The sequence below is a fragment of the Orbicella franksi genome, chromosome 3, assembly GCF_964199315.1.
Source record: "Orbicella franksi chromosome 3, jaOrbFran1.1, whole genome shotgun sequence".
Lineage (NCBI taxonomy): Eukaryota > Metazoa > Cnidaria > Anthozoa > Scleractinia > Merulinidae > Orbicella > Orbicella franksi.
Window position 1 is genome coordinate 6745579 of NC_138147.1, and position 70462 is coordinate 6816040.

At 39.7% G+C, this 70462-nt stretch overlaps 6 protein-coding genes and 1 pseudogene across 11 annotated transcripts in view; 1 reads left to right on the top strand and 6 right to left on the bottom strand.

Moving 5' to 3' along the window:
- Nucleotides 1-13507, bottom strand: part of LOC145480940 (dystrophin-like) — a 71875-nt gene extending 58368 nt beyond the window's left edge. For 2 of the 3 annotated variants that reach the window (XM_081459283.1, XM_081459285.1), the window contains exons 1-8: nucleotides 13168-13507; nucleotides 12809-13008; nucleotides 10158-10219; nucleotides 9078-9173; nucleotides 8002-8079; nucleotides 7499-7591; nucleotides 920-1011; nucleotides 289-369 (exon numbers count right to left, since the gene is read on the bottom strand). In XM_081459283.1, the coding sequence (XP_081315409.1) occupies nucleotides 289-369; nucleotides 920-1011; nucleotides 7499-7591; nucleotides 8002-8079; nucleotides 9078-9173; nucleotides 10158-10219; nucleotides 12809-12869 (563 nt within the window). In that variant the 5' untranslated portion in view covers nucleotides 12870-13008; nucleotides 13168-13507. The remainder of the gene's footprint in view (nucleotides 1-288; nucleotides 370-919; nucleotides 1012-7498; nucleotides 7592-8001; nucleotides 8080-9077; nucleotides 9174-10157; nucleotides 10220-12808; nucleotides 13009-13167) is intronic. The other variant, XM_081459284.1, reaches the window with a different exon arrangement.
- LOC145480954 (cannabinoid receptor 2-like) lies at nucleotides 3631-7492 on the bottom strand. The gene has a single exon (XM_081459305.1). It carries the CDS (start codon nucleotides 4868-4870, stop codon nucleotides 3644-3646), a length of 1227 nt encoding a protein of 408 aa, XP_081315431.1. The 5' UTR covers nucleotides 4871-7492; the 3' UTR covers nucleotides 3631-3643.
- Nucleotides 13508-22789: 9282 nt separating the features above from the next.
- LOC145480963 (testin-like) lies at nucleotides 22790-34531 on the bottom strand. Of its 3 annotated transcripts, XM_081459313.1 has the most exons (8): nucleotides 34150-34531; nucleotides 33941-34026; nucleotides 29832-30132; nucleotides 28722-28952; nucleotides 26307-26525; nucleotides 25653-25801; nucleotides 24749-24808; nucleotides 22790-24099 (listed from the first exon to the last, which is right to left on the bottom strand). In XM_081459313.1, the coding sequence occupies exons 1-8, from the start codon at nucleotides 34300-34302 to the stop codon at nucleotides 23373-23375; spliced, it is 1926 nt and encodes a 641-aa protein (XP_081315439.1). In that variant the 5' UTR covers nucleotides 34303-34531; the 3' UTR covers nucleotides 22790-23372. The 3 variants fall into 3 exon arrangements, with proteins under 3 accessions (XP_081315439.1, XP_081315440.1, XP_081315441.1); XM_081459314.1 differs by lacking the exon at nucleotides 24749-24808 and having other exon boundaries at nucleotides 34150-34528; XM_081459315.1 differs by lacking the exon at nucleotides 34150-34531 and having other exon boundaries at nucleotides 33217-34025.
- Nucleotides 34532-37975: 3444 nt separating this feature from the next.
- On the top strand, nucleotides 37976-42661 carry LOC145480966 (iodotyrosine deiodinase-like). Its single transcript, XM_081459317.1, has 3 exons — nucleotides 37976-39455; nucleotides 40559-40875; nucleotides 41418-42661. Exons 1-3 carry the CDS (start codon nucleotides 39083-39085, stop codon nucleotides 41598-41600), a joined length of 873 nt encoding a protein of 290 aa, XP_081315443.1. The 5' UTR covers nucleotides 37976-39082; the 3' UTR covers nucleotides 41601-42661.
- Nucleotides 42662-43308: 647 nt separating this feature from the next.
- LOC145480965 (G-protein coupled receptor 157-like) lies at nucleotides 43309-48660 on the bottom strand. The gene is made up of 3 exons (XM_081459316.1): nucleotides 47266-48660; nucleotides 44307-44489; nucleotides 43309-43593 (listed from the first exon to the last, which is right to left on the bottom strand). Exons 1-3 carry the CDS (start codon nucleotides 47854-47856, stop codon nucleotides 43321-43323), a joined length of 1047 nt encoding a protein of 348 aa, XP_081315442.1. The 5' UTR covers nucleotides 47857-48660; the 3' UTR covers nucleotides 43309-43320.
- Nucleotides 48661-51720: 3060 nt separating this feature from the next.
- On the bottom strand, nucleotides 51721-58250 carry LOC145480968 (cytosolic Fe-S cluster assembly factor NUBP2 homolog; annotated as a pseudogene). The gene is made up of 8 exons (XR_014048574.1): nucleotides 57978-58250; nucleotides 57464-57552; nucleotides 56833-56942; nucleotides 56180-56251; nucleotides 55618-55708; nucleotides 55037-55150; nucleotides 54333-54401; nucleotides 51721-53914 (listed from the first exon to the last, which is right to left on the bottom strand). The product of XR_014048574.1 is annotated as a cytosolic Fe-S cluster assembly factor NUBP2 homolog (transcript).
- Nucleotides 58251-66322: 8072 nt separating this feature from the next.
- On the bottom strand, nucleotides 66323-69483 carry LOC145482988 (G-protein coupled receptor 157-like). The gene is made up of 3 exons (XM_081461614.1): nucleotides 68021-69483; nucleotides 67602-67806; nucleotides 66323-66855 (listed from the first exon to the last, which is right to left on the bottom strand). The coding sequence occupies exons 1-3, from the start codon at nucleotides 68735-68737 to the stop codon at nucleotides 66605-66607; spliced, it is 1173 nt and encodes a 390-aa protein (XP_081317740.1). The 5' UTR covers nucleotides 68738-69483; the 3' UTR covers nucleotides 66323-66604.
- Between the last annotated feature and the right edge of the window lie 979 nt (nucleotides 69484-70462).

Here is a 70462-nt window from a genome sequence, read left to right on the forward strand (position 1 = left end):
GGTGTTTGTTGTTACCGTTGTTGTGTTTACGTAGTTGTGATTTTTGTTCACATTGTCGTTGTTGTTGTTGTGTCAATGTAGTTGTGCATTGTTGTTGTTATTGTTTTTGTAGGTGTTTCTGATGTCTTTACTGCCTAAAAGCCAAAAAGGGGAAGTTCATTTTGTATAATCTTATACATACTTCGATACATGTACTTCATCGAACGAAAAAACACAAATTGCCAAAAGGTATCTTTCTTCCAATAGAAGTAAAATGCAGGACAGTGTTATATCAGGGGAGCAAGTTACCTGTATCTATGGATCAAAGCATTGAATGCCAGTCCGTCTCTCCAGCTGGTGGTAAAGTTCTTGACCTCCACTCCATCATACCTGAAATAAAATGTACATGATGACTTCACGATATTCACTGTACCATTTGCCATGATTACCGTGACACTTTTCAAACACCAAATAGTGACAATTATGTTACTACACTCTTTGGTCACTCTTTGGTCTTGAAAAAGAGGCTCTTTAGTCCTAAATGCAAAATCCATTGTGTCCTAAATTTAAAATACATTATTATAAACACAATTGTCCTAACGCATAAATCCTGCTTTGAGAATGTCACATTACATCACGAAAATATTCCTCAGATGACATTTTCTGTGTTCAGTCTTGTTAACTTGTTTGCGTTATAATCCGCTGATTGATATTCAAGGCAAGTCGTATGTTGCCTAAATTAACAAAAATAATAAACTAAGACTTGCCCCGGGCAAGCAAAATTTGAGAGCTGCTTGTCCGAAGGGCAAGCTAGAATTCAAGTTCTTTTTTTTTTTCGAGCCCTGAAGAGAACTTAGGATCTGTGTTCTGTACAGCAATGGATCTCTAATATTTAACGTTGAGAATTGAAGATGTAATCATAAATGAAAAGTTAATTCACCCTCTGACTGACTGTCGACACCAAGCCAACAGTTTTTCTTCTGGTGTGTCCGTATCAGAATCCAACATCAGATTCTTCAGCAGCAGTTGCAACTAAGGAACAAAGAGAACAAAATGTTCATCACTGTACAATACTTAATACTTAATGGCTGGTCCCGAGAGGAACAGTGAATTTGGTTCCCGGAGAATCTCGATGTTTCCCGAGACGAAGTCGACGTGCAACAGCAGTCAACATTTCGCGGGTAACAGTGAACTGTTTCCCGTTCAACGTCATAGTTTTCGCAATGTTGCCCGCTCATGGAATTTGGCGGGAAACAGCTTCATTGTTAGATGTCATGTGGCCATGAACTAGCCAATGAATGGGCGCGCTGTAGCGGGAAAAATGCCAGCTATATAACAATGGCAACTGCTTTGCAGCTAAGTGTCCCATGGCGTCTACTGAAACCGGGGCCACCCAGACAAAAACCAATCAGATGGCAAAACTGAGTTTTCGATTAGTACTTTTCCGTGCTTGCCGGGTTTAAGAAGAATTATATCCTGCATTTTCTGTTGGGTCCTTGGTTGGTTTAGAAATTGTTGTGTTACTCTAATTGTGATTTTACATTTATAAGCGTGACAAACTCATTTGATTGACCGTTTTCCACTGTGAACACAAATATCATCTTTACAGTTGTTGTTCAAAATCGTACAATAAGAGATTTTCATTTCACTCAAAGCTGTTTACGAAAATTATTGGACGGAGCTTAGGATGAGAATAGGGAGTTTACGTAACCACGACGGCGACGCCGAGAACAACGTCGACTAAAAAAATTAATTTATATTTTACCTACGAATCACGCAATACTCTTAGTCTTTTACTTTGTTTATCACTCTCATAACTATCACAAAACTAAATCTGGAACACAACGATAAATTTGAAATAGAAATCTAAAAAATTAGATTCATAACGCACGTGCACAGCCATTGCTCTGCTCAGTAAACCTTTTGTTTAGCGACGTTCTCGCTGCCGTTGCCGTCGTGGTTTTCTTAAGCTCCCTGATAACAAACCCACAACCCGACAGGGCTTAGCTCTGGTGATCGAACAAGACGCGGTACTGTCAGACAAGGATGATTTCTTGAATGTTTTCCACGTTATCACATCTCCCTATATTTTCTGTTACCGTTTTGCGATGCCAGTGCGTTTTTGATGATGATTTACAGTATGGCCTAATTTATGGATTCAAAACTCGGTGCAGTGGCCTCGAAATTGCGCTGTTTACAGGCAATTTATTTTCCACGTTCAATGTCTAAAAACCACTTTGAATCAATTTTCAATCGCATCTCGTTTTAAGGCCACGAGGTTCCATCAGACGTCAGAAGTTGTCTTTTTAAGCCAGTATTATTTAAGAAATAGAAAACATCCACATGTATGGCGATCCTTATAGGAATAAATAACAGGTTTGAAGAAAGAGTTGAGCTGAGTCAGCATCATCGACTCACGGAAAAACGAGCTTCTGCGAAGGACGAGAAAAATCTCTCCAAAGAGCAGAAAGGTTAATAACGGAATGAAGGAAATTAACAGGACTGCTGTTAGGATGGAGACGACAGTTTCGGAAAAATTAAAAAGCATTCGAATATCGTGGGAATTTGGAGAAAACATACAGAACAGAAATGAGATCTATGAAAGAGAGAGGAAATTAATGGCTTCCTGAGAGCCAAGTTGCACAAGTGACTTGATTATTTTCCTTTGAAGCATAATTTTTTATTGTATTCAGAAAGATGAAGGCGTTAATTGGTGAGAAATAAAATCAACGGTGACAACTGTTCTCGTATTATATCAGAGAGTGAAATTTAATGCAGTCAGATTAAGTTAATCGACTTCTCTTTACTTAACTGTCTTCCAAATCATTTAATATCTACTTTAAGTTATATAATTTTATTTATTGTTTAGACTTAACTGATCAAGGTAACTACTTGAACTACACACTTTTTCTATGAGAATATTGTTTTTCCAGCCGAGGTTGAATATTCTTATCTTTCTGCCGATTTTAGACTGAAAATATTCCTGTGAATATTCTTAGATTATAGCGTATGACATTCTGTTTTCGAATGTACTTCTTGTCTGGATGGTGTTAAAGTAATTTTAGCCTGATCTGACGCCTCTGGCAGAAATGTTACTAGCATCAAACATACGGCTAGCGCTGTTTTTGTTGGGTTTTGGCTACTTTTACCGTTTAGAGAAAGGAAGAATTTTATATGGTTTAGTTCAAAACATAATTGTTTTGTATTTACAAATTTTCAACACGCTACTATATTCTCGCCAAAATCTCAGCCTCAACCTCAGGTTTATTCTTAAAATATTCATAAAAGTTCGCAAATTTCAGCCTCGATGTTCTTATAAAATAAATTGTTACAGAAAAAAAAAGAGCGTCTGAAGGAAAGCTGTATTAAATGAGCAATATGACAAGAATATTTGCCTCATTTTGCTTAGAAAAAAAAGGTACGCAATGCGTGCATGCATGCTTAGATCTACCTATCTACGGTATTCAAATTTCCGAGACAATAATTTCTTTTTAGGGCTTGCCTTCCTATAAACTAATTGCGATTTAGAGACGGCATTACTGCATTATATTGGCGGCTAGTTTGGAGAAAATATATTCTGGTATTGGGCGGTGACGTGTAGGGACCCGGCTTGAAGATAACTTTGAACTTAAAGATTGTCAGTTTCTTGAGTATGGCTTTTTCTTCACCTTACTGTCGCGCCGCTTCCAACTTGGATTCCAGGCGCTGTTGTAATAGTGATTTTTAGTTGGTGAACATTGACACTCGTTTCGATTCTTGAAGGCGTCGGAAAGGACATACATCTTTCCCGTCTCACTTGCCGATCAGCCCATCCGACATCACTGCTTGCTAGGTTTGCCAAGGTTTTTGATCTTGATCTTGGCACGATGTCGGGACTTTGAACGTTCTCCAACGTCTGGGCAGAGCCAATTCGTCTGTTCTTTCTCTGGGCACTGGCTGCGGGCTTTCTCATCTTTAACATCTCCAAAAATGCGTCTCTGAAGCGGCGATCCCTATAGCAATAAAGAATAGGGTTGAAGAGAGAGTAGAGCTGAGCCAGCATTATTGACCAACGGAAAAACGAGCTTCTGCGGAGTGCGTGAAAAATCTCTCCGAAAAGTAGGAAGGCTAGCGACGGAACGAATGCAATTAACAGGACCGCTGTCAGCATGACTGTCGTTTTGGCACATTTTGTGGCCAACTTAGTTCTGATCAGACAACGGACCTCCCTGATTTTCTCGATTTCCCATTTGCGCACAAAAAGATAAACCTGCAGGTACAAGTAGCCGATAAGTGCCATGCACACAGTTCCCGGGAGAACGCAAGCTATGTCGACGGCTAGAAGATGCTTGTAGTCGACGTCAGCGATTTTCATGATGCTTGGTGTAATGGGTACCAAGGCGGCCAACAGCCAAGCAATCCTTGCAAACTTCTTAACACGGCCTCTGGTAACGATGACTTTGTAATCTGCCCACTTTCGTATCGCCACGTACCTCTCCCAAGCAATTACAGTGAGATGATACACAGACGAGCAGCTGCCGATATACAACACCATGTCGCTCACGAAAGCTATTCCACAAAAAACACCCGCGTTCAAAAACTTGGCAAGAACTAACACATCTGAAGCGATGGTTAACGGCATGGAGACAGCGCCCACTAAGACATTAGCTACAGCCATGCTTGCCATCAGAATGTTAGAGTTGTTTTTTCGCAAGTCTCTTCTCTTTTTTACTGACAAGATCACTAAGATGTTGAGAAGAATGGTAACAGGACAAATGACGATTGTAGTCGCTGCGGTTATCTTGAACAAGGTCGTGTCGCTCATAACCCATACTTGTATTGGTGGGCAGAATAGCTCAGACAGCACTTGGCTTGCAGCGCTGGCAGCTAGATCTGTTCTGTTAGGGTTCATTCTACTGCAGTATCACTTGGCACGAAAGACAAAAATAGATCGACGGATACAAATGACCTTCACCAAAAACTGAGTACTCACTCAGGAGAGGGATTTCGACTTCACGGCCATCTCTCATCGCTAGTTAGAGCCCCACGTCTAGCGTGGTCTAAAATTCCAGGCTAACTGACGAACGCGTTCTTAACCGTCCAATTTGTTTTGGGCAGATGTTTGTGAATGTATCGCTCTAGCACAGCTCTGTTTTGTTTTACAAATGAACGGAAGCGGGGATGACGGAGCTTCTAAATAAGAAAGCTATAACTTTTCAAAAAGAAGAACACATTTGATGTGCGCATATCAAACGAGAAGAAATTTCCTTTTATGATCGGTCTGCAACATAAACTAAGGCCAAGGGACAGAAACAAGGAATAAATTAAAAGCATGCAACCTACGTTTGCAAATTGAAAAGAAGTGCCTGGTCTCAAGTCATTTCAAACAGTTCAACTTTCCAGGCAATGTCACCAAGACATGAGATTTTCCTTGTAAAATAAGCTTTTTTTGGATGTTATTATATTTTCTTCAGTTTAAAAAGGTAATGCTATGTATTGCTATGGAAATACCTTGATAAATTTTTGTTGTTGTTGTTATATTAAAAAGAGAAGAACTGCACAATTTGCTCAATCGACAAAACGTTTCAGAGAGAAATCACACTCAAAACATTAAAAAAGCTTTTGGATATGATCGGATAACGCGGGAATTTTTTTAACTTACAGAACAGAAATGAGGTCTTTGAAAGAGATCGAGAGGATATTAATGGATCCATGAGAGGCAAGTTATTCAAGTGAATTTATTGTTTTCCTTTGAAGATTTGTTCATTGCAAAATTTTTTATTGTATTCAGACAGATGAAGGCGTTAATTGGTGAGAACTAAACTCAGCGGTGACAACTGCTCTCGTATCAAATTCAATGGGAAATGAATTTTGAAACCATCAGACTAAAATCTAAGAAAGAGACAATCAACTTTTCTAAACGCAACTGTTTGCTAATCGATTTAATATGTCCACGGACTCTCTCAAACATCATCAATGCTCGAGTGAAAATATACCACGAAAACAACGTCATGTGGGAAGGTCTCGAAGTGTGACAGTTCGTCAACACGTTGAGTAATAAATCTGTTCTTTTCTCTCTCACAGGAAGGACTTTATCCAATCTGTTTGAAAGGTGGAGGACAGGAGGGTCAACGGCCGTATCGCCCACATCAATTTATGAGGTCTGCCTTAGGGATTGGGTGTAGCGGGAGGAATAATCGCTACTCCTGCAACGATGCCCCCCCCCCCCACCCCCCCCCCAAAACAAATCGCATTAAATGACAACCGTGTAAAAATAAAAATACGCACTGACAACAGGGGCGAAAATTCTTTTGTCAAAAATATCAAATCTATTATTCTACGACTTTGAACAACAACAGTAAAGATGATATTTTGTGTGGCCATACTTTCACAATGAAAAACAATCAATCTAATGCGTTTATCACGCTTGTAAATCTAATATCCAAAGTAAAGAAACACAACATTTTCTAAACCAACCAGCAACCCCATAGAAAGCGCAGCTTATAATTCTTCTTAAACCCACAAGCCCAGGGGGGGAGGATGGACGGATGGACAGGGGTGCTCGTTGTCGTACCTTTTGGGCTAGCTTAACAAAGCGGTTTCGGTAGCCTGGAAAGGTCCACAGCAGGGGCTTTTGTGGTAGCTTTTGGGGTAATGGGAGGCGCGTTGGCCTCATGGTTAGTGCGCTCGTCTCCGGATCGAGCGGTCCGGGTTCGAGCCCTGGCCAGGGACATTGTGTTGTGTTCTTGGGCAAGACACTTTACTCTCACAGTGCCTCTCTCCACCCAGGTGTATAAATGGGTACCGGCGAACTTAATGCTGGGGGTAACCCTGTGATGGACTAGCATCCCATCCAGGGGGAAGTAGAAATACTCCTAGTCGCTTCATGCTACAGAAACCGTGATAAGCTCCGGCCTGATGAGCCACTTGGCTCGCATGCAGACTTTACCTTTACCTTAGGGTATTGAGCCGACAAAAACAAGCAGATAATGTGTTGTCTTAGAATTGGTTCCTCTTAGGGGTAAAAAATTTCAAGCCACGCCCACAAAACAGGATCTTGCCACCCCTTAGGGGTTCTTTTCAAAATTTCCAACAAGTGCCCCCGTCCCTTTCACATGGGAGTCCCCCCAGGCCTGCAAGTATGCAAAAGTACTATTATTTTGAGTTTGACAATTCATTAACCAACACCGTAATCATGTCAGCATCACCAGTCAACAAACAAATTGAGATTCCATTGTTTTGTAACGGACATGTGATTCACTGGATTTATAAATGTTGGAATCTATTGTTTCAGTTTTGCCATCTGATTGGTTTTCATTGTCTGGGTGACCCCAGGTTCAGTAAACGCACTGTAAATTACATATTACACACATTGAGTTACTTTAAAATAATGCCCTCTTCCTCTTGGTAATCTTACATTGTGTATCTCTACCATAATTTCCAGCTGTTTAACTGACAGACACCATCACCTGCCGAATTTTGAACTGTAAATTGAAAAAGTACAGAAGAGCTGTTCACATTGATCCCTTCAATTACATACCTGGAAATGTGAAATGATATACCACATCAGACCCAAAGTCAATTTAGGGTTTCCGTCAACAATGTCATCATTGCTGATGTTCACAGGTCGTACCTGAAAGAATGACAAATATGTCACTTTTTTAGACATGTATGGCTAGCGCAATGAGCGGGCAAGATGAACCAAATCCTACACTGTAATTGGCTACTTGAGCGGACAAGATAGCGCTATCTTGCCCACTCAGGACTACTCAAAGTGTCCCACAGGAAAATTTCCCCCACAAGAATGAAGCTTGTTTGGTCAAGATGGCTGGATTTTAACCTCCTTCTTTTTCTTGCGAGTTTGTGGATCTTGACTCCATCTCAGTCCATAACCACTTGAAGAAAGAACTTGACCAATATCCAGACATCTTGACCTCATGTTGGTCAATGAACCATAAACACTGTGTATGTTCTAGACAAGACTAAGCAAAATCAGTCCTTTGACAAAATTATTGTAAAATAATGTTCAGCACAAGTACTTACGTTGTTTTCTTCCAAAATTCTGAGAGCGTTGTCCACATTGGTCATGAAGTGAACACGAGTACGACCTCTTTCACTTCTCTGAAGAAGAAGAAACATGTACAACACCCCATCAGTTTGTCACTAAAAAGATCTTTTCTCCTGAAGTACTGATTCACAGGTTCTACAAAGCACCACTGAGTGAGCATTTAGCTTATCCAACAGGCAATTATCATTTGACTACAAGTCTAGAATCCTTCACATTTTCATGCTAATTGGCACAACTGTCACTCAAATCCCAGTGTGGTTTGAAAATTTCAATAACAAAGGACAAACAATACAAATTCTGTAGTCAAATGTGCTATTCAGCCAAACGTAAACAACTTAACAGAGTTTCAGTACAAATTTTAAAACTCATTAAAACTCTTTTTTCTGTTAGTTTTGTTGTTTTTTTTGTTTGTTTTTTTTTTTCTGTTTTTGCTTGTTTGTTTTTATTCAATTACTTAATATTTTGGCAAAAAAAATCATTCAATTCCTAAACTTTATAAAAAACGTCTTGATAATTAGAGCAAAACAGTTTATGGTTTAGTTATGTTGTCTACTGAGGGGGGAAATCTGTCAAGGAAACTTGGCAAAGGGTCCAGATTATCATATGGCAAGATACAGTAGTCTTGAGGTCAATCTGAGCATTCTGCTTGGTTCTTTCTTGGTTGGGATTTTGCCATATGGACCATTTCTCTGGGAAAGGTCATGAGCTGTGTTATTTTTGTTTTCGAAAGCCAGCAAATCAAAAAAACAACCATGATCTGAGTGCCTGTCAATAAACTACTTACTAACCTTCAAGTAGCTTGCTCAAGCCATACTGGGAAATATTAGCCCTCAATCATTTTTGTACAGACCTCTCTGTGTCCATACTGCCACAACCTAGGGCCAATATTCCCCAGTATGGCCCTCGTGCTTAGCTAGTAAAAGGTTAATTCTTGCAATGGACTAGCATCCCATCTGTGTACAATACAAAAACTCCTTGATACTTCATGCATTAAAAACTGGGATAAGTACCAGAAAGGGTAGCAAGACTTAAGAAAATGTCTGAAACTCACAATCCTCTTTCCACATAGAATCTCCAGAAGCAGCAAGAGTTTGGTTCCATCCTTCAGATCTTCAAACAAATCCTTGACTTGCTGACCAGTACCAGCCTACAGAAACAGAGGGAGGCCAAAAAGAAAGTTACTGGTGAAAAGTCAGAGTCAACAAAGGCTGAACATGGAGTTGAAGTAGCCCCCAAGTTCAAGGCAAGTGTAATCATGAGTATTAAGGGTGAGAAATACCTTTGGGAGGCAATACAAAACAGTAACATCAGTATTAGAAAACAAAGAACAATTTAATATGGTACTTCTATGATGACATATTATGCATTAATTAACCGTAATTGCAACTGTAACTATAACTGTTCTAAAGCTCTTGGTATAAGCAATTCCCAGATATTGAAGGTAAAAGCGAATTTTTTGAGAAGGCAATAGCAATAACAAAGAGGCCCTGTTCATTCTGGGATCTACACATAAGAATTATAATTGCACACTTATTGAAGGGATAGCACTCTACAAGGCTGGGCGCAAAGGGCAGTTCAGATCTTGCGTATCATGATTTACAAATAAATACTGTACATGTAAGTCACAACAACCATAGACAAGCATTTTGACACAACAGTCGAAAGCTTTGTCTGCATGTTTGAAGAACATTTTGAATTCTAAAGCCCCAGCCAAACGATTGCAACATTTCAAAGCAACATATCACAACATGCCACAAGGTATGTTTGGCCTTCTTATTGCAACAAGCCCCCACTCTACCCCCCCCCCCCCCCTCCCGTTAGCTCAAGTCTGGATCTGCCACTGTAATGCAATCTCTCATCACATTATGCCAGTCCCATTTGCTGAACTTTTACTTGTCAGAAATGTCTGTGCAAATGAGACTGGTTTGAAAGAAGAAAGTTGTACTTATGCAGTGTGTAAAACTAGGAACATGTAGTTGTTCGACTACTTGTAATGTGAATTGAAGACCCCTTTAAAGCTACTGACTTTCAAAAACAGATGTTTAATCAACCAAGACAAGAAGGAAAATAGTCAAGAGACAAAAAATGAGAATGCCACAAAAAGTAAAATTTTACATGAACTATTGATAACCTTTGCTAGTTGTGCATTTATCCACTTTGTAAATGTTTTCTTCTGTGTCCCCTCATGTTCATCTGCGAAACCAGAGAAAGAAACCAATATGAGCATGTGAAATGCAATCATTATATTGTATCTCTGGTAAATTCATCCTTTCTAAATTAATATTACCCCTCAAAAACAATAGGGAAAAGTGAAAGCTGGATTGCATGTTATAAAGTGTAACTGAAGATGCTGTTTGCCCTATGATTGGTCAATAAGATACCTGTTGACTTTTGTATAATGCTCAATGGTACACAGATTGTGTTCCATAACCAAAAGACCACACAGTGAGTAACCATGTGGCACTACACCATCTTGAATGTCAGGAAGACAACTGAAAGCTTGGATCTATGATTATTAAATAGGCTCCCTTTTACAGAGTTGCCTGAGCTGCACTGCTTTAAAAGTAATGCAGGGCATATTAATCCCTTAATCTTCTCTTACAAGCAACTTCTAGCCTTATGATAAACTTAACAGATTTGAGGTCATGGGAATCAAGCACCTGACGGAGAACACGCAGGGTGATCACCCTGAGAAAACATTTTGTATTGTCGTACAACCAAAATAATACCCTGAAGAAAAGTTAACAATAATATAAAGTAAATGGTTATAAAAAAACTTGACATGAACATTATTTTTAAGATCTAGAGCAAATTTTCAATTTATTTAACTCAATTTAACGTATATATTTCTTTGTTTGTCACATAGATGCAAATGATATTACAAGTCTATAGACTGAAGTAAACCCACCACTGTGAAAAAGCTTGCATTTCAAAAAGCACAAATTATAATACTTATTGTATCTACTCATTTTATATAAGTTATACAAATTGCTGCAAGATACATACGGTGACAACCCGAAAATCTGTTAACAACGCCATTTCTTGTGGTTAATAATTTTACAATTTCATTAGCTAGTTCATTGACCCAAATCACTTACCACAAATCACAATTTTCTGCAATGACTCAGCAGAGAAGAGGAAGTTTTAAAATGTTACACTTTGTTGATAAAGCAACAACTTATGAAGACTCTAACTGTTGGGCACAATTCTATGAAGCATGTTAAATCGATTTGTCTTGATTTCCATTATAATTGTGAGACGACAAAATGGTTCTAAAAATTACAGCATATTGTTGCACTCCATGGGGAGTATAACCTGATTTATCCATATAATTTACATTCATATGAACCATTGTCACTCAAACAAATCAGTTTTCAGTTCTCCTGAAAACATTAGAGGCAATCTTGCATGTATTATTATCATAAACATAGAGTATGGCCTTTGCAAAGCATTAAAAATTCCAATGTACCTTTCATGATGAGTTAACTATTTTACAACTTGCCAAAGTGTCAACATTTGAAGGGTGTAAAACAGCAATTCTGCCCTAATTAAATTAATTTTACCACCTGTAACACACAAATTTTGAAGTATTTTGGCTTCCAACTAACGGAAATTGATAACACAAATATTTCACGTCTGGGTCTAAATCACTTTAATTAATCAGCTGAGATGCAAGAGCATTGCAATATAAGCTCATTCATACTTCCCTTGAGAAATATCAAACTGCTGACGTGAAATTCGGCCCGTGAAATGTACAACTTTGTCAATTTCAGCACTTTTAATTTATAACGAGAGCAAGCGAAGTGAAAGCAAGCCACAGGCATTTCTTAAATGTTAAATATTCGAACCTCTTCAGCTTCGCATGGTGGAAATTTGCTGACATTTTCGACACGATAAATTTATCTCTTCGATTTGAAAAGACTGACTTCATTCACGCGTAAGTTACTGTAATTCACGAATTATCAGCATTAACCTTTAAGCAGAACTTAGGATCATAAATGAAGCCAGCTTTTGGACTTAATAATTTATGGAAATGGTGTAACATGTTATGATAACGGCCGACACCAGTCAGAGACTTCATTCAGGAATGAACAAATTTTAAACCTCCCCATATTTTCATTGCCGAGTTGTCGACTACTTTTAAACCTCGAAACATTCGTAGTCCATATTTTCAGTTCAAAGAAAGCTAAGTAAACAAATGAGCACTTTTTCATTCATTTAGGTGTCAAGATGAACAACTCGAACAAGAAATTGCATACAAAACATTTAGCTTTATACGTCAAATCTGATCAACTCAATCGTGAATGTCTGATGCCACAAATCGTAACGAAATTATTCGCTTCGTACAATGTTTTAACCATTCGCTTAACAAATTACGAAAAAATAACCCACGGGAAAAATAAGCGTCATTGTTCACGTTTAAGAAATTTTCTTTGCTGATGACAATTGCGGGATCAATTAATTGTTCGCGGGCAGGCCACCCTTCCTGCCAAAATGCGTATTAAACTGCAATCACACGCCTTCGGTCCTCTCAAAGAGAACAGCTCACAAAATCTTCGACAAATAGAGCGTTTTCCGTTGAGATATTGTACATAAACAAAAGGTCTCTCTGACAGTTGGAAAGCATTTTAGCCCAGCCTTAAAAGGTGCCACCAAAACAAAACGACGCTTTTGAATTAAGTCATGCGATAACGCGAATCACGATGATCGGACAGCTGACATTAAAATGTTCATCAGTAGTCAAATTTCTTCGATGTAACTAGAATAAGCGAGAAATCTTACCTGATCGCGACTTTATTCTCAGCGTGAATGTTCCACTGTCGTCGTCTTGATCGAAATCCATTACCTAATACCTTGTAAAGAAGATAATTTAACAGCAGCTGAAGTTACAGTCGAAATTCTCTCTCAGTAAAGCTTGTAGTAAGGTTACTGTCACTCGCTGGAGATCAATGCATCAACATTTAGGACCACGCATTCCAAAACTGCAGAGGAATACAACAGACACAGGTATAGTTAAATCTTCGTCCTGATATTCACTCAACATGAAAAATCCCGGCTCAATAAACACCAGATAATTTGGAGCAATAAATCTCGCACATTGAAAAGAGCAATCGATATCTGTGAGCGAGTAAGCGCCCAACCTGGTCAAACTTCGGACAACATGCAAACCGAGCTTCCACTGAAGACACGCCAACTTCCTTTGGACGACCGAGCGAAAGAAGAATACCCCGGCAACTACGCGAACATACAGCAATATTCCAAGCACTAGGTGGAGTGCCCCTAAGACACAACACATCAGCGAAGAAGTATTTCCGAAATATTCGCTCATGCGGAGCAAAGACTCAAATGATCTGGACGCGGCAAAAAGAAAGACAATGGGTCAATGTAATCGACCAATGAGATCGTTCGATGGAAAATGACAGGAATGTGTTGAATTTGTAGTCACTTTGGCATCAGAGATACCGTCAAGTGAGGCGAAACTAAACTCTTAGTAAAAACATACTTGGATGTGAAGATACTGACAACAGATAAGATATCCCAAACTTGATTCCTCCTTGGTTTTCGCGTCAGCGCCATACGAGTTAAAGGGAAAGTTAAAAGAATTACTTTAAATGAAAAATCACCCTTTTTGCTAAGTGCAAATTCAGCTGTATACACAAAGAAATATCAGTTGCAAATTAATATCTATTATATCGAGATTGGATATTACTTCAAAACCTTTGTTTGGGGATGATATTTCGTCCTGAAAGTTGTTAATCTTGTAAAAGCGTTCACGGGGGCAGTGAAGACCTGTGTAGGAGAAGTTCTGTCGATGAGCGAAAACGGAAGCGATTGTAGTGTGGGTGCAATGTTAAACACAACAAAATGGTCCCCAATTCATGCGCAATTTAAGGTGGGGTTTGTTTTTAAAGGTACTCCTTGATGAAATGGAGGCACCTTGGTTTAATTGTCTCACTAACAGTGGATCACGCAAACGAAAAGAACAATGCACACCTATTAATTATATTCGCTCTGAAATCATTGCAACTCAAACGTTATTAACGCCTGGGATATCAAAACCTCTTCCTGCTTCACAAGGATTGCAGCTCGACTAGAATAAATATTTCTTTATATTTTCAAGGACTCTCCGCCTGTTTAGCAGTATCTCAGCTCTGTCTATTGTCTGTCATATTTACCCTAATGATAAGAGTTATTCGTTGATAATAAAGGTAAAAAGGTCAGTGGTAAAATGGACATCTTAGTTCTATTGTGGCAAGTTTGATTTTTTTGTAGAAACAAAAAGTTGCGTGCAACTCGTTGAATCACTTAATTAGGTTAATCCTCTTCATTTGACAGAAAACCAAATTCCAAAGACCGACAGAATACAAAATAGCTACGACGTTCAGTTTATCTTCCGGGTAGCGCGCCACATGATTAAACAGAATGGCTAAGATGGTTCTTAAAAAAACACAAAAAGTAACTCCCGATAACTGGTTACTATCTGTAACACATGGATTCTCTTAACGTGCAAGTATTCCCTTATTCATTCAATTGATTGCTTCCCACATTTGGGTTTATTTTGCAGCAATTTCTTAGTTCAGTAATATGTCGATACATTTTCAGTTCAAATACAAATGCTACCTTTTTCCCGCAGGAAAATAAGGAGTACAAAATGTTAACGTCTAATTCAAAGAACATTTTGCAAGCTTACAATCGGCGGTGATTCCGTGCTGGACAGGGCTGAGCATTTTAAGCTCTATGAAATGTCAAAATAATTGACTAGGAACTATGACACTGTTACTGATTAACTGGTAGCTTAGTTGGCAATGCAATAAATTGGCTTTTTGGACTTAATGTTTATCTGGTTAAGGGACTGATCTGACGGACTGACTGACGCACGGACGGACTGACAGACTGCTGACTGACTAGGTCTGACTGACGACTGACTGACTGACGAACAGACGGACGGAAGGACAGACAGACAGACGGGCGGGCGGACGGGCGGACGGGCGGACTGACGGACTGACGGACGGATTGACGGACTGACTGACTGACTGACTGACTGGCAGGCTGACAGACGCAGACTAGGTCTGACTGACTGACGACTAACTGACTGACTGATGGACAAAAGGACGGACGGACAGAGAGAGACCACAGACAGACAGACAGACAGACAGACGGACTGACGGACGGACGGACGGATGAACTGACTGACTGGTCGGACTGATGACTGTCTGTCTAGCTGGCTGGCTGGCCGGCTGGTTGGCTTACTGGCTTGCTGGTATGGCTTCCTACTTGCCTACATACATGCCGGACTGCCTGTCTTTCTTCATCCCTGTCTGTCTGCCTGCTTGCCTTCCCTCGTCCCTCCTTACCTTCCTTGGTTCCAGTTTTACCTTTGCTGTCAATTGGCCATCGAATGATTTAATCGAGATAGAAAATCAAAGAGCAACCCAAGTTTCATAGCATAAACTGGCACGTTTTGGAAAACTGTCACCGGAACTGAAAGCAATGCCCCGTTGTTTATTTGTTGAACTCTAGATGATATTCACAAATCAACAATCTGAATATGAATGCTCTGTATTTCTTAAACAATGTAAAACGATGACTTCTCTTCAGTTCTGCAAACAATTCTGTTTTGATTTAAGGGTCAGGTCATAAATAGGGTTTCGAATTTTTGCTCAGGTCATGAATAGGGTAGATAATATCGCAGATTTTGGTCATAAATAGGGTAAGGGTTTTGGGAAGCGGGCCACACACCCCCAACCAATTTTTCTGAGAGTAGCACCCTCGGAGTACGTACGGTCTACCGACAACGCGAAATGTGAATAATAGCTAATAATCTACAGCTCAAGTCTAGCCAATTCGCCAAACACATTATCAAGGGAGTGTCTCTAAACTACACCCAGACGCCCACTCGTTTTTTAAGCAACATAAAAGAGGTCAAGTGAAGCTATCTAAAGAAAGGCAGCGACGTATGCCACTCGCGAATTGAATGAATCGCATGTTAAAAAAGCCGCCTGGAAGTGCAAGCTGATTTACACACAATGAATTGCCGTCCGTTTTATTGTTAATTTTCATGGGCAAAAATCTTTGCCATGTCATTTGAGTCATACTTTTGGATAAATTAACACCTTGAACGAAAAAAAAGCTCAAAGAGTTAAAATTTGTTTACTGAATTACTGAATATTTCCAGCGGATTGACAACTAACTAATTGACTGAAATTACTTTATGTGTTTAATCTCGTAATGAACTTTGTACAGTAAACCTTAAGGCTAATGACTTCAGATTTTTCCTAGTACGTGCTCCACAAATGATGTTTTACGGACCGGATGAATTGTCATACGCAGATAGTCCCGAAATTTCTAGAACTAAGAATTTTATGACTCCCAGCAATTGAAAAAAAATCGAGAATTCGTACTCGACCTAAGCATTGAAACGTAAGGTTAGTATTTTTCAGTTTGCCCACTGAATTGTGACTTAATTTACTCCCTCGCAATTTTTAATCGCCTCCTTCAGACTTCCTTTCATTTTCTGAATATTCATTGTTCTTCAAAGTTACCAACCCTTGAAAAAGAGCATAAGTTACCTCGCGGGAAGTTGATCGAAGGTTTACAAAAACAAATATAAAAACCGTTACTGATCGGACCGTCTTATAAACAATTGCCCTGCATTTTCGTTAAAAAACAAAATCGATTTCTATCTTTGCGTGGGAAAAAAATAAAATCAGCTATTTACAACAATGCAGTATTTATAAACATCATGTTAAGACACGAAGGAGCGACGAAGCATGAAACAGTTTGCGGGTTATACACAGCTGCGCTAAATCTTTGTAGTAAACAAAAGAGAGAAAACTCGAATTAAAATTTTCGTGTCGTTGGCATGGTAACCCAGCGTGATTGACAGGCCACTTTCGTTCGTCTAACTCATACAATTTCTCCATAGTTTTTATATACGTTTAAGGTTTATAAATGCTTGAGAACATATCAAAAGTTTAGCTGAAATATGTGAATACAGCATCAGCAAAGTTACGATGATGCTTTCTTTAATCAACTTCGAATAACGCTTTCGATTTTGTTAACTATTTTGTTGGTCGAGTTATCAAACTCCCTATCTAGTATTTTATTTTCGCAGTGTAAAACTTCACAATGTTAAAGAAACACACATGATGTTGGTAGCCTTCGGCATTGGTGAAAATTGTTCCAGCATCTCAGCACAAAAGATAACGAAAGAAATCTTTGAAAACACCGACTCGGACTTGAAAGTGCACGCGCTGCATTGTGCAAATGAGCTACTTGCACGCGTCAGACTTTCCTTTCAAAAACTTTTGCAAACTCGCCAACCAAGCAGAAAAAATAAGAGACCATCAAAAACAGGTTTTGGTTATCATTGAGCATTGTTTGAGAAACACACAAATTAACTCCAAACTCACCTTTTTCATTAGCTCAGAGCATAAAATTAGATATAAGCGCCCTGGTTCTTAGTCTCTCCCTTATTTAACGCCATCGCTGTGAAAAGTCCGCTAGAGAATTTCGGAGCTCTCACTGTGACCATTTGATCACGCAAGGTGACAACATCCACACGAGAACCCACGACATGCGCGTGGATCCGCGCGGATATATGTCGTCAGGATGGCGCAATTTGTTCTAAAAATAGTAAATTTGTCCCATGTCATAGGTGCGCGCGGATCCCAAGACTTGCGGTCTCTGTCCCCGATTATGGCTCCTGGTTGATGGCTAAATTTGTAACGAGGGCGTGACTAGTGCTCCATGAACACCAGGTTAAAAATGCTAAGAATTGTTGAAGACAGTGCATATTGAACTTAGTTTTTAGAGATATATGCATGACACGGTGACACACTGTAATTTGGAAATGGCTCCATAATTCTTTTTCAGTTTGACATCACAACCTTAGCTTGTGCAAGCGTAATTCATTGCAACACGCTTTTATCGTTTCAAGGCACTTTCACAATGATTTTCAACAAAGCTGGACCAAGTTATAGTTATATATAGTGTTGAATTACAAACCACACACTTACGTTTAAGTCCAGTAATGAATGGTCTTTTATTCAATGAGAAAGAATTGTATGTAAAGTTCCTTTTCTTTTGCAGGAATGTCGTTATGCAAAGAGAACAAAAGTTTTTGAAATTCAACATTTGCATAATTGACATCACGAGAAGAGATTGAAGGAGAAGAATCGAAACCAAATTTGTTTTTTTTTACATTGAAATCAAGTCAAGTTCAAGTTCAAGTTTAGTGTGTACAAGTATTATATATACACTTATCTTTTTATTAAATTGCAAAAAAGGGCCGAAAAGTAGGTCGCAAAATCATTAAAATCATTTTCTGGGCGTTGGGTTGACGATCGAGGAAGTTAAATCAGGGGATTAATTAATATGAATATCATTAGTTTTATAATAAGCCTTGAGTTTACACAAGGACTAACGTTACGAAAACATTTTACTAGCCTAATTGTGCGAGACGAGATGTATCCCGGGTCCAAGCGCTATAATAAGGGTCCTTAAGTTGTGTTCTTGGGCAAGAGACTTCACTCTTAGACAACGAGTAGTCCCTCTTTCGCTAAGTCCGTCGAGCGAGACCGCAAATAAACCACGAGGAAAAAATGACCGCGTGGGCATGAAATCCTGGGGGCGAGACGCACGTGGGTCTCGTCCCCAGGAGTTCGCGCGGCTAATTTTTTCTCGCGGTTTACTTTCGCGCCACGCACAACGGACTAAGCGAAAGAGGAACTAATCGCAGTCCACTTCACTCTTGTGGTGAGAACTGAAGGGGCGTACAGAGTCAGGTACCGTCGTTGAATTATCAGTTGAGCAACCGAAAAAAAGCTTGGGGGAGGTAACCCTTTGTATACAATCTGGGAGGAGTAGCAATAGCTGGTTTTCACATGACGTCACTAAAATTCGAACTACAAAACTATTGATCCTCCTGGGATTTTACTTTAATGATCTATAAGAGCAGCTGAAAACTAATATTCATACAACTTTTCGCTCTGAATGGGTTCTTGGTTTTGTGATAAACTACGCTTGAATTTCTAAGTTTTTGCGTGACGCTGCATTTACATGACGGCCTAGAGAGCTGTCATGATGGTTAAAAAAGTGACTTATTTCGGGGAACTTGGCTATCTGGACAGTTTATATCTTAGAAAAAGTATTATTTTAATGTTTTAGAGTTCCTTGAGGGATAAATTCACGCTTTTGTAGCAAAACTCAGTGACAGATGTTTCTGTTGGTTTCCGGCCGCCATGTTGGTGCCCATACGGATGGGCACCAGCATGGCGTCTCCATACAAATCTCTATAAATTTGGGGAAAAAATTTCTCCGCATATCTCGCATAAGAAAAATTGCTGTGACCAGAATTTTGGCGAGAGTCTTAGCATATTTACCTTCTTTTATTTCCCAGATTCTAGACTTTATCTATTGACCGGTTTTGATTTTTATTTTGATCTATTTTGAATTGCGTGACACTGAAAACCAGCAATATTCCTAGATACTTCATGCTATGAAAACTGAGAGAAACTTCGCCAGCTAGAATTTAAAGAGTTAGCCAGCCCGAATGCGACTTTACCTCAGTAACTGACCATCGCAAACTCTGTCGTATTTCTCTACCGCGATGCATCCAGTTTCTCGAGATTAACCGGCCAAGTATCATCAATGTAGGGTCAATAATTGGTGACTAGAAAGTATTTCGAAATGATGTGAAACTGCGAATCGAAACCAAAATCCACTCCAGCAGCACACTTCAGAAGCGTCAAGAGACGGACTTATATACATTTTTTGACTGCCACCCAAATTGACATAAGTAAAACAGCATGCACGGAGTACGGGGCAATTGTTTGCATAAAGCATAACACTAATTTCATACTTATAAATCAGTTACACTTTGTCATAAATTGGTTTTGCGCTAAAAGACAAAAACAGAAACAACCGCAATTAAATATTTGGGGACCGGTGAACATCACCTCGTCTTTTTAGTGTATTAAATATAAAACAACTTTTCAGGGCGTAATAAAAGTTTACAAGTGGAACATTTCTTTGGCTCAATTGCACTTCATTAGCCGTGAGGGCGGGGTGTGGGGGGAAAGAGTGGGTGCTCCCAGAAACATTGGGTAAAGTGTGCAACCCGCTTTCCGAAACCCTTTCCCTATTTCAGACCAAAATATGTGATTTTCTCTTCCCTATTTCAGACCTAACAAAAATTCGTTACCCTATTTCAATTTCCTCCGGTTTCTTTGACGTTTGACCTGTTGCTTTCTGTGGACGATCGAGAACGCTTGAGTTATGACTGAAAACTGGAGGTTAGAGCTAAGGTTGGTTATCGAATCTATTTCTTCATCATCACTCATCAGATGCGTTTTATTTCTCTTTTCTTAGGCGTGTTGACGTTACACTTAATTTAAATAAGTTTGCACGATTGATATTTATTTCATGTCTTCAGTTGAAACTGGTTGAAACGAAACCGCATGACAGGTGTCTAAACGTTTCCGATACTCTTGGAAATGCGAAGCTTTCGTGTTATACTTCTGAACAAAGAGTAATTAACCAGGGTTTCGATCTTTCTGAGAAATGAATCAAAACACAGTTACGTTAGTCATAAGCTGACTGATAATTGGCTTAGAACCTAATGGTAAGTCGTGCAAAAGAAAATGAAATGAATTTTAATTAAGTCTTTCAGGCACTAGTATAAGAAATCGAAATGATATGTACCAAATGATCTGTCGATAAAGTGTTCCTTTGTCACTGAAACTGAGCGGTTCAAGTACTTTCAACGTAGGACTAAACTGAAAGGCAACGTTGTAATCATGTCAGAATTCCTCTCTGTTCTAGTGGAGCTGTTAATCTTTGTCTTCCACTCTCTTACCGGACACCTTACGGGGCAATTCGAGGCTAGATCAACAGAAAAGGAAGATTTCGAGCACTTTGACCCAGAAGATACAATATCTCAAGAGTTTGATGGCTCTCAAAATTGCACAGGTGGCCGGGACTCGTGGAAACGCAACAGGCCACCAATGAAGGACTCTTTGAAGAAGAGTGCTTGGTTTTCAGCCTGGGTAACAGTTTCTGGCGGAGTAGTCGGGATTGGCGCTCTTTTCTTGATGTACTATATCATCAGCATTGTCTACACCTGTGAATGGAAAAAGCTGGAGGACCCCTCTTATCCTGAAAAACTGAAGCGGCGACGCATAATAGGCGAATCTTACCAATCTTTCTTTCTGTACTTTTGGCAGCCGGCGTTGCTGCTTATGGTTTTTAAATGGTCTATTCTCAAAGAGGTGAATCTAATGATCGTTACGCTTGTTGGGGCTTCGATCGACCTAGGATACAGGTTTTTCCTTGCGGTGTATGACCTTTATTTTCCTCCCTGGATCCCATATCCTCTGAATTTCCTTTTCATAACTGTTGTTTTTATAAGCAATTTTTCTATTAGTAGAAACATTTTCAAAACCAATCCATTCGGGGCACGTTTCTTGACAATTAAACTTGGTGTACAGTTCATCGTGGGAGCCCCAGTGTTTTTTATCTTTGGATATGTCCTGTTTCCGTGGTTTGCACATCAAGAAGGGTTTATAAAAGTTGTCATTCTAGCTTTAGGATTTTTGATCGCCATACTACCAAAGGTGGTTTCTAAAGAATGCGTCCTAAGGTTGAATGGAGTGAATCATCCTGGCACGTCATATGTCTTGGTCTCTACTGCCAGCACTGGTTGCAGTATCGTCTACCGCTTCATGCAGGCAGAATTCAAAAGTCTGTTATCGTTTATCACGGTAAGCATAAGCCATGGATTAATTCACTTGCTCTTCGAGTTGATCACTGTACTAAAAGAACACCGTAGTGAGAAAATACACAATCAGAAAATTCTGTACTCAGAATTGGACCACGACTCACGAGGACGATCTAATGCTGCGTACATGAGCACGCCCCGGTCTCAGAGGTTAGCCGCTGACATGGCAATACACGAGATGATGTCCAATGAGGCCGCTATTGTGCTCTCTGTTGGAATAATTCAGATTTATGGCTTCATTCATCTAAACTTGAGTGTTGAAAAATACGAGGACATATTTCTAGAACTTGTAGCAAGAATCGTTTCAGCGCTGTTTATTGAATTCCTGTTTAATATCCTATCTGTCATGATATTAACTCGGAAAAGAAATGTTCCTGTTCTAAGAGTTTGGAGTTTTAAATGGAAGTCGCATTTAATAGTTTGTATAATTACTGTTGTCATGAGCGTAACGTATTTCACGAACAAAGTGTTGGTAATAATTCGGGCGCAATATGTGGCCGAGGGAAAAATCACTACGGAGTAAATGATCACAACACTTTACTGCGTGTAACAAAAGAAAAAAACAGCCATCGAAAAAAAAAGGTAACTCACTTAATTATATTTTTTTATAAGAATTCCTGCTCCCCGCTCACCTCATTCCCTGGAGGTTAAAACGCTGTTTTGCTACCTTTCAGGGTGTTCAGCCTCAAAAGGTCCACAGCAGGAGCTTTCCGGCGCCTTTTAGGGCACTGAACCGAAAATAATATGACAGGAGATAATGTGTTGCTTCAGCACTGGTACCTCTTTAAGGGTGAAAAACAATTCAAGTCGCGCCCACAAAACAGGATCTTGGTTCTTCTTACTGGTTTCCGACGAGCACCCCCCCCCCGTACCTTTTTGTATGGAAGTCCCCCCACCCTCGGGCCTATCCCTCCCACCGCCCTCACTGACAACGCCTAAAGGTAACCAGGCCTTAATATGAGCGTTTGTCGTGAAATCATGATTTTACTTAGACACAATTTCTACTATCACTTGAATTAGTTAAGGAATAAGGAAAACTTCGACATAGTTCTCTGCCATTTAGAGTGTGCTTTATCGGTATAAAAACAAGATTTTTACAATAGAATTAGATAACACATTGAGATTTACAGTGTATCATCCTCAACATTATTAGAGAATGTTAAAAGCTTGTATAGTAATTCTTTATAACATACATATTTAGAAAAATATATAATTTTGATCTACATAAATCTGTAAATTTTCCCACATAATGTTCCATGACAAAACGTAAAAAACTACAAACATTTTAAACTTAAAATATTTTTACAACTCAGTGTTGAGTTTATTCTTTAAGTTAGCTCGAGTGGCCTGAAAACATCTGAACTACTTTTTCACGCCTATCTCGACCTTATTTTCTATGGTTTCGAGCATTGACTTACAATCCTAGATCCCAAATTAATTAAACACGACTTAGCTTAGAAACGGCCGGGGAAAATGTAATCATAAAGTGACTCAGTTTCTTTATAATTCTTACTATGCTGGGCATATCGTCACATTTTGTTTGCTCAGTAACTGGAAAGCCGCTGTTTAGTCAGCACAGCTGGCGCAAAGAAGTTCAACTCCTTCTCTGGCAAAGCCCTCGTTGGCTAAGGAACGCTGACACCGGCTACAGTTAAAGCACTCCTTGTGGAAATTCGAGTCTTCTAAAGTGAAATATTCGCCTCCGATGATCGGTTTAAAGCACAGCTCGCACTGTTTGGCTAAGTATCTTCCGTAGCACTCGATGCAATAGCGGTTACCACTGTGAACGGAGAACGGGCGAGACGCCAGAGACTCGTGGCAGCTGTAACAGCTAAAACACTCTTTGTGCCACGTTTGTTCGTTGTAGAGGACGCCACCTTCGGACAGCGGTTCGCCACAGTGGGCGCAGCGTTTGGCGTGCAGATTTTGATAGCAGTCTGGGCAGTAGAATTCGTCATCCTTTGGAACGAAACCGCTGGTTCCAATAGCCTCTTTACAGACGGCGCACTTGAAACACTCCTCGTGCCAGTAGGTCCCGTTGTACTCTAGACGCGCGCTTCCTGATTCGATCGCGTATTGGCAACCTTCGCACGTCTTCTGGAAATTAGTGATGTAACAATCATTGCAAAGAACCTGCTCCTTGTAGAAGGTGAATTTGCCGTCTGATCGCAGCGGTTTTCGGCATAAATCGCACAAGAAGCACATCTCGTGCCAATGGCGGTTGTCTGCCGTAGACACGTCCTTAGCATCCGGTCCAATCTTGGCGTGACAGTGGTCACATTCGTTGGCAAATCTGCGTCACGAAAATTTGTAAGTTAGAATTCTAACCCTGTCAGGCCTTTACTACTTGGCATAAGATGTGCCTGTGAGCTACAGACATCCGATTTCGGTCTCATAGAGTCACTGCTACTCTATGAGAGTGACGGAATCTGAGTTTTCAATTACCTATCATAAAAGACTAACAACTTGCCTCGCTTTCTATTTTGCTTAGAGTAGCTAGATTTTAATTAAATCTGTCATTTTTTTTTTAACTTAGCCCCCCCCCCCTCTACCAATGAAAACGAATTTAAGCACTGTCGTAGGGGACACAAATAAAGAGATTGTGTCCGCCTTTTCCGTCGAAGATGTTGCTTGGTAACGTATCCTGATGGCAAAATAGTCAAGCGACCGCTGTCGGAGCTCTCGAATAATTTTTGTTGTTGTTGTTGTTGTTCTTTCGAAACGATTTGCTGAGGACGGCATCCATTCTTGTGTCGTTCACGCAAGAGACAGCCCGCTCTTTAAGAACTTGATGAGTAATCTCGAGCCCAGGTCTCCCACGGTCAAGCGGTTGGGAATGACAGAGAGAGAGAGGTCTCGGTAGGAGATTACTTGGGAAGGCAAGCATCAAAACAACATAAATGGGCTTCAAATACACACTAATAATGACGAATCTCACTTACATTTGCGTTCGAGTAATGGCGATGTTAGCCGGAAAGATCTCATGTGCCAACTTGTCTGGTCTATATGCATTAAATGATCATTAGGAGAGAGTGACAACATGGTTAGAATGGTCCGGTGTGACGTCTGTGCGAAGACAACCAATCACAGAGGCGAGCTGGATGAACTGCTACCGCGTAAGGTAATTATTAGTGGCGCAAACCACTAGTCAAATGTTAGTGGTGCGTTAGAAAGGTGCGCATGGAAGTGAGATTCGTTTTAATCTGTTAACCGTAACTAAGGGACCCTAAGGAATCACGATGGCCGCGATAACAACAGCAGAATATGGCATCCAGGCTCGTCGCCACGTTTAAATCCGTGATGGCGTATTTTAAGCGCACATCTTGGATAAAAACGGTGGCGCTTTTCAGACATTGATCGACAAGAAAACTGTATTCATATAAAACATGTCTTCGGGGTTTGCCATATTAAATGAATAGATTGTGCGCTTATCTGTTGCTAGTGAACTTTCAGTAGTGTGGCAATCCTGGGTTTAATGTCATAGAACGTCCGCGTCGTGAAACTACATAATCTATGCCATTAAACACAAAACATTATTATACCAGAAACTGTCGATTTCAGCCTAGGAGTAGTAAGAAAAGTTAAAACCGGTATCTCACAGAAAGGATTCGTACAGAGGTAAAAATAACGGGATCTTCTTCACGCCTTCGTCTGGCGAGAAGATTGTTTGGTCAGCTTAGTTGCAGAAAGGGCTGAATTCAGTTGAAGCAAGAACCCTTCTAGTTGTCTCGGGCCATCGTTATATTACTTTGAGTCTTTGAACGCACAATTAAGGTAAGGCATTGAAAAACAGGACAGTACGTAAAAAGTACGAGCATTTCATTCGCATCTTAATTACTGACAAACCTTTGATCAAAGCAGTCCGTGCAAATGGGCTTTTCTTCTCTGACGATAAACTGCTTGCCAGTGATACTGATGTCGCACTCACTGCACCGGAAGTGTCCCAAATGCCAGCTTTTGTTCATAGCTATTGTGTACTCACCAGTGAAGATCAACTGAACGGAAATGGAGAAAAACAAATTGTTGTAAGATACCGTGTATAATAAGCCAAAAATCAACAGCATTTTCATTCCCTTAGCCTTGCATCAAGTCAGGGCAATATTCTACACTGAATCATGATTTGTTTTTTTCTCGTATCAGTCTGTTAAACCAGCAAACAGACCATCTTCTTTACGCTCTGGCAAAAAACAAAACAAAAACAAAGACCACCTGATTGTTGATGGCTCGTATGTTTGATTATGTGTTGTTACGGAAGCATATATGCTTCTGGTTGTTATTATAAGGAGAATTGTGATTTAATCTTTCACAATTAATCCGTCGCAGTGTTGAGTAATTTGAAACATCCTTGTTCGTGGCCATCTTTGGTTCACTGTTACTTCCTTGGTGTTTTTTCTTGCCCAAACTTTTTTCTTACCAGAAGCTTGAGGTGTTTTGAATTTCAAGGTAATTTTGCACATCGTGAAGAGTTATTTTAAAACATATCGTTGCAAAGTGCCTTACCTCATCACATCCAAAACAACGTTGCCTTGACAACTCCGCGTGATGTCGCCCGCAGTAGATTTTGTTTCCGTATCGATAGTAAGTCAGATCTACCAACAGTTCCCAGCAAGTGGAGCAGCAGAAACACGCTGCATGGTAACAAGCCACTTCATTCTCATCGAATTCGGCCATGACGACCACATCATCTTTAGGAATAGTCTTGAAACACGACTGGCAAGTCTGAGGAAAATACATAAAGCTAATGGTAAATTTATGGATAAATTATCTACTTCCCAGCCGTCTCTCTCGGGAAAGTGTGACATGAGAAGGGCGATTGGGGGAGGAATCAGCGGATAGAATATAATGGATTCCACAGGACTGTGTGAAGAAGTCAAATGAACAAAATAATCAATGAACCGAGTGCAAAGACAAGGGGATGGCTGGAGGGGGGATAGCTCCCCGCTCTGGTTCTCTTTCTCTTCTTCCCCTATAACTTCCTCTATTGTGGAGTAATTGTGGAAATTTTGATTTGCTCACAGAATGCCAACGAGTAAATGGGCGAGCAAGTCGTTAAATATTGTTGATTCATAGTGAGGTCTAGTGAGGCGAATCCTAAACACGACTGATAAAGTGGATAATTGGAGAGCAGTTCATTGAGTGCAAGGCACTTGCTCTGAATAACGTTTGATAGCTTTTCCTGCTAGAAGTACAAAAACAGGAAAGAATGTTAACCAGCTTTCCTTCTTGACCAGTCGGGCGAGAGTGAGATTATATAGCAAACTAATTTTCCTGCTTCCGTGTAAAATGGCTTCAGTCTTGGCAGCAGTGTTAAAATAACCGGAAAGGACCTACTGTCCAAAAATTAAACCTTGCTAATTGATCGATTGGAATGCTGTCACAAGGAATACCAATCCTCCACTGAAATACCTCGTATCTTCAATATACTTGAGCGTTTTAGGTTACGGTCGTTTTAATTTCCCGAGTTACATACACTGTGACCAATTGCTACCGATATTTCTGTGAAATATAACTGCCCGCTTATTTGGAAATTGCGAACTTTACCTTTGGTACTGCGAGAATACCCATCCTAACGTTTATTCATGGCACATTTTATTAGATAAGTGTCATTTTAAGGGCAGAGGTTTTAATCCGCTAGGCTGATCTATAGTTAATCAATCCTTTATCTTCTAATTTCAGAATTCTTTTAATCAAAGAAAAGCGGATATTGCGGATGAATTACTGGCTAAATAGGATTAAAATGTTTTTGGATTATCCCGGCTAGCTTGTGAGTATTTTGTTTCCTCAGGGTCAGAAGTCGAGAGGTATAAAGCTGTTTTTGGCGTACATACATGATAGTAAGCTCAAATGTTACAAGAATGGCACGTGTTCCAATAGGTGTTCCAATAAAAGGGCTGATTAAGAATGGACGCTTCTATGTACCTTATATATAATAATAATATTGTAAACGTAAATAAAGAGAAGCTTTCACACAAAGACGAGTAAGGAGGATTTAATCGAATTGCCATTCCGCGGCTTCGTGTTGTCCCTAGACCTGGTGAGATACGACCGTCTGAAGCTATCCTTGTAACCTATTCTACTACCACTGTCGTACACTGTCGCACATTCTCGCAATGGACAATAAAACCCTGTCTCTGATTGATTAGGTCATTGTTAACAAGGCTGCAAGAATAGCTTGACTCATAACGCTTCTCGTGTCATCTGAATTTTCAACGTATAATTGAAACACTTGACAAACACGTGTTAAGGGCAGCTCGTGAGTGCGGCTTGTCGGCTGTACATGTCGTGCCAGTAACGGGCTAAGATGTTCAAAGCATGAGAACTAGCGCCAGCGTTGTCTCCATGTTGCCTTTTTGGGCGATGAGTTGAGGACAAGCTACAGATATAAACCACGGCTTATAAATTTTACGACAACCTTGACCGATAACCAACAATATTATATGGCAAATTAAGTAATCCTGGTTAGATCCGTGCGTTTTAATTAGTTCTTTCTTGGTCGGGTGATTTGCCATACGGACCATAGAAACGGTCCTACAGTAAGTCGTGTATTTTTTGTTTTTCGTGTTATATTATGAACTATTAACCAACTTAGCTTGCTCGAGCCGTACTGGGGAATATTGGCCCCCGGTCGAATCTGTACGAACCTCGGTGCACTCGGTCCGTACTGCCACGATCTCGGTCCAATATATACCCCAGTGCGGCCCTCGCGTTTGGTAAATAAGAGGTTGTTACACACTGATGTGATGTACAGTGACTACGCTTTACAGGTACTCAGGTGTATGCATAACAAAACAATTATTGGATTCGGTTTTCGCGTGATAGCGATAATTATCAAGGCCTAGGTTCGTGTTATCCGCCTCAACTTCGGCCTTGATAATTCTCGCTATCATTCTCAACGTCATTCATTTTCAACTTTACCTCTCGTCTTCCAAGCGGGACTTTGACTCGTCCCGTCCCGCGGGCGTTATCCTCGTTATTCCAGAACTGCACAAAAGCTTCTCTTTGCGGTTCCGGTATATTAGAGAAATGCACCGGTGCTTTATCTTGGGGTGGGTTCTGGTACGAGCGCTGTTTTATATAATAAGCTTCCCCCGGTGTGTCAGGGATAGGGATTCTATCGTCTGGCAGGGACTTCATGTAAGCCTCCACCTAAAAACGAAATAGTGACGACATAACAATCAGGCTGGTCTAGTTTAATGTCTTCCTTAGTAGGTAAGGAGTGGGTACTAAATAGTTGGTGTTGCAAGTAGCAACAACAACAACAAAATCTGCAGAGGAGCCAAGTGGCCCATTAGGCCAGAGCTTATCCCGACTTCTGTAGCCTGAAGCGACTAGGAGTGTTTCTACTTCCAAATAGTTGGGATGCTAGTCCATCGCAGGGTTACCCCCAGCGTTAAACTCGCCGGTACCCATTTATACACATGGGTGGAGAGAGGCATTGTGAGAGTAAAGTGTCTTGCCCAAGAACACAACACAATGTCCCCGGCCAGGGTTCAAACCCGGACCGCTCGATCCGGAGACGAGCGCACCAACCATGAGGCGACCGCGCCTCCCAAGAAACAAAAAGATACCTACAGTTTAACTTAAAGTATAGATGCTGTATGCCTAGATCGCGCAACTCAACTGGGTGAGTGAACTGAGTGAACCAATCAAAACTCGAAGTAATTACCTGTAGCTGACGCAAAGCGCGGGAAAATCTGTGCGAGCGAGTCACGATTAGGTTTGGTTTTACTTCTGATTGGATGAAAAAATGGCGCGAGTGTTTTAAACCAATCGTGCAACGTAGTGATGCAAAACCAATTACTTTCGAGACTGAAATAAAATCTGCTCTAAGAGACTAGCGCAAACTTCAATTTATCCGTAACCTGGAATGTGTTTTAAGATCAACCCCATGCTGAGGTTTTTTCTGAAAAAGTTAATTAAAGAAATAGCGATATTAAGTTGGTATTGCCTTACATTTTCACCCGAGACAGAAAAAAAAAGTTCGTTGGGAGAAAAAATACCATACTGCATATTTTTACTTCATACCTGTCCTGCTGTAAGATCGGGTGGCGACCAGAGGTAATCTGCAGCCAGTGAGGGAGGGGGAGGGGGCGGTAAGAAGTCGTTATCCACAGGGTAGGACTGAGTAGTTGTAATCGTCACAGTTGGGTAATCATTGTTATTTGGTAACGGGGGAGGGGCGGGTAAGTCATCTTCGTGGTCGATGTCTGAGTTGATCTTAAGACCTTTTACTTTGAATTCTACTCCATCCACATCCACATCCACATCCACATCCACAGACACATCGTGATTCTCCCGAGGACATTTGCAGTTGGAGCACACCTTGCTGTAAACAAAAAAGGGAAAGTTTCGGAATTATTCCTGGCAACTTAGGTTACGGACGGACCAATATTTTTTGAGGGGGGAGTTGAGCAATTAACAAAAATATTTCTGCACCGCAAAACTGCGAGAAAAAAAATCGTCCAAGGCGGGCCATACGAAAAAAATCGAGCAAGTGCTTTTTACCATCCAGGTACTGTTTTGTTTTTGAAAACAATTCTTGCACAAGCTACTGCACAACCTAAAGGTGAGCAAAAACTTCATGCCGCAGAAAATTGCCCAACCCATAACTTAGGTAAGATCTATTGCTCGAGAGACATACGAAAGTAAGACTCGGCTCTTGAACAAAAAATTGGCTTGGGAAACATTGTTTGTTTGACGACAACCTCTAGTGAGTGAGCACAAAACGAAATTATCTTGTGACGTCATAACAAGGTTTGCATAGATTTGGCAGCCGTCCAATCGGGGCCAAGCATAGTAAAGACATGCTTCGTCCCGACCCCAAGGAAAGTGCTGCCCTGTAAGATTTGCGATTGGAAATTCTCTATGTGGCATTCATTTTCCATCAAATCCGTAATCTATATGCGTTATTAGCAATCTTCATGTGTGAGAACAAGCCAAAATCCCTTGTACCTTTCATAAACAGTTTCTCATTAAGAAATCGCTGCAGCTATGTAAATATTTACCTTGAGGAAGTCAACAGTTTAATAACAGATATAATGATTTTATTTCAATTGAAGAGAATCGCTCTTACCTTATGTTTAATAAGATTTAATACTAAAATACTAACCGAGAAAATTTCTCGGTCAAACCATTCTCGGCCATAGAATTTCCCCAGTTTCAAGAAGCCGTAATGAACTTGTATTTCGCGACGTTCTTAGAGTAAACAAACAAAGCCTTTATCCCAGACATCTGTTTCTCTGTAATTACCGATCAAAATGTATTTCAAGAACGGGTCCAAAATTTTCTACGATGTCAGGTGAGTATATTTTGGGCAACCAAAATGTGTGGCTGACGAAAGAGATCAAAAAAAGAAGAGAAAACGAAATAACGTGTGATCATAAATGTTCATTCAGTGCAAGATTTGTTTTTGGACTTTAGCATGAGATTCTGAGATGATCGATATCTTTGGCATTCCGTCTTACCACAAGAAGACAAATTAAAAATATCTTATAACATCAAGTTTTCATTTTACTTTTTTACTTCACGATTTTCACAGGACAATACCTCATGATTTTGCATTTTCGAAACCACCTCACTTCATTTCACGATTCAAAAAGCGAAAATCAGTAGACGTCAATGCGTTCTTTCGAAACCACGCTACGTAACTTTCGCGGTTTCATATATGTAGAAATCTCAGTTCGTGTCGCGCAAAATTCATGTTGCTACCATGAGTTTATTCACCACTTTATATTGTGGTCAAATAACAGCCACGTGGCATCTCGAACTTGTGGTCACAAGTTGAAATTAATTTCGTTGAATTTTCGGTTAATTCCACAATGGATGTAATAGAAGCGTATGACAGACCAAAGTCTCCGCCGTTCTTCCCGCCAAAAAAAACGCACAAAATAGCGCGATTCGGATGCCTAAAGTATTCAAAAATTGCGACATGTGGAAAAGAATTTTTAACGACTTGAAGGAAGAAGATTTGTTCAGAAGCGTGAGGCTGCTTCTATTATCTTATATTTTCGCTGTAAAACTAAGCGGAAATCATTCGCTTGATGGATTACGGAAAATGAAAATGGGACTCCACACTTCGAAACCGCGATTAATCTACGTACTCAAATTTGATCGTCGATATATCTGTTAAATCTTGAATTGAATTCGGCAACCAAATAGAGACATTGTTTTCAGATACGAAAATTGCTTTCCGACTTTCCAAAATTGTAGGAAACCGCGAACTAGTTTAATTTAGAACATTTCTTTGCAGCTGCGGAGTTTCTTTGTACACAACACAAGCCGCGAAGGAAAGACAGCGCATTCTTCCCGGAAATGGGGACGAATTAGGGGTAACCCCAACCCTTGAGGAACTTAAAGAATGCGCCTTGAAAGGAATATAAAAAAACACAATTCCATTCAACAATGACGGTTTACATTTGCTGATTAGTCAAGCAATCAGTTTTTACTCTGACAAATTTTTACTATGTATGGTCAAGATTAGGACTAGGGTAGGAACGAAACTCGTTTAGCTGTGAAAATTGTTAATGTGTTTCGCTGCAGTCGTTCTATGATCTACCGGATTTTTTTGTATTTTTGTCTGAGTTTGGCGTAAATTAAAACCATGTCAGCCATCAGTCTGTGTGACCTGAAAAACTTTTGCGGTGTTAAGTTACAAAACTACCACGAAATTCATCTGATGACCGGCAGTGAGTGATCATAGTCTTGACATTGTGCCTCTTCCTTGCCAAGGAACAGTATAGATATTCTGTATGTGTCCACGCGCGAGGGATTCTCACAAGACCTCCTCGGTCAAACTTTCCAGAATTAGGCGTTCTTCTTTACCCTTGACACCCAAGAACCAACGAGAGGATGCCATGGAGAGTCTAGTCGCCTAATTTCTTTAAAGCGCTTTATTTCACACGCAACTGTCTCCTTGACTTGTCAGACAAAATAAACGAATTCAAAGGACTAGAAATGTCCACAACATAATGTCACTGTTTTGTAAGTACTTAAGGCTGTCGGCTTTGAAAATAGCATTTTATTATCTCTAGTAATGTGGATCCGTTGGCGTGCAGATATCATCCATCTACGACACGGTCGACAACCATATACCAGTGATATCTGTTTGGTTGTCACGATTTTTCTATGAATATATCAATTCAATATCGCTGGATTGTTCTAGGACTAAGAATAGAATTGAGTCGTCTCGCATTTAAAATTATTTGTATGTCATAAAACTACACCAAACTGTTACCATGTCATGATGTCTTAAGACGTTTTTTAAATCAAAACTCCCTTCATGTTTTCAAAATGTGTGTTTAAAGCAAAAGGGGGCGAGAAATAAGCCCAGCTCTTCTGTATTCCAGCAATAATTTTCAAGTCATATTTTTTCGACGGTGTGCACTCATTCGCGAAATTGAAAGTAACTAACCTTATACTCGGCCTGGGTGGTTTTCTCGGAGGCTTTCTTCTGTGTTCTGTTCTCGTTGTGTCCATGACGAGTTCAAACAACCTTCTCACGTAATCAAAATGTGCAGAATCCGCCAACAAACCGGCGGGGGTTGAACAGAAAAAAATTTCTGCTGTTCACACCAGTGGTTTTAACATGGATACAGCTTATGTGTTTAGGCACTGAAGCGCTTAATGAATGAAAAGTGAATGTTTATGCCCCGCGGCAGCTCAAAACTTGACACATATCCACAATGACAACCCGCTATTGCGTGTCTGCATTGACATATTACTGCTTAACCATCAAAGCGCGGATTTCCAATTTTTCAAAACACGTTTGTAAAAACTGCGCGGTGATAACATGAACAGCTGGAAATGGCAGATACTCTGAAGTCAAGCGCACAGTTATTGCCTGTGCACGAAAATTCGGATCGAAAACTAAAGCTTAACTTATCTCACAAGAGCAAATAATTTGTTGTAGTTGTATTAAAATTACTACTGCGGGTGGGGAATGAAACGGTCCGTAAGAAATTTGAAGTGCTTTATTGTACTTAATTAGGAGACACAGAGAATAATTTTTAGTCTAAACAACAGGATTAAAATTTATATTTCATTAACTCGCATCTTGCTGACAACGCGGCGCGGTTTATACCTAAAATGGACTCAAAAATAAACAATTTGAAGATACTTGAGTTTGCCCCACTCACCGCCACACGTGTAAACTGAATCCAGGGCATTTCTCTCCACACTTTAAGCAAGGTTTACCCTCATCCAGATTCTGCAACAAAATTCCCTGAGAGCGAAGAACAACAAACGCGTTAGGAATACGTCAGCCATTAGCAATCCGCGGCGCGTCGGCCAAGCAGATTGCAACGCGTGATTTTAGTAATTCAAATTAGGCCTGTGGCTTACTCACTTTCTTCGACGCAGACGATCGCTCAGAACTCATTTTGATCTCATCATTGCTCAAGAACCGTTGAAAGTTGTCCATATTATCGACAACGCGCGGCTTAGTGTGCCCTACGTTCATGGTCGCATGCACTGTTGAGTTAAGCGAAGCGCGATGCATTCACGAAATTAAATCTCTCCTTGATATTTATCCAACAAGGTTTTCATATTTCACTCCCTCAGGGCGCGCCGGATGTCATAACCAAACGCGCGGGCGGCGGACGGACGCGCGAGAATCCAAGGAAGTGCGCGCGTAGTCTGTTGCCTCATACGTGCGTGAAGCTTTGAGCCTCCGGAAGTGCTTAGAACATATTGCAAAATAAATACTTCTGGATAAAAAGAGAACATTGACGTGTGTGCATCTGATTTCATTATTTACGCTGAAGAATTTTTCAAAACCAAGACAACTGCATGGAATCTACATTAGAAAACAATAGGAATACAACATGAAACAAACCGAAGGTGGCATCAAAGCACTTAAAACGTTTACACAATGAAATGCAGACGATGCCGGGAGGGAAGATTTTTCCGATATGATCTAAATCCGGAAAGAGGGCTTTTAAGTTAATCCACCTTAAGTCACCTTTAGTCTGAATTCTTCAGCGCTTTATTCAATCTTCTCAAGTATTGGCTGAATTACAATGAGATCTAATGAAGATCTAGAAGCAAAATAGTTATAACTGGTCTGTAATCCCTTTATAAAACGCCCTCAATGTTTTTCTTCAACCCCGCCTTGATTGATCTATTGTTATGGTTTTGGATTTTCAAAGGAGTTCAAGCGTAGATTGAATCGGGCTGGATTTCGTTCACTGCAGACACAAAAAATATTTGTTTACGTTGTAGCTTTTTTTATTTGCGATGAGGGAAAAAGGATCAAAGATTGAAAATATATTTATCTAATGCAAGCTTATTAGTGTCAATATACCGTTAAAAAGATGAAAATATTTAACAGAATCTTCAAGTATGGGATTGTGATTTGAGTTGAAATCCCGGGTTGAAATATTACCGAAGGCTCTCAGAGCCGAACATTTTGAAAGAAAAGCTGATTCAGTTTGGGGCTTCATACTTGGAGAGTTTTAACTGAAATTCAAATTGAAGTATCATCATAGCTAGTTATCCGGTGATTTCTTTCTTTTATTCTCCCTCTTCTTAGAACTTTACCAGCCGTTCTTAGTAATGTTGCTTTATTTATTTTTGTTGTTTTTCAGAAGAATTAGGATCGCTATTTCGTAAACACCTGAATGCACGTGTAACTTTTGTTAAGCTTAGTTAAGCTATTTATTGCAAACTTTAAAATAAACTGGCTTTGATTCATTTGTGTTTTGCTTTATACATTACATTGCGGAATGCAGTTTAGGTCCCGAGGGAAGCGTATCGGTACTATGTACGGTCGAATCTTCGCGAACAGACACCTCCCGGGCGTAGCGGGACACCGTTCCTTTAGGTGCACCTCCCGTAAGGAGGGACAACCCCTCTTTAAGGATACCTCCCGTAAACGGACATTTTGTAATGTGCTCCTAAATATGCAAGTTTATTGTGTTTGTTTGCAGTTAATTAGTTAAGTGGTAAATGTGGTAAGTAAGTCAGTAATGAGGCAGTGTACCTAAGTATGTAAATGTAAGCGGACGCTTAGTAATGGTCCCAGTCAGATACAAACTCTGCATTGGTCTGCATTGTTCATCGCCCATAAGCAGACACCTCCCCGACACCTTTTCTGGTCTCGAGGGTGTCCGCTTATACAGGAGTTTCGACTGAAGATAAATAAATAAACAAATAAATAAATAAATTACTATTAATAAATAATGTCCTCGATATAATATGGAAATGCGTTCTTTAGTCTCGCGTAGCTTGCCGAGCTTTGCGTGCAAATGTATTTGTTTGAGTAAGTTCTACGGCGCGTGTCATCCACGCGTGAGTGTCAATTTCGTGTCACGCGCGAGTGAAGAAGCGCACCTAAAAAGTGTCAGGGACTCATATTAATTACGCGATTTATAAATAGCTGCGAGTTTCCCATATTAGGTTGGTAAAGTTTTCTTATCAGCTTTTACAGATGATGTCAGACAACCTAATTATGTTTTCGGACAGGAAAAACTTAAATGCGACTTAAAAACAGAGTGTTTAAGATAGAACTCTGGGCTATTTGGATAATGGCAACTTAAAAGTTTTCCCCGTTAATATAAAAACATATCGAACGAAAGGCAAGTAGCATGGTTAATTAGAGGTCAAAACTTACATGACTTAGAGCGCAGAAATTTTCACTTACATGTATACATGGGCGAGAAAAATTAGAGTTTAGACAAACTAGTAATATTCATTACAATGAATGAGACATTTAGCATAGTTCTTCGCAAGGAGTTAAATTTAGTTCCACTTATGCCGGTGTTTGCGGTATGTTTAATTAAAAGGTTATCGGACGCTCTGAAACACCGGGTAGGTGAAACGGTACCAATCAGCGCTTGTTATTAAAATTTTCTGAATCTATAAATTAATGACTAACGTTACGCAGGGCTTTAAATCGATATTAAAAATCAGTCACAAAAAAAAAAACATAAAACGTCTCATTTGATAGGCATAGCTTAACATGATGTGAAACATGCATTTTGGGTGGGGGACAGCTTGGAATCCCTCATGGAATGGCAATTAGCATGGAATAGCAATTAGCATGCGCGCAAGCATTTTAAGTAGTATTTAGTGTTTTTTGGCGAAGGAATGTTAATACCTCAGTTTTCAACTAGCAAATCACGTTTGCGACCATTCGTCAGAACATTTAGGGTGTTTATCACAGTACGGAGAGATTATTTAAAGCTCGGCTTTGTAGAACTGCCTATTTAGGGCAGGGCGCTTTTATCGAGTACGTCATATTAAAACGTTAACGGGTTCTGGTTCCAGTTAACGCTGTCGATCAGCAGGCTGGAAAATGGTACGCATCTAGTTTAGCATATCAAAATGCTGTGTTCATTTTACTTTATCAATCATAAACAAAGAGCCTTAAATTCAGTCACTGATGACTGGGACAGCGGGTAACCTCTTATGGATATAAGTTTGAATGTACTGATTGTTTACATATTTATAAGTAGCAAGATTGACAGATTCAAGCTGACGAGAAACCTTTTGAAATACTTATGCTGTTATATACTCGGATAATACAAAACGGGAACGTTTTCAAGCATTAGTTATGCAAAACGTTCGTAGAAATGACTTTGACGTGAATAAATACGCCTACAATTTTTGTCAGTTCTGGCATAAATTCTAGCTACAATTATTTATCTAGTACAACATCTGACAACTTTCCGTCTTTGGCCTTGGCCCGCGGTGCCAATGCTTAGTATGACGAAATTCAAACCTCAAAGGTCAGCCGTCTCGAAGTTTAGCTTGAGGGATAAGGCTAACATTTCAAGCCAACAAAATTACTTTTAGCGTTTTATCGTGAATAAAATTAGATGGCTGTTAGGTGGAAGTTTGTTGTCGTGAAAGTTTCCAGTAAAGATCTTTTGGCATTCCATCAGAGTGTTCAAACAATCACACCAAAAAGGGGTTTGTGTGCATGTTGTCATACATTGGAATACGGTAAAGCGGGTTTATTTGCTAACAGTTAAGCACTGTATTAAAAACTTATTCAATACTCTTACAGCCCAGTTTCTTTTTTTATATATCACCTTGTGTGAACAAATTATGTTTTTTTTTTCTCGGTTCCTAATATAATAAGCCGTTGCAATTTTTTTTAGACGTTTTCTAACAACAGCAACAACTTTAAACACTTCTGATGCCATTTTCCATTCACATCGAGATTGCAATGAAGAGGAACAACTGACGGTCTGAAATAACGCGCTGTAAAGGTCGGCAGTCACGAGGGGACCAGTTCCTGCGACTAGTCGCCGAGACAAGTCCCATCGTGTGATCTAGCCATTTTTGCTTCAAAATCTGGTCGCAGGGACCAACTTTGGTCCCTATGACTAGTCCCACGGATTCAAACCAGTTTGAATTTTTGGGACAAGTCCCTGCGATTTGTTCCTAAAACGCTTCGTGTGAACTGTTCGTGGGACAAGTCCCTGCGACCAGTCCCTTTGTGTAAACTCTTCAGGGGACTAGTTGCATGGACTAGTCCCCTCGTGTGTGCCGGCCTTTAAAGCTCGGCGCGGCAAACTAGACGAAACTGCGGCGACTAACTCGAGCTCTCAAGCGCGCTTATCGACTCCTATAAACTCTCGGTTTTCCCGTGCACTCTCATTCTTGTGTTGCCACCATTTGCCCTACTCAGACTAGGTTTTTTGATCTTCCATGACGAAGGTCTCCCCCTCCCCTCTCCCGCTCCCCCCCCCCGCTCTTGCAGAACAGTTTATTAATATCTATTAAATAAAAATGAAACGTAGAGGGTATTTAGTATAGGACGCACAAAAACGTTTCTCTTAGAGGAAATTTGTCAATCATTTGTGCTTTTTTGTTGAACGCGCGGATACAATCGCAAGAAAACTGAACGCCAGTGCAAAACAGGAGACTTATCGGTCTCTTAGCCTGCGTAGGAAGCGTTTCCGTGGGGTTTGGGAGCAAAGAAAGACCGAGGAACGGGATTTTCGGTGTTGTGCCTACGCGGAAAATGGGGCGAGACTCAAAAAAAAAGAAAGATAGGGGTTGGGAGGGGAAGGAAGGACTTTTCATGTTCGTTTCTCAATCCTGAAGTGAATTTTTTTCTCCTTCTTCCGTTTTTACCTGGAATTCGGATTCCGTTTCCTATTCGGGATTCCAGATTCCTGATTTTAGCCAGGGGATTCCTGATTTGGATTCCGGAGTCTGGAGTCTGGAGTCCGGAGTCCGGAATCCAGATCTTCCAGCAGATTTTCCTTGAACGTGACGCCGCTGGCATGAAACTGTCGTGACTCGTGTGGGTTCGGTTCGGGGTGATTATGGAATTCTCCGCACCTTTTCTCGCCACTTACTGGCCGTATATTGTCTCGATTTTGACTGGATTCTTCATCGCCCAACTTATTAGAAGAGTTTTTCAATCTCCGACACCGAGCTACACAGTTGATGTGGATCCTCTAGAGGATAGTGACGTCGTTGCTATACCTTCTCCAGATCCGCTGGGATTTCGAACAAGTGGAGAGGGCGAAGCTGCACATATACCTTATCCCTGGTTTGACGATCGCTTGACCGAGGAAGAAATGAAGAAAAAGTCAGCCGAGTTCTACGAAAAGATGAACAAACGGCGAACAGTTCGGAAAATCAGCGACGAAGACATTCCATTGGAAGTCGTAGAAAACATAATCAGAACTGCAGGTAAACATGTAATAACACACGCTTCCCTCTACAGAAAAAAAAGTTTGTATACAATGTATCCGTCTCCCTCCCCCTCCGCCTCCCCTCCACCCTACGAAATGCAAGGTGTTTCCTTGCAAGAAGCGTCAGCTGAAGTAAATTTAAGCATTATAGGGCAATATACAGTATGATAAATCATTTTGTAACAAGTGTGTTACAAATTCAAGGTTCCTTAGGTCAATTAGCCCATGAAACATTTCCCTAATGGGGTACAGCCCTGGGAGAACTCTCATATATAAAGGACAGGGGTTCTTGTCATACCTTTTAGGGGTTAAAAACGAGATTTTGGTGCCTCTTAGAGTGTTCAGGCTCAAAAGTTGCACAGCAGAAGCTTTCGCGGTACCTGTACATACAGTTATACATTTTAAGCCACGCCCACAAAACGGGATCTTGTTACCTCTTAGGGACTGTTTCCCAAATTTCCAACAAGCACCCCTGTCCTATATATATATGGGAGTCCCTCCCCCCCCCCCCTGGGGTACACCGCCAGGGGCTCCTGCACGAGCCAAGCACTGCCCCACTAGGGAGCCTGTTCACAGGCTACGAATATGAAAAACAAACAAACAAAAAAAAAGAAATTACAGAAATGGTTACACCCAGTGCTCTGAAAAGAAATAACAGACAATTGTTGGAAAATCAAAGCCACCTAATCAATAAACAAATGACTGATGCTCATGACAATTTCTCTCAAAAAATTTTGTCACCAATTGATAATTTGGTGCATCCAAGAGTCCCTTGATGTCTTGGGAAAGGCTAGCAAATCCCCTCCAGCTTCCAAATCATTTCCAGTTGATGGCATCTCTCCTTGTCTTTTTAGACACTATACCTTTTTTGTTTTCCCCTGCTCTCCCCCCCCCCCCCTCCCCCCTCTTCCTAGAAAAAAAAGAATCCAACTAGCCCTCCCCTTGGTAGATAGAACACTAAACAGCAACGTAGATGTACTCCCCAGATCCATCCTCTCTTTATTGCTGAATCAGTTGCAACCCTTACCACTGTCGCTCTCTGGCCACATTCAGATGTTTGCGTCATCATTCAATGGCCTGATCTGTTCAATAATGTTTCAGGAACATCTCCTAGTGGAGCTCACACAGAACCTTGGACCTTTGTAGTAGTGAAAGACAAAACACTTAAAGCAACCATCCGTGAGATTGTAGAAGAAGAAGAAAAACTGAACTATGCCAGACGAATGGGAGAGAAGTGGTTAAAGGATTTGGAGTTTGTGAAGACAACATGGTCTAAACCATACCTGAACAGTGCGCCTTATCTTATCCTGATTTTCAAGCAAGTCTATGGATTCAGAGAGGACGGCAGTCAGAAGGCACATTACTATCATGAAATGAGTGTCTGCATCTCAGTTGGTCTTCTTCTAGCAGCCATTCAGGTAAAATAAGGGTCCCATTGGGGGTGCAGTGGAGTCTGAGTATCCCATATTCTATTTATTTTTGGCCTAGATATATCCTGTATCCTGTAAATTTCAGTTCAAAGACTAACAAATTTTGTACTCAATATCTGGGAAAATTTGGTCTAAATATCCCTTATCCCATCAATTGTTTTCCAGAAATATCTACCCATTAATTTTTCACCTAATTATCCTGTATCCCAAAAACCCCAGATAGGACCCTTCTCTTGCTGTGGTTCTGCCCTATTTTTGCGATTGCCATTTTTCTTGCTGCACCCTAACTAACTGAACACCTAGAAGTGGCTACTAAAATAGAGAATACATATCACCTGGTAGGTGTGGCACAAAATCATTTCTACCCCTACAAGATACCTAGTACATTTTTTGTTTGTCTGTTTTTTCGTCTGTCTGTCTGTTGACATGCAAGTGGTAACAAGCATCACCCTAGCCTCTCACTTGCTTATGGTAGAGTCTTGAAACATAAATTAAAGTAGTAAACATTCTGTATCTTAATTTTTTGGCAGAATGCAGGATTGGTGACAGTAACTTCCACTCCAATGAACGCTGGGCCACGATTGAGGGATTTACTGGGAAGGAAAGCCAATGAAAAGCTGATGTTACTGCTTCCTATTGGTTACCCAGCTAATGACGCCCTGGTACCAGACATCAAAAGGAAACCACTTGAAGATATAATGATCATGAAGTAGGCTAAGCTCACACATGCATGAGACACATGCAAACTACTTGCTACAGGGAATGTTCGGTTTTGGTGTCTCTATAAAGTATAGCTTTGAGTTCCAACCCCCTAAAAAATTTGACTCTTTTCCCTCTGAAAGTAAGATTTAAAGTTCCCGCTTAAGCCAAGCCCATTCAAGTTGACAGTGCATACAGAAGAGAACTTGTGATCTATTTTGTCATGTCACTTTTGGAACAACAGATCTTACCATGAAAATCCATATCATCTCACTTTTTAGCTGTCCCCTGCAAACTGAGAACAACTTATAATGACCCAAGTTTCTACACACAGGTATTTTGGAGAACATGACCCACTTCTGACAGCTAATGTTTGACCCCTCCATTTGAAATTAAATGTCTCCTTCATGTGTTCTTCCTGACATGACCATTCATTAAAAAAACACTTATCTCCAAGTGTTCAGTCTACTTGGATGGGCCTGTATCAAGGAGGAAATTTTAGTTTAAAGCTCACTTTCTGGGGTAACATAGCTACTAATATTTTATGGCTTGTGGAGATACCAAAACCATAAAAACCCTGTAAGCTCAGTCTTAATAAGCAATAGAACATTCATTTGTCCTGAAGTTCCTGGTTATCTCAAACTCAAATAATTTCCCTCAAACGTTTTTTTTACTTAAGACTTCAAGACAGCAGGGTTCAATGGTACAAGATCAGCTTCTACTTCATAGAAGTAGTGTATAATTTTAATGAATACTAGCTGAATTTTAGTGGTGAGACTAGACAATAAATGGCTACTTGCTAGCTGCAAGGACGACAATACAAAATACTTCATTTGATAGCCTGTTGTGAGGTAGGTAGCATCTAATTCAGAGAGACAGTGACAGTCACTTCATGTACCGTACTTGATTTGACTAGCCTGATCTGTTGCGATACAAGCCTATTTGGTATGCGCTTGTCAAAACATCTAATCGCCATACACAACAGTCTCTTAAAAGTTTTTTAAACATTTATTCACTGCTGCACTTCTGAAAGAACAAGTTATAGATTCCTTTAAATTAGTGTTAATTATAGTCATTGTAGTACTGGTTACGTTATTACATAATAGGAGATCTCGGGAGACATGCATTTTGATCACTGCAAAATCCAATTAATGCAGACTTTTATCACTATTTGATCCTCAATCCTCTTTACGCCCTTGAGCACATATGGCCATTTTTCCAGTTACTTAAAAATTACTTTTATCTGAAAGAAAAAATGTACTCCTTGGTATTAGATTACTAGTAGTAGGCTTCTAAATATACTTATCCACAGTACATATCATTATATTTAGCAGTATTAAATAAATTTAAAATCTGCATAATCTTTAACATAATCTGATGCACAAAATATATAAGGATTATACATGATAAATATTTTATAACTTATAAAGAATTTTAATTAGTTGTTCTCATGAATACATGTAGTATCTTCAGAAAACTACACAAAGTAAACAATATTACAGCTTATAACATTTCTAGTCCAAACATGATATAACAAACGGAGATAACTAAGAAAAACTATACCTCAAGGCAATAGGCTATTTAATCCCTTAAATACAATTTTCACTACACAAAGACAATGCAACATTTTTCGTTAAGTTGTGTTAAGCTGTTCCATTGACCAAAGAAGGCACTCTCTCAAACGTCAGACCACCGTGTTTTACTCAGTGACTCACATAATTTCGATCAGTTAAGTTAGCAAACCATTGATGAATAATCAGGGTTAACTTGCCCCTTTAGACAATCAGTTTCTCTGTTTCTGTTGTGCTCATTGATAAATGGTTCTTGTATATTTGTCACATCATTGCCATAAGTTGCCGACGAGCTGGACTGGTAGACACTTTGATTTTTTGGTGCAGAGCTGATTGTACAAGATTGAAGACACCAGCGACTGTTCCCAAGAAACTTCTCAGTAAAAAAGCAGAAGAGAAGAAAGTTTGCAAACCCTGGAGCGTTATCTCCAATGCCCTTAAATTAACATTAAGACAATAAATCAATTAATTAATGTTTAATTTGACAACTAACAATGAATGATATAAGTAAGTTTATACTTGTAACATTCTTAACTAAGTAATAATAGAATAATAAAAACAGGAAAATCATCAGTTATTGAATGATTCATTTCTTTTTTGTTGTTGTTGTCGTTGTTTGTTTGTTTGTTTTTGAGTATCCCTGACCATTTGGGGGGCTCAGATAAAGAGAGAGATCATTTCAGCCAACTCCAGAGGCTTCACCTGTAGAAAAACTCAGGTTTGAAAATGCAGGCACAGAAGTGATATTGTGAGTTCTCATACACTCGATGAAGACAAAAAGTGACTGAAAGCTGTCTCAAATTTCATTTAGTTTTCTTTTGTTAATTAGCAAGTTCATACTTCACGCACAGTGGAGTTACGTTGCATGTGGGAAGTTTGGAGAACACTAAAAAGTGTGAGAGTTGCTTGAGGCAATAGTTGTGAGAGCTACTCTTAGCTTCTTGAGCACCAGCCCCTCTGGAACACCACTTCAATCAACAACTTATTCTAGTTGCCCGTGTGTGTGACTAAAAGGCGAGTGGGTTCATAGGCTACAAATATGTGTATGAGTTGCTTAATTAGACCACGATGGAATGTTTACTGAGTCACTGGAGTGACCGAAAGCGCATGCCTAATAAGTTTTAACTGTACCTTGATTGTAACACTGACCTGCAAAATAAGTAGCCAGTCATATGACTTAGAATCTGGTCCATCAGCAATTAACAGGAAAAATCGTATGGTACCCCACATGCGCAAGAAGACAAATATCAATGGAACAAATATCAACTTCCTTTCTGCCTTCTGAGCCTGTACAACAGTGCTTTGGGTTAAAACTCTGCTCTTGTGATGAAGCTGGGGAGAAACATTAGGTTTATTAATGTGTTTGATTCATTATGCCCAAATTTATAAATGTTTTGAGCCCTACATACACCTATATGGTCCCAAATACACATTGGAATCCTGATTTTTCGAATCTTCAAGGAAAACGAAATTGGTTTGAAAAATCACTCAGTTGGAGAAATCAGGAATAAAACTGCAGTGTTCAACTGGGGAAGGAAACAATTGTTGGTTTGAGTTATCAGGAGGTTCTAAAAATCAAGTGTTTGAGAAATCAGGATTCAACTGCAATTATTTATTAGCATTCTCTCTAATCTCAAACTCATTTAATCTTCAACCTGGTTTGTTATCTCAACCTAGTGTCACTGTCTCACACAATTTTAATTTCCAGTTACCAAAGTGCAGGAAGTAACTAGATTTTGCTGTGAATTATCACTGCCCTTTACATTAAGCCCCTCCCTCCCCCCCCCCCTCAGACACTGAAGGGGGGGGGATTAGTGTAGAGATCTACAGGAAGAGCAAAACAATTTCTTTTTGATAAATAGCTGTTATTACAGTTATCAATTGTTTGGCATACAAATGTATCAAGAGTCAATTCTGCTTTTTTGTTATATGGCATGTGTTTGTAGCCAATCTAATGTGCACTCTGATTGGCTAACCGTAGGGCATTATTATCCCATGCATAATGCCCATGGGCCAATTATGGGCCTGCAAAGACTGAGCTAAAAGCTATATATTAAACAACTCAGGTATTATTTATTTACCTCGAACATTCGGTCTTTACGGGAAAATCTTGCCATATTGACCTCACTATCGCTCAGTGCTCTGGATGCTTGTGCAGGCTATTGCTTGGTCAATACAGCATGGTCTTGGTTTGAGATTTTCCCATAAAGACCTCACTCTTGGCTAATAAGGAATTAGTATTGACCCGTTCGCCATTCATCTGTATGCCTTTTTCAACAAAAGAATATTTGACCTCGACCGCAGACTCAACTCTAATAAACAATTAACAATTGGATTATGAGCTCAAGATTTCTATGAGATGATAGCTGATGAGGCCAAAGGCTGAATCAACTATCACCTGAAAGAAATCGAGAGCGAATAATCTAATTGTTTTAGTAGAATTCTAACTGAAATTTCCTTCAAATAACAATTCCAATTATTTCTGGTTTTAGTGCTTCATGCTTTAGAGAATTCGTGCGAACTGAACTGTCAATTTGGTATTGTGTACTTGCACATGCTCTTATCAGTTTCTTTCAAAAATTTCAAGCTTTTGCAATTCAAGTAAGTAAGTAAGTCAAGTTTATTTTGTATATACGCTTAGCTTTTGTGAGAAAACTCACCAGATAGGTCTCACCAGGTCTCGGACGGGCACCATGGGCTGATAGTGTCTCTCCGCGGATGAACACTATCCCATCACACGATCAATTTAAGCCAATAAGAATCGGAGAAAATTAGTGGTGAACTAATGGCCGATAGTGTGCAATAGCTCAGCCAATCAGATTACAGCACTTGCATTAGTATACTAGTAGAATTCTACTAACAGCTTTAGTAGAATTCTACTAGTACACTAATGCAAATGCTGAGCTACTCGTATACTATCAGCCATAAGAATGCAATAGCTTTCGGTCGTCCACAAAATGTGACGTTTTTTGGAAGAAAGTTTGGATGTAAATGGATAATTAAATTTCTGAGAAGACTAAAAGAAGGAGATAAACAAATTCTTGACTTTAAAAACTTGGAATTATTGAAAAACCGATGCGCGCACATAAACAACTGCAAATTTACCAAGGACAATTCAAGACATGCGACTTTGTTAAAGTGTAAAGTTCAAAAATGCGTCGAAAAATATTTGGAAATCATTATTTGCGATAATTTGAGTTAGAATTCTACTATTACAATTAGATTATTCGCTCTCAATTTCTATGAGGCATTATAGTTCACCACTAAATTTTCTCCGATTCTTATTGGTTTAAACTGATCACCTGATGCAATAGTGTTCATCCGCGGAGAGACACTGTCAGCCCATACATACCCGTCCAAGGAAAATACCCGGATGGATAGTACTTGTCTGTGAAAATATTTATGTCTGCAAGCGGGCTTACAGGAAATAAACAATTGAATTTATGATGAGAGGGTTTTTTTTGTTTTCTTTTTCAAATTTTACGTTTGGCTTTCACGGCTTTCATCTAAAAAAGTTGAAAATAATTCAATATGATTTTTGAATTGGCACACGGAAGAAAATTTAGTGGTGTACAATAAAGACAATAGAGTGTTTATGTCTCGGAACTGTCGGTCTGATAGTTGCCCCTTGGAAATTTGATGTTCTTAAAACTAGCATATTTGCCCTCGAAGCTTCGCTTCTCAGGCAAATATTTGTTTTAAGAACATCAAATTTCCGCGGGGCAACTATCAGCCGATAGTTCCTCGACAGAAACACTCCATTGTTATATAGTTGATTCTACAGCCTCACCAACTATCACCTCATAGAAACAGTAGTCCCATATCACAATGAACGAGCTTTGTGATTGGCCAATTCGTTAACTGTTGTAGCAAGCGTAGCAGAGTATTTATTGGTTGATTTAACAATAGTAACCGAACGGAGCACGCATGGTCTATAAGCGCCAATCAGAACGTCGCTTTACTGAGGTACGACATTACTCCATAGAAATCTCGAGCTCATAATCTAATTGTTAATTATGAGTGCCTTATACATGACTTCTAATATAAAATATAATTAATTGAAAAAAATATATTATTACTTAATTTACAGTTTCCACATTGTTGTTACCTCTTTCTTCATATTCTGTTTAAGCAAAGCGTACAGTACAGCAATAACGACAGATGCAATTATTTCCCACAATTTTCCAGCCAACAGCATCCAGAACACTTGGTCACTCCAGTTCAAGTCTATGTTGACCCAACACCATCCTGCAGAAACCTTGTTACCATTGTCTCCAAGCTTATGCAATGATGCGGCAAGGGTTACGATTAATAAAGGAATTCCCCACGAACAAACATGAAAAACGTACATTAGCCTCTCAGCTAAACGCGATTTCTTCATGCAGACGGAGATGTACAAATACACAGCCATTGAAACCGTCCAGAAGAAAGAGCACAGCACTGACAGAGTTCCGATTACGCTTTGCACAAGACAAACTTGCGGGTTCTCACTTCCAGATAACCAAAAATTCGTGACTGCAGCGATAGTTGCCACGCATGTGAAGAAGTCTGCAATGGAAATGTAAACAAGAATTCGCCTTGAGGTTGTTCGAATATCCTTCCACATGAAGAAAGAAATGACGATGAAAACTGTGCCAAAAAGAGAGAGAACAGAGGTTATCGTCGTCAAAATTTCGTTTGCCATGTTACAGTCTTCCATCTTCTCCCGTTGAGTGCGTTGAACAAATGAAAATGTAACGCTGCCAATATTAGACACAGATACACCGAAGTTATGAACGAATAATTGCGTAAAGAACTTTGAACAACTTCAATAACTTTTTCGCAACCAGAAATCTGTTATTATCAGTTGAGAAATAGGCCTGCAAACTTCGTGCGTAAATAAGCTCGTCTCAGCATGCGTCATGTCTAGCCGTCACGTACACAAGGACATTCAGGACAGTACAGTGGTGTCAACACTTTGTGTAAAATAAGGAAAGAAAACAATGAAGAGTTAACCTTTGTCTCCTGTGCCATCCCTTTACGCGAATTACATGGAAAACCGCTACCTGCATGTCCTGCAAAACACGGGAGCTTTGCGCAAATATTTTGAACGCAATCCGAAAACTCGCCCAAATCTCTAAATTTCTTGCTTCCACCAAACCACACAAACATAAAACGAAGTCGAAAGAATTTTTACTTGGCAGAATTTGTTTTCGAATACTTCACGCACGGTAACGGCAACCGGAGAATTTTTGTGTCTTTTGCAATATCATTTCTCGCAACATGACCGCACCAAGACTAAACCGTTGTCTCAGGGCGGCCTGGTTGGGCGCCATACGACGTTCGCGCACCCCTCCCTCTCCCATGTAGGTTTTTTGACACGGCAAATCTTGCAGTTAACAGTACCCTCCCATAGCTCCCAATTCTTATCGCGGAGAAAAACTGCGAACTGCGTTCAAAATGCTTGCGCAGAATTGCCTCACTTGTGAAAGACGTTAAATGGATCTTTTACTGATGTCACGCTTTCCGAATTGTTAAAAACAAAAAATGAGCATCACCGCTCGATTTATCATACCAAATTTAGTAAATATGCAAAGTTTCATTTTACAATAACTGTCTAATTTCTAGTTCGCTGATAATATTTAGCTCATTTTTGTCATCAATAAGAGTACAGACGGATAAAATTTTAATTTATGCCAGCTTTCAAGTTCAAATTTCAGCTGTCAAATTGTCAACTTTTTAACCAATGAGATTTTATGGACTTTTTAAAGTAGCTAATCAAAAAGCGAGAAAAGCTATTGATAATGTTTTTCGTCATTTTGAATAAAATTCACTTTATCTTTGTCTACGGCAAGTTTACGGCGTCTTGTCCCCTTATTTATTCCCAGCTTTTGACCATTTATTGGGGTCTTGTTATTGTGAAAAACAAATTGACATCAGTTTTTTTATGCGTCTGTCTTCTCATTGATGATAAATTCGTCATAACATTGTCAAAGTTTACTGCAGAACCACTTGTCTGCGGCTTGTGGTTCCACAGCCACTTTGACAATGTTATGACACAATTTATCATCAATAAGAGGACAGATGCATAAAAAACTGGCGTCAATTTGTTAATTCAAATCTGTTGCAAACTCATGTAAACTGATAGGACCCCAAACCAGAAGCCCAAACTTGCAACAAATTTTTAAGAAGTATTTGCCAGGTGGCAATAAAAAGACAGGGACTCTTCCAGAAAATTATTTCTTCAACTTTAATAGAAGAACATGTTACTTTTTATGGGTTCATGTTTCAGGTCGGTTTATAGTTGGGCTTGAGAGTGGCTTGGGGTGAGAAAATCTCATTTTCTTGCACCCAATAAACTAGCCTAACGCCAACATTAAAAAGCCAGTCAGATTGCGTGATCAAGGGCAGGATATGCATATTTCATTACATAGAAAAAAACAATCCCAAGTGTTGAGAAAAAATTGCAACCCTAGAGATCTCTGGTCTATCAAGTTCATAACATACCATCATACCTGCCAACCCCCAGAGTATAAAAACCTGGAGACGGCTAGAAATCTTTGCATTGTAAGAATATAATTTTCGACAATGTCTGAATACTCTCCGAAAATCACCCAAAGGCCTTCTGAACGTTCCGGACGTCTCTCGAAAATAACAAAATTAATGAAAAAATTTAAAAAGAGCCACAGTAGGAAATTCCCAGGAGATTTGATGCTCCAACCGGGAGACCGGGAGATTTGATGAAAAACTTGGAGACTCCTGGGAAAACCAGGAGAGTTGGCAGGTCTGTACCGTTTACTTGGTTTTGCTCATAGCAGGAGCATCCTGCTCATAGTTAGTCTTCTTTGGTGCCATTTTTGAGGGGGTTTTTGTGTAAAAAAAATAAAAATATCTCTTAGTCAGTGAGTCTGGGGTATGTTATCATCAGGTCAATGAATCAATGGATGAGTGAGAGATGTGTGTATGTCACACCAATCAGATTGGAGCTACTATAAACAACCAATCAAATTGTCACTTGTTAAGGTGAATCATGTGTGTGGAGATTTCATCCTGATTTTAGAACGGCCATCTTCGTTTTTCTACAAACAGAAGCAAGCATTTTTCTGACATTTCCGATGCTTCATTTACTATGTTTGAGCTCAGGACTTTGTGGATGGGTTTCAAAAGAGTTGACAGAATTCGGCGTCGACAAAACCTGGATCGGACCGGACCGGATCACGGATCGGATCACGGACCGGATTACGGATCGGATCACGGATCGGATCACGGATCGGATGAAGGAAAAAAATCCAAAATTTTGTTGAGCAAATTGCACTAGAGTGACTACTGTGAGCAGAACGTTTTATTTAATTCAGGTGTGATATTCCTTTATTCTTTTATAATATCAAGCCAACTGGGAGCTGGTCACAGATCAATTTTTTTCAGGCTGTTGGGTTTTGATTGCGATGATCAATCATGTCTTCATATCTTTCTCCGCAGTTCAGATAAATGATATTTCGTGTAATCACTTGCATCAAAGGTAAACTGTCATAAAACGAGTCAGTATGGTAATAATAGGACGAACGTATGAATAGAAACACAAAACCTAAAAACACTAAAAAATTAAACACCTGATGATTTCAAACAATTTCCGTTTTTGAGACAAGTTTATACTTTTACAAGATGTGGGTTTGGAATACGATATTTCGCACTGGAATAAAACGAAACAAACCATTTGTATTTCAAGGAAATATAGCTGTTTTTCAAAAAATTCTAGGAATAACATCGATAGTGTGAACGATAACGCAACCCGAGAATAAACAACATTTTAGGAGTTACGTCACAATTTTTAGAGTTATTTTTAGGGTTGTAAAGAGCTGCCTTTAAATGGAATAAAACCTTAAAATGATCGTGTTCTAGGATAGAAAACACTTAAGAGGCAAGAACAAATCAAAACGGAATGAGGATCGTTAAGGATGGCAAAGATTAACGGGGATTGCAAATGACGAACTTGAAAAACTAGGCTAGTTTTTTCAACATGTGCAAATCGTGACGTAGCTCCTTCAAAGCAAGTCATGTCCTTAAGCTTTCGTACGTAAGTTTTCTCATTAACTGTATTGTGTGTAACGCCAACTGTAACGCTCACATCTGACACGAAAATGTAGCCGAGAATTAGCCACTGAAAACAATTTCAAAAACGAGAATGGGAGGTTCACGCAAGCTTCGAGCCAACTAACGTTCAAATATAACTACATCTGCCTGTTCATTACAATTTAAATTCGTCGTAAATTAGGCGCTTATGGGGCTTTTTAAATGACCTCTTGTCATTCTCTGTAATTAACATGTCATTGCGTCAAATTCGGGATTCTTATTTTCATTTAACATATTTTAGTTTTCCACTTTTATTTTTTATTTATTATTATCTTATAAACGGTTTGATTTTTGTTTTTGATTTTTTTTTTTCTTTAAAACTTTGTTTTTTTTTTTCTGTGATCCGATCCGTGATCCGATCCGTGATCCGATCCGTGATCCGATCCGGTCCGATCCAGGTTTTGGCGACGCCGGACAGAATTCGATAATCAGCCGAAGAATCATAGTCGAATACACTAACATGTCATCAACGCTTTGAACCGGGAAATTTTGAATAAAGCAAGTCTTAGCCGCTCAGTAACTTCTCAATTCTAGGACAGGAATGATTGCTCTTAGTGCAAAATGTACATTGGGATTTCATCCATGATGGTATTCCCCAGGCTCCCATCAATATTATTTGCATGACGTGCAGTTCACAAAAAAAGAATTGAGTCCAAACCATTTATGTTTGCGCAAAATTTTTCAGTTTGTGAATGCAAGTTTCAGTTAAGTAACGCTGTTCACAGAGTAACACTGTCTTCTCGATGAGACATTCCTTGGAATTGATACCGAGATATATACTCATTTAAGTGGTTTTCTCTGTCAAAACCAAAGAAATTACAGACAGCTAGTTATGAATTGGTTGCAATTAAAACTGACGAATCATTGACTCTTGTTCACACAGTCAGAATAAACAAACAAGCAGCCAATCTAGCGGCAAGTCCAGACCAAATCTAAGGGCTTTTAAGGGCCTGTTTACAAAGAGGGAGGGTGACCCTAGTAAGCAGGTTAAGCCTAGCTGGAGGGCAAAAGATAGCCCGGGTTTACAAGCAAACTTTCACAGGTAACCCTACAACCCAGGACAACTTGATGCGTGGTTACACTCAAAGCTTCTGGAAACATTATTAGAAAGTTAACCCAGGTAGGCGGGTTAATCCTACCTGGAATGTTTACAGGGAGAAAGTTAACCCGCCTGCCTGGGTAACCCTAGCACGCAGATAGGGTAATCCGCCTACCTGGGTAACCCTAGCTGCCTTGTAAACCTGACAAAGAAAAAAAATAGGAAATGTGTGAGTGCTAGGGTAACCCGCCTGCTAGGGTAACCCTCTCTCCCTATAAACAGGCCCTAATTCACACACAAAAAAAATAACTCTTGTATTGCCATGCTTGCACACTAACCCACTAAATTAAAACCAAAATTGGAAATCTGCCATCCCTGCATTAATTTCTCTCACACGTAAAAGTAACTCAAACTGATTATTCATGCAATTCGTACAATCACAAAATACCATGCAGATAACTGAGGCAGTACCACTTGTATTTATTTCCATTTTTATTTTTTATTGACCTTTCAGCTGCAACATTTTATGAGTTTTTGAACAAAGAATCTTAGGTATATTACTGGCCATGTAAAATTATGATTTGCAACTACCTGGATTAGGAAAGACCTCATTCAAATTGTTTCTCTGAATATACATCATTTCTGCAACATCAGTCCATTTGTCAAAATTAAAGTACAATCATTTAACATCAACTTGATAGCGAAAAACTACATTCAAATCTTATTTCAACACACAGTTGCACCAATAATACAACTACAAAACTAGTTTCATTTATGACCTCTTAATTTAGTGCCCATAACAGATTCAAATCCAAGGTGACCTCATGTAACCATGCATGAAAAATAAAACTTGATACCACAAGTTAAACTATAAGTAATTTTCATTTTTTATTTCAGTCTATGTATTTATTTATTTACTGGTTTATTTCTGTCTTATTATTATTGTTTCTATCTGGTTATATTATTGTCAGTTGTTATTATTCAGTATCAAGTTTTATTTTTCATGCATGGTTACATGAAGTTATCCCAAATACAAATCTTTACTGGCAACCAACTGAAGAGGTCACAGATGAAACAAGTATTGAAGTTGTATACACTATGTAACTATGTATCGACGCAAAATTTGAACGAAGCTTTCCCCAAATCAAGATGCTGCTCAGTAATCATACTTTCTTGCTTTAACAAGTAGAACTTTGTAAAGGAGGCTGTTGTACATGGTTTACATGTATATGTTCCCACAACGTCCATAGAGGGGTGAAGCCACATTTTTCTATGTTTTCTTCCTTAAAGACTAGAGCAGGGCTTGATTGATGATTGCTGTAATTCTCATCACTGATTTGATTGATAAGAGACTGGCACTGTAAGGAGAAAACCGGTGGTTGATCACTTGGCCATCTCAGTCACATTTGTCCAACTGTATAAATGCCACATACTCAACAACCATTTTTTGAAAAAAAGTACTTGTTCCTTCAATCACTGATCTCCATTGCTTTCCATTTCTAACAGTTTGGAAGTGATTATGTTTATTGCATTTAGTGTAATGGTGAGTTGGGAAAGGCTTGACCGTCTTCTAAGGATTGTGTTAGACTGAGATCCAGTGGAATAGAACCTACAAAGAAGGAAAAAAATATTTTTTCAAGAGCTGAAAGCAAGATATAGCTAGACGACTCTCCTCTGTGAAAACTGACTGATTCCAATGTCAAATTGAACACGTCACATCAGTGGGAAATTTCTGCAATTTGCAATGACCCCTAAGCCTAGACTACATCACAAACAGTTTGTTGTGTGCTTTGACTTTGATAAGCTTAACAAAACAAAGAATTTGATTGACATTCCTTAAGCTTCCAGCAAACAAGACCATTGCATTTCCAGAAATATACTTCACTGCTTCAATGATACTAAATTTAAATATGTAGACAAGTGCAATACATTGTGAAAAGACCATTTTCCATGAAACATGATCTAGATTGCCCCTCACCGGTCTATCCCCTTCCTGTGTATTCACCTATGATAGAAACTATTTTTACCTAAACATGGAACATCACAGCTCTTTGCCAAGGCTTCACCTCCTCCTTTTGAAACACTTTTGTGCATTCCTAAAAGAAAGAAATTGGAATATTATTTCACACTGACGATGAAGGTACACTATAACAGTCAAAAGTACAACAAGTTATACATGTAGTATAGTAAATATTCTTTTTAATATCATGTAAAGGAATAGCCCCCTTCACACATGCATTTTGCATGGACTTGTCAAGCAGTGGTTCCTTCCAGATACTGTAGGTGTGCACTGAAAGGTCTTAAAACCCTGACCGTATTTAAAGATGAAGCAAAAGATACTGATACTCTGTTTAAGGCCCAAACCAAGAAAAATGGTATCCGATTCAAGGAAAAAACAAAAACTGTGAATGGCATGAATGGGTCAGCTGTATTTCACTTCTGTGACACTGGAAGTTTAAAAGCATCAAGTATAGAACTTATTTTCTGTTTAGCCGGGCATTTACACATTGCAATGTTAGCAGACACAATATAGGTAGATACCCTGTCTAAAGATCACTGTGAACGCAATTAATGTCAACAGGGACAAAAATGATACCCTATTTAAGGATTGAGAACCTCAAAAATTATACCCTATCCCATGACACAAATCTACATAGCCCATACATGGGAGTACCCCCCCCCCCTTGGGTGTTTCCTCCAAAGAGCATCTGTATAGGAGGCTAACACTTACAATACAATGAGGACAGACAAATCCACTCATATTCTCTGCCACTCTAGGATTGGGATTTTAATTTTCTTGCAGAATGTTGGACCGTTCTCTTCTGACGTCAGACACTGTCACGCCCTGAGAAACAACAGAAATGTTATTCAAAAATCCATGAAAATGCCAAGTATTACATACTAGTTCATTCTGGTAAATGTCTTGCAAATCTTTATTAAGCAATTGAAGATGGAGAATTATCCCATGCCCAGGAACAACTCCTGATATTTTTCTTTGAGAACAAAGGGAAAAAAATGAGGGTTAAAATTTCAAAACTGAAGACTAATTTTGCCAATCAACTGATACTAAACTAATCTTAGGTTTTGACCAAACAATGATTAGAGCCGATTCCACCTGAATTGATTGGCTATTAAAAGGCTAGTAAATGCCCAAGTGAAAGGCTGGCCTTTCTTCAATGCTCTCAGGACTAAATCAACAATGTATTATGTAGTCAGAATACACAAATCTTAGCAAATGTTAACTTTCCGAAATCTGAATAAGGCTTACTAATAATTGACAACATTTATAAATAAGTACTTTAATATGCATACCTGAGGGGTAGTGACAAAAATTGCTCCATCTGGATTGGAATGTCACAGATTTTCTACTGACTGTAATCATTTATGTGCTCATCAGATGTTCCTGGATTGAACAAAACCAATTTTAGAACACAGCAATAATGATAGGATTACACTGCATACTACAAAATGACTGTTCACTATTGTACTATCAGCAAAGTTAACAATCAAAAGTATATCTACTCTGATCAGGGGAGGTCAACTCCAGTCTCCTAGTATGGAGTATTGTTACCTCTCCCTTAAATGTCCTTAATTGGGAGCTAGCCTACTGCTGGATGCCCCCTTGTATCCCTGTATTTTTGCAGGTCAGGTTGGCCAACAACTTGTTAGTACTCATTTCTCCTCCTATGTGATGAGAGACATTGCAAGTCAAGTCTCTAACCTAAGAATGCAGTACAAAGACCCATGAACAGGCCTTGACTCCAGACTTGTTGATCTACAGTGTATGACATTAACCACTGGGCCACTGTCCCTCACACATCAGTACATCACAAGCCTCTGAAAATACCATTTTACATACATGTAGTTGTCATACCTGAAGGTGTATCAGTAAGCTGGAAATCCAGGTCACCCCAACACATATCCGATAGAAACTACTTGATCATTGCTAAAAAAAAAAAAAAAACATACCAGTAACTGTCACTTGAGAACTCAAAGAAGTCTACAGAATCTGCTCCATTTTAAAATCATTAATAAAAGCACATTGCAGACAGTATGGTGCACTGCTCTGGAACAAAGTTGTTTTTAAATAATAGTAAAACATTTTGCTGATTTCAAACATCTTCCTTTCATTCAAAAGCTCAGAAAAGCCACAGTGTTTCCAGAAGTAGTTGCATAACTTTTGTACAAATAGTGTAGTGTCACGTAAAAAATTTTGTAATTTATATATCAACTAGACGTAATACTGCCCCTAAAAAAGAAAACTAAGTATTGTTTGCTCACTATCAATAAAGCCTAATTACGGCTACCTTTAGTTAGAAAACATATTTTTTTAGGTTTCCTACATTTTAAACTAAGGTAATTTTGTGCATTACAAAAAATGACTCAACATGTGGTGGCACAGCTCCTTGAAGTGATTTCAGGAGAGTTTCACTGATGGTGAGACACTCAGATCTAGCTTTGATTAAAAAGCTTGAACAGGTAAATCAAAAAATATGTATTAAGTAAAGAGCATAAAGGAATAAATACCATTTTCCTTAGGTCCTCTCCACAAGACAGCATCACTTCTGTTATTTAACAAGAAACCAGTTGACATAACAGCCAGTCGTTGGTCCTTGTCTGTGTAAACTGGAACCCAACTAAAAAGAAAGGTTCACTGTCAGTGGTCTTTAGAAAATACTTGTAAACATCTTCGACAAGGAATGTAGGCAAGCTTTGATGTCAATAACATAACAGCTGATCCTATAAAAAAATTTAGAAAGTGAAGTATATATATGAAAAGTGTAATAATTAAAACACTGGTCTAGAGCATTTATACTACAAATAATCTAAATTTTGTGAATTAAAAGACTTCCCAAGGCCAAGCAAGTCCACCCACAAAAGTTACAAGGACGTGAGGTACATGTGGTGGCCCCTGACAAACCAGCATTCCATGTAGGAGAAGCTGCAATACTTCAAGTCAGTTTCTTGCTATCATACTGGAGATATGGAATTCTCCTGTATTGAGCCACCAAAGTTCAAAGACACTCTTTTACTGTTACACATTAAACACAAGTGTGAGTGTTGTTACACAATATAGATTAAAGTATATACATAATGTAGTGAATGGCTCCCACAGAAATTAAGGCTTCAGAAGATGATTCTTTATATTATCACTTACCCAGCAGAACACTGGTGTATATCTTTTCCCTCTACAGTCATCATCCTTGGAATACTTGGTCCACACAAGTCAACATGCAGTATGCCAACCTGGAAGATAAAGAGGTAACACAAAGATTAGCCATTTATCGTGATCAAAGCAGTACTGCTATAATAATACATTTTACAAGACACTTCTCTGTTACCAATGGCAGATCCACAGATTTTCACCGGGGTGACTCTGGGGTAAGGCAGGGAAAGACAGAAGGTGCTGGGAAGAAGGCAAAGTGAACATTTTGAATCCAAGACAGGATTTTTCCCTAAGCGCCGCCAGTTCACATATCATGTGGCCAATACCATAAATATTCTGATAACAAATCTCTCTCCCAAACATAAAACAAGAGCAATCCAAAACATAGAAAATTTTCTGATAAAGCTTCTTCACCCCCCCCCCCCCCAGCCCCTCCCACTGCGTATGAATCAATGCCTTAATGCAGGTAAAGGTAAGTTGGCAGAATGCAAAGATTTCAGCTTACCTTCTTTCCTTTGCTGTAAAGAGTCCATGCTATCTGTGTCGTAAACAGTACTTTTACCAACTCCTCCTTTATCAACTAGAATCACATGCTCACGTGCTCCGACTGACCTGAAATTTACAAACAAAAACCACATTGTTACTCAGTGAGAATTACAGTCAGCGCCTTCGCTGTACTTGCCTACTTGGACTCTAGAGAGAGAGGACAATTCCAACAATGTCGCTAAGCATGCGTCTTTAGCGGTGATGGACAAAACACTGACCCCCAATCCATGGACCACCCCCAATGGACTTATACCAAAAGGGACCAGCTTAAAATGGACTACCCAAAAGGACTACCCTAAGATGGGCTACCTCTAAAAATAATATAATAACGCCAGCATAATATAACAATAATAAAGCTAGCAACCAGTGCTTTTCTCAAATGCATTGTAAACATTCAGATTCAGGCTGTTTGCTTACAAATTATTTTGGACACATTTTCCAGCGCTTTTTCGTGGAGGAAGCTTGAATTGTATTCGAAAAATACCATAAAAGGACTTATACTTCGGCCTAGTTTTACCTCAAAGAAAAAGAATAAATACACCCTTTGTGCAAACAGCAATTTTTAACACATTCGTTGCACGACAATACTCACCGTCCGCCATCTTGAATTTGAGAAGGAAACTGCTGATCATCCCTTGGTACAGTCGGCTCAAGAAGCTTTCCCGCTAGCTGAAAGGTCATCCTCGGAGACCCAGGAGCAGTTAGTCGGGACGACGCGATATTTTCGGGCGACGCGATATTTTCAGGCGAAAGTTTACATCAAGAAGTAAACTTTCGCCCGAAAATATTGCGTCGGCCGAAAATATCGCGTCGTCCCGATTAACTGCCCCTGGGTCTCCGAGGATGCTGAAAGGTTGGCGTCAAATGTCAGTCATCTTCCGCCTTCAGCCTAATCGCCCGGGGATTAAGCTGAGGGTGGGAGATGACTGGCATTCCAGGCTACTGAAATATATGTGCAAAACCACAAATGGGGTCAGGAACCGCGGAGGGGGAGGAAGGGCTATGGCCCTGCCACTTACTTGATTGGGTTGAGTTGTTTAGGGCTTCAGTCCAGATGACATGAATTTTGCTACTAGAAAGTAACAAAACGGCGGAACAGTGATCCCTTATGGGATAATTATATCCCACGAGTCATCTGAATTTTTCGATATAAAAACAAGCCTTCAGGTGAGTGTGTATACTAAGAAAATACAAGTGTCTTGTGGGATATTCCGCGGAAAACCACTCGAAAGAGACAGACAGTGCTCGACTTCCCGAAATAGTCGGATTACCGAAGATGTTCGAAAACGTACGATTTCCCTAGCGGTTACCGAAGATGTTCTATTTGCCGAATTAGTCGGATTTCTGAAGATGGTCTGCTTTGGCTCTAAATTGATTTTCCTAACTAGTCAGATTTCCGAAGATATTCTGCACATGCTTCGACAGAGCTCGTCTTGCCGAAATAGTGGATTTCCGAAGATGTTCGACACTCTTCGATTTTCCCAGAGATTACCAAAGATGTTTCATTTTCCGAATTAACAGAATTTCCGAAGATTATCTTCTTTGGAAGTGTTACTCGATTTTTCCCAATCACTCGGATTTTCGTGGAGGTTACCGAAGGTTACCGAAGATGTTCTCTTTGTCGAATTAGTCGGATTTCCAAATATTGACTTCTTCGACAATGTTCGATTTGCCATATAAGTCGTGTTTCCGAAGGTATTTTGCGCATGATTTGACAGTGCTCGATTTGCCAAATTAGTCGGATTTCCGAAGATGTTCAACAAAGATTACCGAAGATGCTCTTTTCGCCGAACTAGGCGGACTTCTCCGACAGTGCTCGATTTTCCGAATTAGTCGGATGACCGAAAGTACCGAAGATGTTTGACAACGTTCCATTTTTCTAGGAAGTCCGAAGTTTACCGACGGTCACAAAAGATCGGATGAGTAAATAATGAATGATACCGTGAGTGAGTTCCTGTCTTCATTTCCAGTTCTAGCTACAATGCGTTTAGGCACAGTTCGGAGGATTCAAACACACATAACGAGGCTTCGATTGACTCCGGAATAAACGTGGTATCGAGTCCAATCAAAAGTTAGAAATAGTCATAGAGAGCTATTTTTCACGCATTCCAAGAATCTACAGCCCTATATTGCTTGACATAGCCACAGATAGGCCTATATAGCTCTACACAACTATATACTTTCATACAATTGAGCTGATATGGCCCTACCGAGAGCCGTACATCTTCCTGATAGTGACACAAAGTCCTTAGTAAACTCATATAACCATATACCACCAAACTTTAAGCTTGGTTACATTCCAGAAAATAACTTTAAAGTACAATGCCATTCAAAACCTTGCAAAGTCCTACAGAACCATACATAAATAGATATTACCCATTGTTTTACATAGTCCAGCATAGCATTACATATAGGTTATTGACTAAGCGTAAGGTCAAGAGGACTGCTGGATATTAGCCAAGTTCTTTGTTCGTTGAGGCCAGGAAATCGCACAGACTTCGCCGTAGAGAACACCACAAGGACGCAGACAGCAACTTTTTTCTGTCTTATGTAATTTATAACAAGTCAATAAACTGTTTAGAAACAACAAAAGAAAATAATCAGTAACTTAACTACAACCCCACAAATTTTAGCGTAACTTCATCACTATTCATAAATTTTCTTTTCATGACGAAGTTCTTCTCATTCTCGATTAACCCAATAACTAAATTTCTTCTTCATGCAGAAAAGAGAAAGACAACAAGCAAACGCTGCTTAAGCACACTTGTCCACTTTGATGTAAGAACTACTCCTGACCTTGTCAGTGCTTCTAGAGGTAAAATAGTGTAATATCAATTCAATAGCCAATGGCATTATTGCTTTATAGGAACATGAATTGCTTAAAGCTGAATACTAAACAGGAGATAGAGGCTCATCTGCTCCAATTCGTGGTTGATCATACAATCGGATATTGTGTCCACATTTCTTCCTTCCTCTAAGTTATTGAGGAGTACAACTAGCTCTCGAAAAACCCAGATCAAGTGTTTATTCATTCTTTTAGAATTTTTACTGCAGAAAAAAAACAACAACAACAACAACAGAAACGACAACCTGCAGCCCCAGCTTGAATACAGACACAGTCCTCGGGGGGTCCATATGAGCCAGAAGCGCTGAGGCAGTACAGGAACGGTCAGAAATCAACCACCCTATTCCGACACTCCATCCAGACTCATGTTTCCAGTGGATTGTCGCATGGTACTCATGATACCTGCGTGCTGTGTCCAACAGGATAGGTTTCCAACTTGCGAGCACGGAATGACTAGTCGACCTCTCGACTGCAACCACACCTCTGGACGTGAAAGTAAAACAAGCACTAAGAGGAGCGCACGAAACTCTCCACCCAGCTTAGGAATGCGTATTGCCGTCTGCGATCATTCCGCTTTTAAAATGGACATTTTATTAGCTCGTTTTAGCACTGATCTCGGATTTTTTTAAGAAACAAGTCGATACCTGTGTCCTTATTTACTTATCCTATCGTTACCAGAATTGTCCTCAGCCGGGTTGCTCTCAGGAAAGACTTTTCCGCTTTCCATCTCACTGGAAGGTCTTCTCAAATTTCCTGTTTCCTTGAATTCATCTGTTCGAGACATTCCGCCCAGGAATCACTCCAGTTTTTCCACAGTATGGATCCTTATAAGCCACCACTGAACCAGGCTGATGATCAGTAGACTGATATGCATGCAATGTACGTACTGCACAGTAATCAGCGCTTCAAGGACTAATCTAGAGAAAAACAGGTGTTTAGATTAATAATTCACAAAGGAAAACTAAGTTTAAACGTTTTATAATTACATGTTGTCTTCGGTCTCTTCGTATCCTGTCACAAAGAGTTTTTATGAAAAATGAAACTTATTTACGAAGAGTGGTAAGGGTAAATGTGCGAGAGTCATCTCCTCGGATAAAGTAACTGCTTTCCATACACTCGATTTCTAACTCAAGCATTTTAATATAATTTTCAGATCATTGTTCCACGGTTCTGATGTTGAAGCTTTCCTAGGAAAATTAAACATTGAGTTTTTGCTGGCACTGTGAATTGTTGTTGAGCCAGAAAGTCACTGAGAGTAACTTTCTTAAGAGATTGTTTAGTCTTTTAAAATATCATATGACCAGTAAAATGGCCAGAAATGGTTCTAGAATAAAGTTTAATCCATTTGCTGATTATAGAGAACGAGAAACTCGTCCTTACCTTTAAGAACGCTTTTTCCTCTCTTATCTGTCTTCGCATACTTCAACATGGTGACTGCATCTAAATGTCTCACCGGTGAAGAAGAAATTAAGGCGGATTGCATCGTTCAGCATCGGTCATCCGGCCTGTTTGTCGGTTGCCACTAAAGATTAGTACAGTGCAGTTCTGAAATGTCCTAACTGGTGAAAACCGCAGAGCCCAGCAATGCTTGAATCAAACCGTTTGAAGGATCGTTGCCATCTTGCCAAGCGAGCTTTCAGTCTCATGGCTTCAGGAAACTTGTTCACATGAAATGAAATGCTCAGTGTTTAAACCAAACTCGATGTAACCTTTAAAAGCTTCGCTCGCATAGCTAAAAGTCAGCAAACCTGACGCGAAGTGGATACAGCTCAAAGTGAACTAAACGTCGGTTGAGAAATTTGAAAATGAAATTTGGCTTAGGTGCGCATGGACCAAAGGAAACTGTGTCGTTAAGTTTGAATTTCATTATCAAATGTGTGAATTTCTCGCGCATAGCAAGGAATTGATAATACGTTTTGTAAAGTATCAAATCAGTGCATTTAAGTTTTCATTGCATCATTTGCATAACAGGCAAAGTATTACTTCAGAGACCACTGATTGCCTTTTAATTCCCTTGGCGTTAGTTTCTAAATGTACTGGTGCATTTTTCATCTCGCTTTTGGCCGCATCACATTACGTTGATTTTAAAACCGAAGAAGACCGAAAATCTCTCAACGTATAATTATCAAATTCACAAAAACTCAGGTTCTTTACTTAAATACGATACTCTATAATATTTATGAAATATTATAATATTTATGAAATATCAAACTGTATGAATACACGAATTGCGTTCAGAGGGCGCTCACGCTTGCATGATTATTTTACTCTAAATTTATTTATTGTTCAAGATAATTTGCCCATGCGGGACAAACTTGTCTCAGTCACAAAGCTAGTACCTGAGCCTTCGCTCTCTAAACCAGCGGTCGAGAAACAAGAACCAATCCATGTCATAGTACTGCAAGGTCACAAAGCCGATGTGAACTCATATTAAAGTTAAAATTAACTTGGCAGAATATCCTTCTTAGATTGACTGACTGGAGATAATATAATATCTAGGCTAGACTGCTTTTAGTTGTTTTTTCCTACACCTTTACTGAACCCCGAAAAACAAAACAGTGTGAAATGCCCTAAATTCGCTATCAGGCGGAATGGAGTCGGCACATCCGTGTTGCGCTGTTAACTTTTTTCCTCGCAATATAGCTACTACAATTAAGCTTGACAATTCTACAGTTCGACTCTGCTCCAGGCAGAAAGTGACACTTCCGAAGCTACTTGAAACATGGGTCGCCTTCTGCCATTAATTAAGGGCCTGTTTATAATGAGGGAGGGTTACTCTAGCGAGCGGGTTAACCCTAGCTGGAGGGCAAAAGATAAGCCGGGTTTACAAGTAAAATTTCACAAGTATGGTTACCCTACAACCCGGGACAACCTTAACGCGCGGTTACACTCAAAGGGTATGGAAACAATTAGAAAGTTAACCCGGGTAGGCGGGTTAAGGGCCTGTTTACAAGGAGGGAGGGTTACCCTAGCAAGCGGGTTAACCCTAGTTGGAGGGCAATAGATAGCCCGGGTTTACAAGCAAAATTTCACAGGAAGGGTAACCCTACAACCCGGGACAACTTAAACTCAAAGGGTCTGGAAGCAATAGAAAGTTAACCCGGGTAGGCGGGTTAACTCTACCTGGAGTGTTTACAAGGGAAAACGTTAACCCGCCTGCCAGGGTAACCCTAGCATGCAGATAGGGTAACCCGCCTACCCGGGTAACCCTAGCAGCCTTGTAAACACGATGAAAAAAAAAAGAGGAAATGTTTCAGTGCTAGGGTAACCCGCGTGCTAGGGTAACTCTCTCTCCGTGTAAACAGGCCCTGACTCCCGACCAAAGGACGCCAGAGGGTGGGACATGAATGATATTTGAGGATACTACGCAATCGACGATCTTTTATTAGTCAGCACTGGTTGGTTCATCAGTTGAAATCCAATACATTCCCATTGTTGGCTTTAAGTTATTAACACTCCGTCAGTTTACAAGTGAACTGCGGAGAAAGATATGAAGACGTGATTGATCATTGTAGTTATATGCATAACTTGCAGTGGTGAAAAAACAAATCAGGCTTGGACGGGATTCGAACCCATGACCTCTATGATACCGGTGCAGTGCTCTACCAACTGGCTCCTCGCTCCTAGTTTGTGGTATGGAAACTCTTCAAATATTCCTGAAGACTGCATGGCGGCAAGTTAAACCGCAAATTAATTGGATTTTGAGGCGAAACAATGGTTCTTTCGTTTTGAAACAGATTCTTTCCGCGGCTCAACGAGGTAAATTTACGTCTCTCATAAAGTAACAAAACTTTTTCTGTAACTGACTTTTTGCCACCAAAAAGGCTCTCAGGTGTTGAGAAGGGTAATGTGACAAGGAAACTTCCCAAACTCTAAAGGTTTCATGGCGTGTTATAAAATTTATACAGGCTTTCATGTGTCTGGTTGTTTCAAGTCTCACGTTAGGTAACGCTCTTTACCTTCAATGGTGTCTTCTCGTTTAAACGGGTTTTGAAATCGATATCAATTTGAAGTGGTTTTGCAGGAATATGAAACCAAAAAAATCTGTGATCGTTGTGGCAACTCTAAGAATAAGACCATGTTATAGATCGTTTTCACTGTCACGCAATAAAAAAATAAATCGAAAACCATCCGCTGGAAAAAGCTATGAAATCATGATGTTATAGAAGATAACTAAATAAGCCACTTCTCCAAGTTTTAAGCCTGTACGTTTCCCCAAACTTCAGATATTCGTCGAAATGTTTCGCCGATATTTACAGAGCCCTGGTACACCAATATGGCGGCCGGAAAGTAGTGTAAACATCTGGAACTCACTTTGGCTATCTAGGCGACTGATTATCAGTACTGATCAAACAAGCATTTACATAAGCACTTTTCCTAATGCTTTAACTTCTAAAAAGGCTCAAAATCATGGGATAAGTATATATTTTTCGACAAACGCGATCATAGCCTTGTGTCACGCACCTCCATAACCCTGAAATTCAAAATGCTCTGGATTCCAAACGGAGCCCGCTTGTGAGCTGTAAAATTGTAAACAGATATAAATATACCGCCTCTTGTGCCTGATGAGGTAAAAACTTTGGTGGCTCTTTCACGATCTATTGCGTGACGATGTTATAATTAAGAAAGAATCCACCACAAAAAGGCGGACAAAACCAACACCAACTGTCAAAAACAAATATTGAAGTTCATATGAAACACTTGAAAGTATTGATGAAATTCAACTGATGATGAAATGTTACCCGTGTTTGAACAATTTCTCTGAAATTTGAAATTTATTTTCTCGAGTTCACATGGACTTGTTTTTGGTGTTATCTCAGGCAACTGTTTTCATCTTTAGCTTTTAGAAAACGCAATGAGAACTGTATATGTGATATTCTTAAAATCATTCTGGTACAAGGTTTTCGCCTGTTAAAAACTGAAATTGCTCCATTTCCTATCGGATTTCGTCTTAAATTGGTTCTTGGTATAAAACAAGTGGAGTCAGAAACATTATCCAAAATCAACACCAATCTGCCGTTTACTGTTAGCTACTGTTACAGACTGCATGATGTTTAGCTGTCTCCATGTAGTTCTAATAAACAAAGTCACTGATCGATTGTTAAAATCAAACCTCGATAAAAGGAGGCTTTACATCACATTTCCTTGAGTGAAACAAATTCTATTTTTTTTTTTTTTTTCGCTCTGCATCGTAACCAAATAAACTTGTTGGATTTACCTTATCATACCACTGAGTGTAGCTACCTCCAAGAACTTTTAATTCCCAAAAAATAACTTTTGCACGCCTTGCGTGCTTATGTTTTTTTATTTCTCTGCCTATGTGTTCGTTTGTTTATTTCTTTATTTTTTACGGGACGTCAATTTCTATGGTATTCTGGTGTTACCAGACTCAGTTATGACCTGCGATCGACTATGCTACTCTAAATCATATTAAAGCAATGCGAAAGAAACCGGGAAAAACCTCATGGAAACGTATACATTACGAGGCTGATCTCAAAACAGAAAAATCACAGAAACCTCCACACTTTATTGAGAGGTTTTTCTCCCAACCGCCTTGAATATTATTGCATATTAGATGCAGCCTAGTTCACAACTTGTTTTTCTTTCCTTTCCGCGCATAAGTAGGTGTGGTTGTTAACCACACAAAGTGCCTTCTCGTTGTCCGCTCCTCTCTGAACCGTTCAATAATTTAGTACACCACATCTCTTGCAGATTTGCCGCCGGAAAACCCTCTAGTAGCTTTAAGTAGTTTGATAATTTCTACTGATGTCCTCCGATGTTCGAAATAACGGAGACGTTTCATTCATTTCAGAATACTCCCCACTGACAGAGCTGTCCTCTGAATGATAGGATTGTTTGCCGGGATTGTAGGTCCAGAAATTCGCAAAACACGGGTAGCGACTGTGCATCACTCTACGGACGTTCTCTTGAAATTTCTCGGTAAACAAGCAGAACAAAAGAAACTTGGCAAATTCTTGAGCACATTCAAACACTTCCCTGAAAAAGAAAACTGAATGCAAATTACTTCCATTACCATCTGGCCCAACAAATGAGAAAACAGACATGGTAGACTCTCATATGAGAAAGACCTAACGCTCAGGACTTCAGCTTCACAAACTGGCTAAGGCGGTTAACGTCTATTAAATTGATAACTAATTTTTAAAGTGTAGTTGAAGTGCTGATGTTCTTCAGCTTTTACGCTGGCAGTGAAAACTCATGTTTGAGTTTACGGCGTCATACCGATAAAAGAACAGCTCTCCCGCCTGCTAGAAGAGTCTATAAAAGGAACTTCTTCCAAAGCTACAATCTTATTTTCTACCCAGTGCAATCAGTGTTTCCTGAATAACTAGACATTTACATTAAATTTAGCAGGTTGGTTCATAACGTAAAGAGTTGAACACGGAGATAAAACGAAACTGATCTATAGACTGTCTTTCACGCTATGCGCAGCCATTATGATCAGCAGGATAAGAATGCTTAAGATTTGTCAAGAGAAGTGCGAGCACATGAAAAACGTGGAACGTACAGGTTTGTTAGTTGAAATTGCCGAGCGCTGATTAGCCTGAGTGACACAGTTATGCGATTCAAAGTGACGACTGAAACTTGGATTATACGTTGATGACTGTCAAAGGCATTTGAACTCTCTCTTCCTTCATTACTTTCTAGTCGCCCTCTTATCTCTTTTCTGTACTTCACACGCAAGCGGTGTTCAAAAAAAATATATATTTTTTTTGACACTTACCTGAAAATAAAGCAAAATGTGTTGAACTTTTCTTATCGACTCTGATTTATTTACCGATGAAGTCAAGTAAATACAAAAGCGAAGCATTCCCCAGGATCGAAGAAAGAGCAAAACAAGGGGAACTAGGGTCAGCTTTTTATCTGCTTTCTTCGCCGCCTCCAGCGAGGGACTTGTGATCATCTGTCTTTCGTTACGATATACCTGAGAAAGAAATAAAATGATTAAGTAAAAATCTGGCAAGCTCTCTTGGTCCTGTTACGATATGATAAAATTTAGTTGTCAGGACAGGCTATACACAGAGGTAAACGCGGGCCCCTCGCAATTTTAGACAGGCCCCCCTCCCCCCCCCCCTGACTCACATAACAAGAAAAACTTGTCACTTTACCTTGGTACTATCAATAAACTTTTTCTTTACCTCTTGGCGAATATGGCACTTCAGCAGTCCGTAGAATAACAAAACAGTTACAAAAACCAACACTTCCCAAACCTCGCCTGTGATTAGCATCCACATGATGCTTTTGTGAGCGCTTTTGCCGCCATCTTGCACCCTAATCCAACACCAGCCTGAACTATATATATCACGGTCATTTCGATCCCATGCAAGAACATCATCTTCCAGTGCTCTTTCAACGATGAGAACAGGAACTCCCCAACCGATGATGTGCCAAGCCCAGAACAATTTCTCGACCATGCGGGGTTTCTGTCTCGCTATCGTAATGTACAAAAATATAACCATGAACGTGGTCCAGAAAAACGACCAAAGGTTAGCGGTAGTTGAGAGAAAACTCTGCGTGACGCAAGCGTCGGAATTTGTGTTTGGTGGCAGGAATGCGCCAAACCGGTAACTTGCAACTACAACACAATCAGCGATGGAGATATAGGCCAGGATTTTTCTGGAGGTGGTTCTGATATCCTTCCAAGTGATGTAAGTGACCATGATCACCAAGGCTCCAAAAAGGGAAAACGCTGAAGTAATGGCCATCAAAGTGCGATTTAAAGTTGTATTTCCAACAGACCCAAAACCCAATGTGGTTGGAGCCGGTCTGTGCCGGTGTCGAGGTGGTTTCCATTTGTGCTGCCTGAACTCGACTATTGTCCCCAGCTGGCTGTGCAGACTGTCTACTTCTAGCATTATTGACCTTATTTGAAGTTAATGTGTAATAGTATTTACTTTCAGCCACTGACCTTGGCCATGGCGCGCCACGTACGGTGATTAGGTCGTAAACATGTTGGATTTGAAATCTGGAGGCATCATGTGGTCATCATGTGGCCCGGCCGTGTTCTCATAATAAATACAAGGTAAAAGGTGAAACGATTTCGAACCTTGACGACGTGGCCCTGGGGCCTGTTTGTCGAAAGCCCCGGAAACTTTTCGGGCTCGTAAAGCCATAGCAAAATCTCGAACCTTACGATTACAGAGCTGTTTATTCACATATTCTTAATATGAAGAGAAGTTCCCTTCATGCAAGAAGTTTGAGGCGTATACACTTCCCCTCTTTTAGATACAGCTGGACTAAAAATGGCTTTACGGGCCTGAAAAGTTTCCAGGGCTTTCGAGAAATGGGCCCCTGGTCTCATAGTACTGCTCTCTGGTGGATTGTGACGCTGTAAAAAGCGCTTGCCGGCTGCAAACCTCACAGGGGTTACGTTAGACTAACTTTTTTATTTCTAGGAAAACTGCTATTATGTTACTAATATCTCGCTAAATTGGACCGGACCACGACCCATTGTTCTCATAGCCCGAGCTAACTGAACGCCCAGGAACGCGCAGAGGCTGGCTGCGGAGCCGGACAAGTTGTAGTCAAAGATTACGAGTCAGAGTGCGTTCGACGCCTTCACTTTGAATGGTTTCATTGGCTGAATTTGAACTCCTGTCTGTTGCTATAATCAACATTTTTGATATCAATAACCGATGTTCTAGGCAGATGTAAAATAATGCTGATAATGACGAAGTCCAGTATTTTCGATTTTTCCTGTGGTTTTCTGATTAGGAAGTAGAGGTCCCCTCTAAAAACCGCGATTTACTTATGCGTTGCATGATAGCGCCAGTTTCTGTAAACAGAGCTAACATATTCGCATTGGCCTTCAAATTTCATGCCGTAAACATAAAAAGCTAATTTGTAAAAGTGTATTTTTTGAAGTCTGGATCGGGCGTCATGAGGGACGGACGTGTGTTTTGATGGAGCGAATTAACCTCCCGAAACCTCAACAACAGCTCGTTTCTATATCCAAATTGAGGAACTGTGTAGCTGCGATCGTAAGTTAGACTATGGGAGCCACCGCGTATTAAAGACCATTAAATTGAGAAGAAATAATAGGAACCGCGTGACTCTCGTAATGCTAACTTTGTCTGGACACGAATACGATCGCTCAAACAATATCATGTCGTCCTCGAGGGTAATGTTGAAAGGTCTCTCTCTCTCCAGCGATCAGTACTTCGTCTAATGGCCGAACCTTTCCATTTTTTGATTCTGTTTGTGTATTAGGGCGTTATTTTTTTTTATTATTGTGTATGCTATTATTGCTATTGTATTTTATCCTGCCATGGCCTAAATCGCAATCAACAAATCAATAAAAGCAAACAAACAAACAAACAAATAAATAAATAAATAAATAAATACATAGACTGTTTAGAGCGCGTGGACCACGTGGCAGCTAATGTAACGCAACGCTAAAAGCTGGAAATATTACTAAACGAAAAACTAGTGAGCTATAACGTTTTCTAACGTCAAGTTCTGAGACAAATTTTCAGATCGGATGGATGAGCTGGATAGCGACAAAGTAGACCTCAACCAAAAGGGCTTTTTGAAAGCAGTGCTTTGATTGGGCTATTCCCACGACTCAGCCGAAAGGAGTC

Excerpts from the sequence above, each read along its gene's own strand:
- LOC145480965 (XM_081459316.1), bottom strand. The coding sequence starts at position 47,856 with ATGGAAGACTGTAACATGGCAAACGAAATTTTGACGACGATAACCTCT. Across the intron at positions 44,490-47,265 it reads AACAGAATATGAAGAAAGAG|CTTCATCACAAGAGCAGAGT; the intron begins GTAACAACAATG and ends GTTTCTCCCCAG. Across the intron at positions 43,594-44,306 it reads ACTGGCTACTTATTTTGCAG|GGCATTGGAGATAACGCTCC; the intron begins GTCAGTGTTACA and ends TGTTAATTTAAG.
- LOC145482988 (XM_081461614.1), bottom strand. The coding sequence starts at position 68,737 with ATGCTAGAAGTAGACAGTCTGCACAGCCAGCTGGGGACAATAGTCGAG. Across the intron at positions 67,807-68,020 it reads AGTGCCATATTCGCCAAGAG|GTATATCGTAACGAAAGACA; the intron begins GTAAAGAAAAAG and ends TTTCTTTCTCAG. Across the intron at positions 66,856-67,601 it reads TTTGCTTTATTTTCAGGTAA|TGTTTGAATGTGCTCAAGAA; the intron begins GTGTCAAAAAAA and ends TTTTCAGGGAAG.
- LOC145480954 (XM_081459305.1), bottom strand. The coding sequence starts at position 4,870 with ATGAACCCTAACAGAACAGATCTAGCTGCCAGCGCTGCAAGCCAAGTG.
- LOC145480966 (XM_081459317.1), top strand. The coding sequence starts at position 39,083 with ATGGAATTCTCCGCACCTTTTCTCGCCACTTACTGGCCGTATATTGTC. Across the intron at positions 39,456-40,558 it reads AAACATAATCAGAACTGCAG|GAACATCTCCTAGTGGAGCT; the intron begins GTAAACATGTAA and ends ATAATGTTTCAG. Across the intron at positions 40,876-41,417 it reads TTCTTCTAGCAGCCATTCAG|AATGCAGGATTGGTGACAGT; the intron begins GTAAAATAAGGG and ends ATTTTTTGGCAG.
- LOC145480963 (XM_081459313.1), bottom strand. The coding sequence starts at position 34,302 with ATGCATCGCGCTTCGCTTAACTCAACAGTGCATGCGACCATGAACGTA. Across the intron at positions 34,027-34,149 it reads GATCGTCTGCGTCGAAGAAA|GGAATTTTGTTGCAGAATCT; the intron begins GTGAGTAAGCCA and ends CTTCGCTCTCAG. Across the intron at positions 24,100-24,748 it reads GCCATTACTCGAACGCAAAT|ATTTGCCAACGAATGTGACC; the intron begins GTAAGTGAGATT and ends TTCGTGACGCAG.